We start from the raw sequence: 67,710 nt of genomic DNA, 5'->3' as shown, positions 1-67,710 counted from the left end.
ACTCTTAAATTGTGATAAACAGCTGAAATTTACATTATGCTTGGCTGTGAGATATGGAGTGAAAATATTCTCATATTATAGATGGGGAGCCTAAGGATTAGGGGGATTATGTCATTTGTCCTGGTCAAACAGAATTGACAAAACTGGGACTCAAAATTCTAATTTTCTAACTCCAAATCCAGTGTTTCTTTCCACTATACTGTTTTCTTAAGACACTGTTACAGGGGGGCAGCTAGGTGGCTCACTGGATTGGCTCACACATTGGCCTTGAATTCAGAAGTGCCTGAGTTCAAATCCAGTCTCAGACACTTGACACTAGCTGTGTGACCCTGGGCAAGTCATTTAACCCTCATGGCCCCACCAAAAAAAAAAGAAAGAAGACACTGTTACAGGTTCAACTTGAAAGATCAGAGAAAGTATCCATTTTTTCTGTAGTTTTTTAGCAGATTTTATGGAAACCATGCTCTTGATTGATATATTTCTACCTTTAAAAAGTGTATAAACTTGTTACTAGACAAAATTGATGACTATTGGAACATTGTAAACTTTGTCTCAATTCAAACTTTTATTTATTTTGAAAGGGGTGAGGTGGGGGCATGTGTTGAAGAGAAGAGGGTAGAGAGAATGAAGCTGTAGCATAAATGCAATGTAAGTAAAGTACTTAGACTGGAAAATAAATATATGCACTTTGATAGGGCACTGCTATGCTAGGGTAATAAGGTATATATCAAATTCTACGTGTGAAAAGCTATTAGAAATGACTTTTGAAATGGTCATTGTAAGACTACATTTTATTATAATAGAGCAGCACTTTTAAGTGGCAAACCTTAAATGTCCCAGGTTAGAGACAATTTTAAACTAGTTTATTCTCTGTATTCATGTCTACACATATACTTTTGAGTTACAAAGTACAGAATTGTAATTATATATTGGTCTGTTCCAGTACTTGTAATGGGATTTTTTCTATATTAATATTTTGCTGAATAAATTTTTGTCTTAAGCTTCAAAAATCAGTGTTCCCCCTACTTATTTTTTTAAATGTGGCTGATGTATCCTGAATATAATAATTTTAATAAAATTCAGAATTAGTCATTCAAAATGACTTTTTGCATGAATATCATTAATATTTTCACGTTTTCTTTTCGTAAGCATTCTGGTCTGTGCATTCTGCCAATGCTCTTGTCACCTGGCATTTTGCATATGAATTATGTCAATTTTGAGTGTTACTTAAAGAAAACTATTCCTATGAAATTTGCATATGCTATTTCCTAAATTATTAGTATGAACTTGCTTTAGAACACTTGGCATTGTTTTACATTGTTATAAAAAGCTTATGTAATTAATTTGCTTCAATTATTTTACATACTGTTTTTCTTGATCTTGAATGAAGTGTTACACTTCATTTTAATCCTTTGTGAAAACCATTTTGTCTTTTTTCTTAGAAAGGGGTGGGTTAGGTCCTGTGATTTCATTGGTGTTGGGAACCCCTAGATGAGGTAACTCCCTCTACCAATGCAGATCTGCCAGGATGGTAGTTTCAAAGTTGCCTGTGGGCACTAAGAAAGTAAAGGACTAGTCTTGGTCACAGAATCTTTACTAGTCTGAGACTGGGCTTGAACCCAGGTTGAGGCCTCTCTAGTGAGTAGTTACACTTGAAATACACTTGAAGTGTATTTTTTTTAAATCAAATTTGTTTTTTACTTTGGAGTCTGATAGAATTTGCTTTGCAAGGAATTTTTCAAGTATAACTTGAGGATAACCCAAAAACAATTATTTTGTAAAGTACTGTAAAATAGTTTGAAGACTGTTTTGTAAAGTAAGTGATGATAGCCTAGGTTTCTTAATTTGGCCCCACATTTTTAATGCTGTTATTTTTCAAATTGTTAACAGTCAAAACCTGTACTATATTGTCATTTATTTTAAACATACCTATACAAGGTATCTTTGAAAATTTATCAATACCTTACAGAAGATCTAATTGATTTTGAAAAAATAAAGAGGTTTTACTTAAGTATAGCCAAGTTTTTATGTTTTTTCCCCCCCATTGATTCTGAGTTTTGGTGACAGGTGTATTTCTTAATGCAGATATGAATAGCAGTAGCTCCGTTTTGAATACATTGACAAGTGGATATGCCACCAATGGACATTTGGACTTCCCTTCCACGACACAGCTCAATGGGATGGAAAACAGGAATGGAGAATGCTTAACAGCACCTAATGGAATTAGCAGTGGATTAATTCCAGGACTGACTTTTGCAAATAGCCAGAAAACTCCCTCTGTTAATGGTGCTGAAGAATCAGAAAAGACTATGAACATTTCTCCTGATATGTGTGGCTCTCTACACCTGAATGGGAGCCCAAGTAGCTGTGTAGCTAATAGACCTTCCTGGTTAGATGATATTGGAGATAATTTGCACTATGGACATTACCATGGGTTTGGAGACACAGCTGAGAGCATCCCAGAACTTAATAGTGTTGTTGAGCATTCCAATTCTGTCAAAGTGGAGGAGAAATATGATAATACTATCTTGGGCACAATGCACCTTTATCATGGTTCCTAAAAGTCAATGTATTTTCTTCATTTGAAACACATTGATTCATGCTGATGACTGACTTTGGGAGGAAATATCCATGTAGCATTAATTTGGAGAGGAATGCCACAACTATCATTTTTTACACTTTGATTTAATGGGAAAAGTAAAGATTCCATTTGACGGTTTCCTAGTTAAAGTGAAGTCTTAGTTTGTTGCATGAGTGGGACTTAGTGACTAGTTATTGTTATAGTGGGATGCTCTTTCAGAATTAAGTTCCTTTTTGACATTTACTGGTCACCAAGCCCAATACTAGCACCAAAAATTGATGTTTTACCTGTAAAAACTGAGTTGTATACAGGTGGAGATAGAATTCGAGAGGCCAAAAATAAGTGTCATAATTACTTAAGTTTATTATGCTTGGGCATAGCTATAAAATTTTTTATTTACTTTTCTAGTTGAGCCTATAGTAAGAGAAGACCCATGTGCTCTCCTTTTGTAAGGTCTAAACTATTTCAGTCTTAGAATAGATTTCTCACACCAATTTGCAATGTTTATATGGAGGAAAGGACTTTTGTCTTGAACTCAATGACACTTGAAAATGAGTTTTCACCTTTTGTGTGGTAAAATTTATAATTGGACATGTACAGTCCCTTCTTTGGTGTCAGTTACCAAGTAAAATATTTGACTTATGACTTGAATGAAGTGGAGTGGGTCAGAGCCCAGTGTTTGGTGGCAAACAAATACAGCCTGGAGTTAATCCTATGTTAGACTATTTTTATCTTGCATTTTTACTTTATGTGCTTAATACTTTACCATAGATCATCCACTTAAGGGATGCTAGCACGGTTTATTTTATATGCAATGAAAATTACTGTCATTTGTAGAATTTGTTAGGTCAGAGTATTTCAATTTGACTGTTTTTGATACATGTTGGATTTCCCTTCCCTCCTCCACTCTTTGGGGGTATATTCTGCTTTAGACTTCTGCTATGTATATTTAGCCAGTTGAGAGACCCTTGAGGGAGTCTCCTACTGAATTTGTATTGTTTATAGTTTTATACAAATGAACAGTGATGCAGCTAGTAGCGACACTGCAAGTATTGTAATGATTTTCTGCTTTGGTGATTTCATAATGAAGAATGGTGTGATGGAGAAAATGTCAAATGAATAAACCAGTGTCCTAAGAGAACTATGCCATCCTTTTTTTGTTTTGTTTAAAAAGGGACCTTTACAAATTGAATAAAAAATAAATTTCTTATATGCTCCACTTTCCATGGGTTGGCTTTTATTTTCTTCTAAGTGATTTTATTTTAATAAGGCATTTAATCCTGCACGCCACTAGCAGGATTCACGTTAATGCCTGTTCTCAGTCTCTGGTGCATTTGACCATATTCTTATCCTTTTCCTACAGAAATGACATTGCTGGGAAGATCTTTGATCTTCAGCTTGTATATACTGCCTATCCATTTTTATTGAGTCATCAATGGATTCTCTTGTATAATAAAAGGTTCCTCTGATGGAGAAGTAGGGTAGAGTATCAGGAGTACCACATCCAAGCTAGAAGGTCTGGTTTCAATTGCCAACTCCACATTTGCTAACCATTGTGGTTAGGAGGTGAGTCAGTCAAACCTCCCCATAGCCTGTTTCCTCCTGTGTAAAATGGGCATAATGATACTTGCACTTCTTACCTCATGGCAACATTGTATAGAATGTATGTACTTTGTAAAGATCTATATAAATATTAGTAGTTTATCATTACTCGTAAATGCCCGTGTAGCTATCTAGAAAAATGCAGATCAGCTTTGGGATTCCCCAGAAAAATAACCTTCTGTTACATTTTTAGATATGCTGTTGAAAGCATTCAGTAGATTTTTATGGGCCAAATTATGGCAAAATTTCTTAGATAATGAAGGAAGATTTAATACATTTCTTGAATAAAAGGAATCTGACCTTGTTAAAGGCATTTCAGAGAAATAAAGAGCTTGCCAGAATTTGCCATGTTGGTGAACTACCTGAAATGCACGAAAGTTCACTACATTTGAATCTCTTTTCAGGATCATTGGCAGAATAGGATTTTTCAGTTCTCAGTTCTCTAGTTAGAAAACAAATTTTGTACAATACTGAATTGATTGTTTATAGTAGGTCTTAATGGTTGTATTCCAACAGCTCTCTTAGGCACTTACGGTGATGGTGCTGTTTATATTAATGTTTAGCTCCTGCTGCTACTTTTGCTACTTTTATTTTAAGTATAATATAGGAAATTATGGTTGAATTCCTTTTGGCTACCCTTGGAATATATGGATGTTACCTTGTTTTAATTTTTATTTCTGATATAGGTAGTTGATTTCAGCTTTTGTTTAATGATCATTTGTGTTTTCAAATTTTTCACTGATAACTTAAGAAATGAATAACTAGAGCACTACAAATACAAAATACAAATACAAAAGACAGTCCTCCAGGAGCTCACATTCTAATGGGGGAGACAAAACAGCAGACTTTTTTTTAATGTTGCAAATACCCTTGGTGAACTTCAGTATACAATGTTAGTTTTATCCATTTTTTCCTCACTGCACTCTGTATCATGTATAATTTTCTCATTGTACAAGAATCTATGGCACCCAAGTTTAATTTAATAAAATTGATCTCTAGTTTTGAGGTTCCTGGCTTTATTGCTGTGGGATCTTTTCTTTCCCATATGTAATTCTAAAAATGCTTTTGAGTTATAATTTTTAACAATAAGTTGCCTATTTAATTTTAGTCAATTAAGTTTAAGAAGCATTTCTTGGGGCAGCTAGGTGGCGCAGTGGATAGAGCACTGGCCCTGGATTCAGGACCCTTGACACTAGCTGTGTGACTCTGGGCAAGTCACATAACCCCAATTGCCTCACCCCCCCCCCCAAAAAGGAAACAATTCTTCTATACCTAAAGATTTTATTAAGCCACACAACTTTGGGGTTAGAGGAGTGGCAACAAATATAAATTGCCTTGGTTTATAGTGTGAGGGCCAAAATTTGATATACGGAGCATTATTTGGGTGACGCCTTAATATTGGGGTCCCAGAAATATGAGGGACCCTCTTAGGTTTAACCTCCCCTCTGAACTGTCCTTTTTTAGATATTTCTCCCAGGCCAACAAGAAAGGAGCCTCTAAGCTTTAGTTCACAAAAGGATCAGATTTTATTACTTGGGAATTAATTAAACAACTAAGGTGAAACTAATAAAAATCAAAGATAAGGAAATAGGAAAATAGAAATACAGAGAAATGCTCTTAATTCTAAACTTAGCCTATTAGAGTTTTCTGTAATTAAACTCACCAAACACCTGAACCGCCCACCAGTCTAAGGTTGCTCGTGCACCACCTGGACTGCAGTTGCCACACTGAGAGCACAAACACACTGCCCGCTCAAGGGCCCAGAAGGAAAAAGCCCAAGTCCTGGAACACACCTAGTGTTCCGGAAGCAGCCTAGCCTCCCTTCAGCGAGCATTCAATCTCTCCTCCTTTCTGAGCTCAGTAGCATAGAAACCCCGGGGTGGGCCAGGTGTGGCCTCTCCCAAATGAGTTAACTAAAAACGGGAATATTAATTTTTACCACATTCGACTTAAGTATGTTGTGTACTATTAGAGTTAACCTAGGGTTACTTCCCTGTTTCAGAGGTAAGGAAACTTGACTCAAATCAAGCATTTATTAAGTGCTGTGTTCAAGGCACCAGATCAGATACTAGGGAAGGTAAAAATCCCTGCCCTCAAGCAATTACATGCAAAAGAAAAATTACAGATGTATGATGTAAGTAGAAGTTCATTTTAGAGGGAAGACAGTGAGAGGACTCAGCCTCCTGAAGAAGGTAAAATTTGAACTGAATCTTGAAGGAAACTGGTAGAAGCCAAGAGGAAGAGGTGAGGGTGACATTCCACTGGTGGAAGCCTTTAAGTGAAAAAGTAGAGTTGGGGAAAGAAGGAACAGACAAACGTTTATTGTGTGAAAGTGTTTATTATATTTACTGAGTGTCAGGCCCTTTCCTAAGTGTCCTTAGGTATTCCTCAATAAAGAATTACACTACGGGGCAGCTGGGTGGCGCATTGGATAGAACATCTGCCCTGGATTCAGAAAGACCTGAGTTCAAATCCGGCCTCAGGCACTTAACACTAGCTGTGTGACCCTGGGCAAGTCACTTAAGCCCAACTGCCTCACAAAAAAAGGAAAAAAGTTACAGTCTTGCTCACAGTCCAATTAGAATTAAAGTAGGAAGGACCCAGGGCTAAGTCAAAGACTTCACCCCTCGGGAAAAGGACTTACAAACATCTTTCTCCAAGAACAGAAGGACAAAAGTTTTGTAGAGGATAGATGGGTTGTCCATTTGAAAATGGAAAGTTCCTTTTTGGGGTTTAGTGGGGAAAGCCTGGGTGCTTGTCAAATTCCTGAGAGTCGAGGGAGATGTTTTTGAAATGAAGGTCCTGACCTTTGGGGTTATCTCTGTCTCCCAGCTCTGGTCAGCTAGTAGCCATGCCTAATTGTCTTTTCTGCTATAGAATTTTATTCCCCTTCTTAGGTATGTCTGTCCTCATATCTAGTTAGTTAGTCTATCCCTTGGTTCCTCAATATGTCTGTCCTGTTATCTGGTCATCTTTGGTTTTGCTTCTCATGGGAAAACTTCTGATTTATTCTAAGGCCCATGTCAATTTGATCTTCACAACAATCCTATATTATTCCTCTTTTACACTTGAGGGAACTGAGGCAGACAGGTTAAGTGTCTCACTCCTAGAATCATCTTCCTCTATCTTGAATCATCTATCTGTCTCCAGCAGCTAGTGGGGGGAGGGAAGAGGGTTTGGGGGGGGGAAGTAGGAGTGGAATTTATTCTGTGAGAAAAGACAGAGTATTTTGTTTTGTTTTTGGTGAGGCAATTGGGGTTAAGTCACTTGCCCAAGGTCACACAGCTAGTACATGTTAAGTGTCTGAGACCAGATTTGCGCTCAGGTCCTTCTGAATCCAGGGCCAGTGCTCTATCCACTGAGCCACCTAGCTGCCACCAAAGACATAGAGTATTGCGTGAAAAGGGGGTAGGGAGGAGAATAAAGAGTAAGAAGGCAGGAAGGGTAGAAAGGAACCAACATTTAAAACCAAAAAGGTTTTGTATTTGAGAAAGTAATAAGGAAACCACTGCAGGTTGGGTAAAGGGGAGGGGAGGGAGTTGGTCAGGCTTGTCCTTGAGAAGATCTCACACATCTAGTTAAATGAGAACCTGGACTCTGCCTCACACATTCAAGGGAAAAATTTTAGCTAAACAGACTTTGTCCCAACATCAGGTCTCTCCATAAGTGGAAGTGGAGAACTTCGATCCAATGTCCATTTATTATACACTGACTGTATGCAAGGTACTGGGGGGATACAAAGAATTAAAAAAAAAATCCCTGTTGATTCTCATAGAATTTACCTTGGGCTATGGAGGGGTTGGTGTGGGGATCAAAATGGACATTGATGTCTCCTGTACAGGGTAGATAATTTGGATTCTTATTCTGTTAAATGAGCAAAGTCCATCACTAGCAGATTTTTTTAAAAAAAATATGGCATTTTAAGCAGCAAAAAATCACGTTACCTTTTTTTTTTTATACAGCCCTCCTCCTTTCAATTATGTATTTGCTTTGACCTTTTCATACTGTTTAAGAAACACATATAACTAGTTATTGCCCAAGGTAACTTAAACCAGATTTGCAAGAGCCATTACAGAGAATACTTTATTAAAACCTAAATCTGCACCGGTTCCATTGTTGCCTTTATCCAATAGTTTTGAAATGTTCTCTCCAAGAGAAAAGTGTATCAAAAGGCAGCAAACAGTACAAGGCACTTTTCATTGCAAACAGCAGGAAATCTACTACTCTGGGGTGGGGGAAGGAGAACCCCAGAAACACACAAAACCGGATTAGAATGAAACCTATTGAAGTGCCCTCTATGGGTTATGTAAAAAGAACAAAAACTTTAGTAATGTTCCAGTAATGAATACACATTTGCATTCTTTACCTCCTGGGGCCACTTGGAAGAATAGCAATGGCCAGGATTTTGCTACAAAAGAGTAATTTAAAACAGAAGGGAGAAAAAACATTTGCAAAATGTCTCCTTAAAGCCACAGTGTAATCTCTCTGCCCAAACAAAGTTAACCAAACAAGGACTTGCATAGATACAGTGGAATAATTACTGAAATGTTATGTTACAGAGTCTTCTCAACACCTTGGTCACTCAAACAACTGTAGCAAGGAAAATGAATAAAAGAAAAAGCATGCCTTATTACTTAGTGTGTGCCAAGCTTCATGTTAAACTCTGGGGAAAGAGTAGTGAGACATTCTGTGGTCTCAAGTGCCTTCTACCATATCATTCACAGGAAACGGTGAATGGAATTGAAATTCCACGGGCAGTGAAGGTACTGATTTGATTACAGTACTAGAACTGGAAAGGAATTGGGGGGAGGATGTTTGAACTCAGTAGGCGGGATGGCAAGATGGCCAAGGAGAAATGTGAAGGAAGCGTGGAGGCAGCTAGATGCTGGACCTAGAGCGAGGAAGATTGGAGTTCAAATCTACTTAGTAGCTATGTGACTTTCGACAAGTTCCTTAACCTCTGTTGCCTAACCCAGTGGAGAAGGAAAGAGCAAACCACTCCAGCATATAGCCAACAGGTCACGTAGTGGGACACCAAGAAATCCAAAGATTTCAAATCCCAAGGCCAAGGGGAAAACAGCTCTCTCTCCCACCTCAGGTATGAGGTGTGGCAGGACATGAAAGCAATAAATACTAGGTCTGCAAAAGGATATGCCAGGATATAGATGGATGCTGCATGTCCTACTGATACCCCTTATCAAAGATCCCCTCTTAGTTATCTGGCCCCAGTTTTTTGCATTTCCCTTTGCTTTGTTACTTCCCTTCCCTTTTTTTGTTTTGTAAAGATACAAAAGACCAGGTTCCAATGGGACAGTCACCATGGCGATTCTGTTCCTGGCCATATTTTTCTTCTCTTCCCTAATCTTTTTATTTTACTAGATTCATAAAGAGCCTCCAATTCTTTGGGTGAGCTAGCCCTCCCCGATCCAGGTCACAATTCCCCCGCAAACAGTCACAGAGTCAGACTGAACAACAACAAAAGTGAATGGAGTCTTATGGAAATACCTTTCTAGTAGCAAGATCAGTACTTACTGATTTGATATACAGTACTAGTACTGGAAAGGGATTTGGGGGAAGATGTTCAAACATGGTAAGTTGGATGGTACAGGTAGGAGTGTTAAAGAAGCATGATTAGGGCAGGTGTGGGTACGGTGTGATGCTTTCACCAGTCATGATGATGGGGCCCCAGGGCAATGATTCCAGAGCTCAGAGAGCTTAGTCTCCTACCTAGGTCAAGATCTCTGAAGGTCTGTGGCCTAGGAATTAAAGTGGCAGGGATGATGGCATGAGAAAATAAAATATTAACCATCTCGGGGACAGCTAGGTGGCACAGTGGATAAAGCGCTGGCCCTGAATTCAGGAGGACCTGAGTTCAAATTTGACCTCAGACACTTGACACTAGTTGTGTGACCCTGGGCAAGTCACTTAACCCTCATTGCCCTGCAAAAAAAAAAAAAAAGGAAAAGAAAAAAACCCAAAAATATAACCATCTCAGCCAGAAGCCATGCTCCTCCTAGTAACTGCCCCCTCTGTAAACTAAAAACACCAATGCCTCCCATCTGTTTGGGATAAGGTTGCTCTAGAAACATTATCTTGGTCGCAGCAGTTTCTAGAGCTGATAGATTGCACCGGTCAGCCTGGAACATGCCATTTTTCCCCCAGATGGATTTCAGATATTCATCCTCAAGCTTCAAACCAAGACACAGATTTGTTTGGGTGACACTCGCCAAGTGCAATATTTGTGTAAAAAACGCCCTGTCACAATTGATGAAGGCCCACTGAGGCTTCTTTTTTTTTTTTTTTTGATGGCAGAAAAGGCTTTTGTGATACATGTGAACAGGGGATCCATAAATCCAAAGCAATAATTGTCCTCAGGTATCCTATAATGCTTCATATTTCTCTTCTGGGTGGCACCTCTGAACTAGATAGGAACACAGCCATAATTCTCCATGAAGGACTGAGAAGGAAAGCGAAAACAGTGAGGGAAATGGACAAAACTCAGACATTTTTAAACCACAAAGATGATGAGTCATTGGTCTTATTCATATTTTGACAACTCCTCCTTCACAGTTCAATACTTTGTGTATGCCTTTTGATAAGGGGAAACCGATAGGAGAAAGCACGTGGGTCCTTAGGATTCCTCTGTAAAGAATTACACTCTCGCACAAGACCTAATCAGGAATAAGAGAACAGGTTTATTGGGGTACAAGAGAAACCGGCCGGGAGGAAGGTTTTGCCAGAACAAAACGCTTTCCCCCCCAACTGACTTGTGGGGTACCATTTTATAGGGTTTAGATGGGGGTGGGTAAGAGTCTCTTATTGGGTGAGGGGCTGGTGGTCTTCCCGCGTTGCGCTGTGGTAGGAAGAATCCCTCGTGAGAGATCTGGTGGTGGGTGTCAACTTTGTCCTGATGGGTCTAAGCAGTCTGCTGATGGGCAGTTCCAGGTGGTCTTCTCCTGGATTACCTCATCCAGATGCTTAGGAGGACTGGAATGTGGGGTGATGGTCCTGGAGCATGCTCAGTTCAATCTGTGCCGCTTATCTCTGTTAGGTGAGTGTGTGTGTCCTTGATTGTGTTCAAGGAGAGGCCTACTTGATTTCAAGGGAAAAACCCCTGAGGTTTCAAGGTAAAAGTTCCTTGAACCCCCCAGAGAATTGGTTGGGGTGACCAGGCCCATAATCCTCCCATGACACTTTTATTTGTGCTGGGAAATAAAGGGTTTTACTGAGGTGTGGAGGGGGGGCACGATAGGATGGGAACAGTTAGATCTATTTGTCATCTAATCCAAGGTAAAATAATTTAAATAAAATTTTCTTCATAACTTGTCTTTATATTACCTAAATTTCTCTCTATCTATTCCTGACCCACCAGAGAAAGAAGGAAGGAAGGAAGGAAGAAGCAAAGAAAAAAGGAAGGAAAGAGACAAGGAAGGAAGGAAGAAGAAAGAAGGAAGAGACAAAGAAAAGGAAGAAGGAAAGGGAAAATAGCAAAACCAATCAATACAGAAAAAAAAATATGACTATGTTACAATGTTCCACAGCCATGGAGAATCCCCCCACTTCTTATCCCTCTGCAAAGGAGCGTCTTCTCATAGTTCTTGTTCCTTTTAATTTTGCAACATTCATTTTTGATTTTGTGGTTCTTTCTATTTACATTGTTTTAGTCCTTGTGTATAGTTTTTTTCTATCCAAGGAAATGTTAACTGCAGGAGATTCTTATATTCTAATATTTTTCTATGATATACAAATGGCAGTACCACTAGAGGACATATTGGGGCATGAAGCCCTGAGCTGGGACTAGCAACATGAGACTCAGCAGAAATGAGGCCAACCATTGAATAGTAGTCTTGTCAACTTGGCATTATGCAATTTACATATGCCTGTTTCTTTGCCATGGTTTTCAGCAATTATTGTCTCATCCCTAAAACAGAATTATGCAAAAGAGCTTAAAAACAAACCCCAAACAAAATTTGTTCCCCACTGATGCCGGAAATTCCACTATTAGTAATTCATTCTTTTGCATTAACAACTGGCTCTCTGTGATCGCCTTTTAAAATGCAAACATTTCTGAATAGAATTCCATTTAATCCTTAATATCCTGGTGTGTGTGAGTTGATAGCAATTATCCTTTAGTATACAAATGAGGGTTCCTTATTCAAGAAGGGATGCTTTCCCATACCTTCTCAGAAAAGGAGTCATGTTGAGTCCCATTTAGTAGCTGACAGTTTGCCCTTCATAAGTGACTATTGCCCCAGGTTTATTATTTTCTGAAGTTAGCTTAGATGTCGTGTCACTGGTAGTTGAGAATGGTATTACTCTGGCATCGTAAGCTGCTGAGGGTGGTGCTATCTGCTCCAGAAAGCCTTTTCCCTCATCCATAGACAATTTTTTGCTCACCAGTGCTTGGAACTTTAATAACTGAGCTAGTTCCAATTAACTTTATCAAAAGTTGCCCCCAGGGATGCTGGATTGCACCACTCTTTTAGCCAAGGTCTTCTTGTTGCTGTTGTTTAGTGGTGTCTGACTGCATGTGAACCCATGGACTTTGTTCATGCAATTTCTGTGGCATGGATACTGGAGTGGTTTGCATTTCCTTTTCTTAGTGTGTCCCTGTTTTAAAGATGAGGAGATGAGGCAAATCAGTCACAATCAGGAAGCACCTGAGGCTGGATTTGAAGCCAGATCTTCCTGATTTCCTGATAGAGCCTAGTAGGTGCTCTATCCATTGCATCACCTGACTGCCCCTTTGGGCCAAGGTACAAAATGTAGTTCTTGGGTTTTCTCCATCCTGTTATACCGAAGCCTGTAGTTTACATTCCCCCAAGTGGTTCATGGCATAGCATGGAGTCTATACAATATTACCATCATAGTCAATAGGGCAGCTAGGTAGCTCAGTGGACAGAGTGCCAGGCTTAGAATCACAAAAACTCCTCTTCCTGAGTTCAAATGTAGCCACAGACACTTACTGTGTGATCCTTGGACAAGTCACTAACTCTGCCTCGGTTTCCTTATCTGTAAAGTGAGCTGGAGAAGGGAAATGGCAAACCACTCCAGCATCTTTCCAAGAAAACCCCAAGTAGGGTCACAAAGAGTAGGACATAACTAAAATTACTCAACAACAACAACAAAACAACATCCATACACTTCTACAACTTGACTTATTTTTTAAATTCTGAATTTATATTCATGTGCGTGTGTGTGTGTGTGTGTGTGTGTGTGTTATCTGAGTATATCTACTCAAATCTAGAATGGCTCCCTATTATTTATAGAATAAAATATATTTTATATTTTAAAATAATATTTTAACATATTTTAAAATATACTTTAAAATATTTTTATATTTTTCCATTTTATTTTGTAAGATAAAATCCCTTACCCTAGTATTTAAGGCCTTTGGTAATCTGGCTCCCATCTCCTTCACAGCTTTGTTTCACCATTCCCATCATTATCTTCTATATTCCAGCCAAACAAGATTGCTAACTCTTTGCTAGTTTTAGTCTACATTTTCACAGGTCATCCTCCATAAAAAGAATGTATTACTTCATAATATCTTGCCCAAGTCTTTTTCCTTCCTTCAAAACTCAGCCCAGGTGCAACCTCTTCCATGAAGCCCTCCTTGATCTTCCCATCCCCCAAGCTGTGTGTGGCCTCTCTCTTCTCCATTTCTCCTAGAGCTCTTTCTCTCCTGCTCTACCTTGTCTATGACCCATTACTCCTAGTAGATAACACAGTCCTTGTGTGTTTGAGAAGGAATTTTGTTTGCTATTTGCCATGGTATTCCTTTAAAAAGCAAATAACTTGGCTTAACATGTTCTCTGATTTGGTTTGGTTTTTAAAAAAAAAACAATGGTGTGCCTTTGAATAGATTTTGACTCAAGCCCATATTTAAAGGGGGTTTCAGTTCATTCTAGGGGCTCATCTTGATTTCTAAAAGAATTATGCTCTAATATTACAAGGATGCGTTGAAGTCCTCAACACTTTTAAACTATTTTTCTCACATTTATGTTCCAACGTGATTTTTTACAGGCCAAGAGAGATGATTTAAATCAAGTATGGGGGGCAGCTAGGTGGCGCAGTGGATAAAGCACCAACCCTTGATTCAGGAAGACCCGACTTCAAATCTGCCTCAGACATTTGACACTTACTAGCAGTGTGACCCTGGGCAAGTCACTTAAATCAACTATTATATTTTTGTTAACGAAAGTGTAACATGGAAGTTTTATTCATTATTGAAATGACATTGGGAAATGGTCCCTGACGCTACTTTTTCCCCCCATTTGTTTATGGCAAAGGTGTTTAATGAAACAGTGTAGTAAGAAAAGAAGCAATAAAATATTAAGGCTGGAGTCCATTCTTCCACATACCACCATTGGGAAGAATGAACACTTATAGGAAGCATGTTACACACTTTGAGAGGCACTCAAGGAGAACATGTGAGACCAAAGCCAACCTGTGCGGATACATTCATAGGTAATTGTTCTCAAGAACCAACCCCCAAACCTAAAATAGTCTTAGAAAGAAATTAGGTGATTTGGTAGAGGAGCCAGAAAGAAGAGGTGGTGCCTCCCCCATTCCCCATTCCCTGCCCACCCGCCACTCACCCTCTGCCAAGGTTCTGGAAGGTTTACATTATATCAGTGTTGACAAAGGTTTCTGCACACAAGTCACACATAAATCACATGAAGGGAACCCAAAGTACAACTTTGAGTGAACCTAAAATAAGAATACTTTGGGTGGATCCAGGACCTGGGAGAACCCCAAATTTCCTATAGCCATCTCTAGCATCCCTTGGTAGTTTCTGGGGCCAGGATGACATTCTGATTGCCAACAGTCTCTAAGTTAGGTTCAAAAAATATTAATAAAAGATAAATAATAATCCATAGTAATAAGAGTGGCAACTCGTCCCGATTCTTCAGGGTTAATGATGTTTTCTGGTGATGTCATCACACTGTTCTTGCTGAGCCAGCTTCACACTGGTTTCTGCCTGATCTATCTTGCTTCATCCTGCTGCACTGGACTAGTCAACTCTTTTAATGTGCTTGCTGCATTTGCTGGATGAGTGGTCCCCACTGGCTGCTGTCATGCACAGCTTCCTTGCCCATGTGACTGTGGCTGATTTCTGCTTCCAGCTCTCGCTTCAGCTGGAATCCTTAGCTAGAGTATTCACTCTTACCAATAAATAGATAATTGAATGAATGAATAAATGGATGAAAGAATGAATGAATGAATGAAATTGTCTTGATTTTTGTTGTTGTTTTTTTTTTTTTGGTTCAAAGCCCTAAGGCTTGCTACAACTCTTTGCAGAGTGGCCATACAACTAACTCATCCATGAGACCAGCATATTAGGGAAAAACAAAAAACCTTCCTTGTTTTTGTTTTTCTCCTTAAGCAGTCATGATTCTTGTTTCTTTCAATCTTGGCTGGAGATTTTTTTCATCTCCAACTTAAGATTCTTGGCCTACAACACAAAAGTGCTTTCAAACACAGGCAGAGTATCCCTAGCTAGCTCACTAGTACCCTCATCTAGCTTTCCAGCTCTTATTTTTGTCACCAGACCATAAGTCTCTCTGCTGGATTCCAGTAGTTTAACCTCTGCCTACCTGTTTGTGATGGCTAGACCACACCCATTTGCCTTCATTTCAAGCTGCCCTCTGAAAAACTGCCAGGGAGTGTCTGAGGAAGTCCCAGTTCTCCATCCAAAACCCTTTCTCTCCATATAAATGAATGACCAAGGGGAAAAGACCAAGCTAAGTTTAAGGGGGCAAATTAGGGGGTACAATGTTTGTTGATTGATTTGAGTTTGATTTTAGCCTTACGATAACCCTTTGAAGTAGACACTGGGTATTTTTATCCCTGTTTTAAGAAATGGCTATGGGGGCAGCTAGCAGCACAATGGATAAAGCACTGGCCCTGGATTCAGGAGAACCTGAGTTCAAATCCGACCTCAGACACTTGACAGGTACTAGGTGTGTGACCCTGGGTAAGTCACTTAACCCTCATTGCCCTACAAAAAAAAAGAAAAAAAGTTATGTGGGGGAGGTGGTGAGAAAGTGGGGGTCCTTAGGTATTCCTCAATAAAGAATTATACTTTCACACACAGTCCAATTAGAATTAAAATGGTTTTTTTATTTGGCTCTAGGGTAGGGTACCAAGAGGGAAGTTGAAGACTGCCCTCAAGGGGAGGAGAGCTTAGAAACATTCTCCCAGAACAGAAGGGAAGGCAAAAGCTTTTATAGAGTGACATGGGGCTTAGGACATGTCAAGGAATTAAGGGACTATTAAAGTTTAAACTGGCCAACTAGATGTCAGGATGGAGGAGATAAAATTGTACAGCAGGAAGTAGTCAGTTGGGGGGCTACTACCTGAGCTAGGAGACAGAGGATAACTCCAGAGGTCGGGACTATCCCCCCAAAAAAAATCTCCCAGACTCTCAGAATCTTTCCCCACCCTCACCCCCAAAAGGAACTTTCCATTGTCCAGGTGTCACCCCCATCTATTCACTATAAATGCTTTGTCCTGGTTCTTCCGTTTGAGGAGAAAGCTGTCTCTAAGTCTCTCCTCCCCTTGAGGCTAAGTCTTCAACTTCCCTCTGTCACTTTCTCTAGTGCCCAAATAAAAGACCATTTAATACTAATTGGACCAGCATTCCCCCCATGGACATAGAGGATTAGATGGGGTTCCACTTGGGGTGGGGGTGGGGAAAACTTGGATGTTTGTCATATTCCTGAGAACTGAGGGGGATTTTTTTGAAATGGTGGTCTGACCTTTGGGGTATCTCTGTGTCCTAGCTCTGGCCAGGTAGTAGCACCGTCTAATTGACTTTCTTGCTATAGAATTTTATCTCCCCTTACTTCTTAGGTGTCTGTCCTGATATCTAGTTGGTCAATCTAAACTTTTAATAGTACCTTTATTCTCAATAACCTCTCTCCGTTATCTGGTCTCTTTGGTTTTGCTTCTCACAGGTGAAACATCTTCTGATATATCCCCATGTCAGTTAGAAAACTTAAACAAGTCAATTGTTACAAATTTGTAAGTTCTAATCCTCCAGAAAAAAATTTTATTACAATTTCCCAGAACAGTTGAGTTTGTTGTTATCCTCAGGTTCCCCTTCTTAAGCATAATCTATAGCAAAAACACCAATTAGGAAACAATTTAACTTATCTTGATTTATCTAGAAATTATTTAAAAATTCAAATAACCAACCAGCAAGCAAATTTTAAATAGCACTCAGTAAAAGCACCATGCCACCTATTATATGTGGTAGTAAAATATAGCGGAGTAAATTAGCCATTGTTCCAGTGGTCTCTTTGAGTTCAGTCATTCTTTGATGCATTCTCTTAATAAGTCAAGCTGCGGGGCAGCTAGGTGGTGCAGTGGATAAAGCACCGGCCCTGGATTCAGGAGGACCTGAGTTCAAATCCGGCCTCGACACTTAACACTTGCTAGCTGTGTGACCCTGGGCAAGTCACTTAACCCCAATTGCCTCCCTAAAAAATAAAAATAAATAAAAAAATAAGTCAAGCAGCAAGCCATGGGAAAGGAAATCTTAGATTCAATCTAGAAAATGTTTTCCAAAATTGGAACACTAATGCATTGTTGGTGGAGCTGTGAACTGATCCACCATTCTGGAGAGCAATTTGGAACTATGCCCAAAGGCCTATGGGACTGTTTATACCCGTTGACCCAGTGATACCACTGCTAGGTCTGTATCCCAAAGAGGCCATAGAAAAGGAAAAAGGACCCACATGTACAAAAATATTTATAGCAGCTCTCTTTGTGGTGACAAAGAATTGGAAATTGAGGGAATGCCTATCAATAGGGGAATGGCTAAACAAGTTGTGGTATATGAATGCAATGGAATACTATTGTGCTGTAAGAAACGATGAGCAGGAGGAGTTCAGAGAAACCTGGAAGGACTTACATGAACTGATGCTGACTGAGAGGAGCAGAACCAGGAGAACATTGTACACAGTAACAGCACATTGTGTGATGAACAGTGGGGATAGACTTGGCTCTTCTCAACAGTGCAACAATCCAAAACAGTTTCAAAGAACTTGTGATAGAACATGCTCTCAACATCCAGAAAAAAGAACTGTGAATTATGAATGCAGATTGAATCATACTGTTTTTACTTTTGGATTGTTTTGTTTTTCCTTCTTGTTTGAAGTTTTTCCTTTGTGCTCTGATTCTTCTTTCACAAGATGACTAATGTAGAAATATGTTTGATGTGATCATACATATACAACCTGTATCAGACTGCTTTCCATCTTGGGGAGGGGAAGGAGAGAAGGGAGGGAGAAAAGAAAAATTTGGAACTAAAAATCCAGTGAAAACAAATGTTGAAAAGTATCCTTATATGTAATATGTAACTGGAAAATAATAAAATTTAAAAAACAAACAGAAAAAAGAAAATGTTTTCTATCTGTTGCTGCTCCTGCCTCCACCACGACTCACTTTCTCTTTCCAGAGAGATTTTTAAAAATTTTTGTTTATTTAGAATTTTATTTTTCCAAATTACATGTAAATACAAATTTTGACATCAATTAAAAAAAAACCTTTGTGTTCCGAATTCTCTTCCTCCCCCCCCCCCCAAGAACTCAAGCAATTCAATACAAGCTAAACGTGAGCAGTCATGCAAAACATTTCCACATTAGCCAGGTTGTGAAAGAAACAGACAAAAACAAAACTTCAGATAAAGGAACTAACAAAAAAAAATTATGCTTCAATCTGTATTCAGACACCATCAGTTCTCTCTCTGTAGATGGACTGCATTTTTCATAAGACCTTCAGAGTTGTCTTGGATCATTGCATTGCTGAAAATAACTAAGTCATTCACAGCAGATCATCTTGCAGTATTGCTTTTATTTCGTATACAGTACATTTCACGTTGCATCAGCTGATGCAGGTCTTTCTGGGGTTTTCTGATAGCATTTCCAGAGAGATTTTTTTTTCCATATAAATATTTTATTATTTTCCAGTTACATTTAGAGATAGTTTTCAACATTTGTTCGTATAAAGATTTCTAGTTTCAAATTTTTCTCTCTCCCTCCCCTCCCTCCCCCCTCCCCAAGACAGCAAGTAATCTGATATAGGTTATATATGTACAATCACATTAAACATATTTCTGCATTAGTCATGTTATGAGAGAAGAATCAGAGCAAAAAGGAAAAAACCTCAAAAAAGAAAAACAACAGCACCAAAAACAAAAGAAATAGTATGGTTCAACCTGCATCCATATTCCACACTTCTTTTTTTCTGGATTTGGAGAGCATTTTCCATCATGAGTCCTTTGGAACTATCTTGAACCATTGTATTGCTGAGAAGAATCAAGTCTATCATAGTTGATCAACACACAATGTTGTTGATACTGTGTACAATGTTTTCCTGGTTCTGCTCATCTCACTCATCATCACTTCATGCGAGTCCTTTCAGGTTTCTTCCAGAGAGATTTTAAAAGGGCCACTGCAGGTGGAAACCCACCCTCCAGTTTTGATTCCTTGATAAATAATAAATAATCTCTTTCCCATTTCTTTCTGGGAAAAAAATGCAATTCTGAGGATCATGAGTCCCCTAGGCTTCCTCACAAGGTAGCCAAGTCTTGCCAGAATGACTATGACATAAAAAATGAAGGAACAGTATTAAGTGATCTCACAGGTCCTTTCTATCTCTAAATCTATGATCCTAGGAAATATTCATGGGAGAAAATCCAGGTACTGAAGTGGGGTGGGGCATCATAAAGAGTGTTTGACTAAAGATCAACAAAGGTAAAAACAGCAGTCATATTGTCAATGGAGTACTGCAGACCTATTGGACAGGAAAAGAAACTAGATGAAGGTGTTGAGAGGCAAATCATAACCCTTACTAAGAAATATAATAGAGGTAGGAATTTCAAATTCTTTGACCACCTATTGGAGTGCTCTCTCTCTCTTTCTCTCTGTTAAAAGTGGAACAGCTAATAATTTCTTGATTTGTCTTAATGATAATTTCATACTTCTAAAAGAGGCAGAGGAGAAGCCAATAAAGGGAAATTCTATTCTGGATCTTCCTACCGGCGAGGACTGTTTGCTGGGGTAGTAATTATGGGTACCCTGGAGGTAAGTGATTGTTTCATCTTAGAATTTGAGATGAAATTGAGGGAAGCTATTGTCATACACCCACATCTTAGGGGCACACATTTAAGGATTGGGGGGGGATAAGTAGGATCTCATTGCCTGAAATTCTATAGAGTGAGCCAGCCCCAAAATTTTGGAATTAAATTCTGAAAAAAAAATTCTGCTTTAGGAGGAAAAGCAGGAGGTATTTAAAAAAAAGCAGGAGGTATTGAAAGAGAAGACGGCGAGTAGACAGGTCATAAATCAACCAATTAAGATTTTTCTTTCTTTTTAAAAATTTATATTTAATTTTATTTTTTTCTCAGTTACATGTAAGAAATTAACATTTGTTTTTTTTTAAATTGAGTTCCAAATTCTCTCCCACCCTCTTCTTTCTTCCCTTCTCCTTGAAAAGGCAAGCAATTTAATATAGACTATATAGCAGTCATGAGAAACATTTCCATATTAACCATCCAACTAAAATTTTTCAAAAGACATGAACAGAAAAAGAAAATGAGGGCAAGTAGCAGCAAGTGAATATAGTCCCGTAGGAACAGTGGCAGGAAGGGCTCTTGTTAATAAGGTGGTTTGGTTTGGTACTTATTTGAGGAAAAGAGTGTTAAAAGAAGGGTAGGAGGGCAGCTAGGTGGCACAGTGGATAGAGTACCGGCCCTGGAGTCAGGAGTACCTGAGTTCAAATCCGGACTCAGACACTTAACACTTACTAGCTGTGTGACCCTGGGCAAGTCACTTAACCCCAATTGCCACACTAAAAAAAAAAAAAAAAAAAAAAAGAAGGGTAGGACCACTTCTTGCCTATATGGATAGAATTCTGTGGATGGAATGGTGATAATGGATGATGGTGAAAAAACAGAGCTATTCAATTCTTATTTTGTTTCTATTGCTCTGCCAAGGAAAATGACATTTAAATGAATGAATAAAGTATTTATTAAACAGCCTTAGGTAACTAGATGGCACAGTGGATAGAGCACTTGACCAGGAGTTAGGAAGACCTGAGTCCAAATTTAGCTTCAGACAATTACTAGTTGTGTGATCCTGGGCAAGTCACTTGTTTACTTCAGTTCTGTAAAATAGGGATAATAAAAGAAACTATCTCTGGGGGTTAGAAGGATCAAATATGATAATAATGGTAGAGTGCTTAGCTTAATTCATGGCACTTGGTAAGCATTATATAAATGTTAGCTATTATTCTTATTTTTAAAGTTTTATTTTTATTTGTGATATATAATTATATTTATACATATATGAAACATAGATATAATATATGCATACACACATATATGACATATATAATATAAATTGTCTATATTATGTTTAGATATACCTAGATATATTCTAATACATATAACTTAGTATTTTAAATCTTTAACTTTTATAAATAATGGATATATGACAGATTTGTTTAAATATTATTATTATTATATAAACAAGACCTAAATAACTCATATAGGTGCAACATATATATTTATGTGTGTGTTTATAAATACATACATACTTCCTGAATCCTTCTTAGCACACCCCTTCCCCACCTTAAAATTTTTTTTCCCCCAGATTAAACATTTTTATTTAGATTTTTCTGTTTCAATCTCTATCCCACCTTCCCTCCCTTCCCATTCCCCTCCCCGAGGTGGCAAACGATCAAATATGGGTTATACATATACGATCATGCAAAACATCATCATATTTCTCACTTAATGAAAGAATGTCAAAAATAGCATGCTTCTACCCTTTGACCCAGCAATCCCACTTTTAGGTCTTTTGACCAAAGAAATCATGGAAGGGGGAAAGGGACCCACATGTACAAAAATATTTATAGCTGCTCTTTACGTGGTAGCAAGGAATTGGAAGTTGAGGGGGTGCCCATCAATTGGGGAATGGCTGGACAAGTTGTGGTATATGAATACAATGGAATACTATTGTGCTGTAAGAAATGATGAGCAGGAAGAGTTCAGAGAAACCTGGAGGGTCTTACGTGAGCTGATGATGAGTGAGATGAGCAGAACCAGAAGAACATTGTACACAGTATCATCAACATTGAGTGTTGACCTACTGTGATGGACTATATTCTTCTCACCAATGCAATGGTACAGAAGAGTTCCAGGAAACTCATGATAGAAGAGGATCTCCAAATCCAAGAAAAAAAAAGAAAGAAAGAACTGTGGAGTATAGAAGCTGATTGAACCATATTATTTCTTTTGTTTTGGGTGCTGTTGTTTTTTTTTTCTTTCTATTTTGAGGTTTTGCATCACTGCTCTGATTCTTTCTCTTGTAACAGGATTAATGCAGAAATAGGATTAATGTTATTATGTGTATATATATGTGTGTGTGTGTATATATATATATATATATATGTATATGTATGGAGATATATAGATATAACCTATATCAGATTACCTGCTGTCTAGGGGAGGGGGGAGGGAGGGGTGGGAGGGAGAAAATCTGAAATTGTAAAGCATGTATAAACAAAAGTTGAGAACTATCTTTACATGTAATGGAAAAAATAAAATACCTCATACATAAAAAAAAAAAATAGCATGCTTCAGTCTGTTCCATCAATGTTAGTTCTTTCTTTGGAGGTGCATAGTATGTTTCATCAGTATTCTTTTGGAATTGTCTTGGATTAATGTATTGTTGAGAATACTCAAATTATTCACAGTTCTTCATCTAACAATATTGCTGTCTCTGTGTACAATGTTCTCTTGGTTCTGCTCACTTCAATACACATCACTTCATACATGTCTTTCCAGGACTTTTTGAAGTCATCCTGTTTGTCATTTCTTACTGCACAGTAATATTCCATCACCACCATATACCACAGTTTGTCTACCCATTACCCAATTGATGGGCATACCTTTGATTTACAATTTTTAGCCACCACAAAAAAGAGCTGCTACAAATATTTTTGTACAAATAGGTCTTTTTTCTCTTTTGGGGGATGTCTTTTGGATATAAACCAAGTAATGGTATTTCTGAATCAAAGGGTAGGCACAATTCTATAGCCCTTTGGGCATAATTCCAAATTGATCTCCAGAATGGTTGGATCTTTTCACAACTCCACCAACAGTGAATTAGTGTACCAGTTTTCCCACAATCCCTCCAACAACCAATATTTTCCGTTTTTGTTGTATTTGCCACTCTAATAGGTGTAAGGTGATATCTTAGAGTTATTTTAATTTGCATTTCTCTGATCAATAATGATCTAGAGCATTTTTTCATATGATTATTGATCATTTTGATTTCTTTATCTGTTCAAATCCTTTGACCATTTATCAATTGGGGAACGACTTGTATTTTTTAAAATTTGGTGCAGTTCTTTATATATTTGAGAAATGAGGCCTTTATCAGAGATATTTGTTTCAAATTTGTTTCAAAAATTCTTTCCCAGTTTTCTACTTTCCTTGTAATCTTGGTTACATTATGTGATGTTTAAAATCTTAATTGTGGTCACCAAAATTTAAAAGGCTTCAGTACCAGTCTTTGGGCATTAAACATTTATTAGAGCATACAGATTGGGTTCTTCCTGAAGTCCTCCTCCACGAGCCTGCTTTAATCAGGAACACCCTTTTCCAGCCTGTTTTAATCAGCAATCCTCCCCAAGCTGTTTGTGGAAGCTTTTTTATACATTTGGAACAGAGGCGGTCCTTACACCCTGCTTCAAGGTGATTGGTTGGCGTCATCCAAATCCATTGTCTTTGAAGGTGTTCTCAAGTTGAGTTCATAGTCTAGTTTCTGAGAATTATACCTTCTTAAGGGATAGCCAGGTGTGATCACAATCCAATTAACTTGATACAATCCAATTAACTTGAAGTAGGCTTAATCAGCAGTCAATCACTCTCACTTGATTCAATCAGTCTTGATTAATCTCCAGGTGGGTCTTTGAGTATCTGCTAAATCCCATTATTTCATCACATTCCCCCCTTTGTTTCTTCTAGGCACAGGTGTTCCTAGATGAAACAGTTTCTTCTTCTTTAACTAAATTGCTGGATTTTAAGCAGTCAGAATTTGGGGTATGCCACATGGCCCGCGCCCCACCGCGGGGCGGGGATTCTGCGCTGGGCTCTTCCCTCTTCACTCGCCGTGGTGCAGGCTTTACTTTATTTCATCACAATTAGTTCTGTTTTTGTAAAAGCTTTTTTAATTTTATATAATCAAAATTATCTATTTTACATTTAACTTTATTCTTTAAATCTTCTTTGGTCCTAAATTCTTCATCTGTCCATAAATCTGACAGATAGACAATTCTATAGTCCTTTAATTTTCCTATGGTATCATCCTTTATGTATAAATCATGTACCTATTTTGACCTTATAGTGTGAGATGTTGGTCTATACCTAATTTCTTCAATACTGTTTTCCAGTTTTCCCAACAGTTTTTGTTAAATATTGAGTTTTTGTTCCAAAAGCTTGGAACTTTGGGCTTATCATATGCTAGATTATTATAGTCATTTACTATAGTTTAGTTTCTATGTATTCTATTCCACTGATCTACCTCCTTGTTTCTTAGCCAGTACCAGATTGTTTTGATAATTACCGCTTTATAGTATAGTTTGAGATCTGGTACTGCTAGACCACCTTCTTTTGTATTTTTTTCATTGATTCCCATGATATCCTTGAACTTTTGTTTTTCCAGCTGAATTTCATTATTATTTTTTCTAGCTCTATAAAATATTTTTGATAGTTTGATTGGTATGGCACTAAATTAATAAACTAATTTAGGTAGAATCATCATTTTTATTATATTGACTCTGTCTACCCATGATCAATTAATATTTTTCCAATTATTTAGATCTGACTTTATTTTTGTGAAAAGCATTTTGTAGTTCTGGTCATATAGTTGCTGTGTTTGTCTTGGAAGGTAGACTCCCAAGTATTTTATATTGGCCATAGTTATATTAAATGGAATTTCTTTCTCTATCTGTTGTTGCTGTACTTTATTACTAATATATAGAAATGCTTATGATTTATGTGGGTTTATTTTGTACCTGCAACTCTGCTAAAGTTGTTAATAATTTCAAGTAGCTTTTGAGTTGATTCTCTATGATTTTCTAAGTATAACATCATATCAGCTGCAAAGAGTGAGTTTTGTTTCCTCATTACCTATTCTAATTCTTTAATTTCTTTTTCTTCTCTTATTGCTATAGCTAACATTTCTAATACAATATTAAATAATAGAGGTGATAATGGGCATCCTTGTTTCACCCCTGATTGTACTAGAAAGGCTTTTAGGTTATCCCCATTACAGATAATACTTGCTGATGGTTTTAGATAAATAGTACTTATTTTAAGGTAAGCTCCTTTTATTCCTATACTCTCTAGTGTTTTTAATAGGAATGGATGCTGTATTTTGTCAAAGGCCTTTTCTGCATCTGTTGAGATAATCATGATTTCTATTGCTCCTGTTATTTATATAGTCAATTATGCTGATGGTTTTCCTAATATTGAACCATCCCTGCATTCCTGGTATAAATCCCACCTGGTCATAGTATGGTCATATCACCTTTGTGATATATTTCTGTTATCTGTTTGCTAGTATTTTACTTAAAATTTTTTACATCAGTATTCATTAGGGAAATTTGTCTATAATTTTCTTTTTTTCTTTTTTTTTCCTCTCTCTCTCTCTCTCTCTCTCTCTCTCTTTTAGTGAGGCAATTTGGGGTTAAGTGACTTGCCCAGGGTCACACAGCTAGTAAGTGTTAAGTGTCTGAGTCCGGATTTGAACTCAGGTCCTCCTGACTCCAGGGCAGGTGCTCTGTCTATTGCACCACTTCATCTATAATTTTCTTTCTCTGTTTTTGCTTTTCCTGGTTTGGGAACCAGCACCATATTTGTCTCATAAAAGTAGTTTGGCAAGATTCCTTCTTCACTTATTTTTTCAAATAATTTATATAGTATTGGGATTAATTGTTCTTTAAATATTTATAATCCATGTCTGTAAATCCATCTGGTCCTGGAGATTTTTTCTTAGGAAGTTCATTTCAATTTTATTAATCTCTCCTTTGATTTTCAAGATTTCCAATTTGGCATTTAGTTGGGAATTTTTATTTTTATTTTTTAACATTGATAGCAAACAGATTTATTTAGAACTTTTCCCATTCCATGTCATCAGGAGGATTAACATCAACTTTCCTTTTACCTACATCAGAACAGTTGGTACTCAGAACTGTGCCTCCAGATTCCATAAATGACTTGTTCATGGTATGTTTAACTTCATCAAAACCATCCGAATAGATCTGCTGAAATAATTTGTTTAAAGCTAAATCTCTTAACTTTTCATTCTTTTCTTCCTCCTTGATTTCACCAACTAATTTGTCCCAATTCCTTATATAATAAGAGGATGATGGATACATGTGCTTTGAATATGGTGTGAATTGTTTGGGTCTGGGTACATCTCTTTGTCCCTCTAGCTTCTCCCATCTTACAGCCTCTGACTTTTTCATTTTCATTTCAATCTTTGTTGAAAGTATTTTAAAGGTGCTCTGTTCAGGTACTATAGGATGAATAAGTGAAAGCTTTAAACTATAATCCTCTCCAGATGGAAGTTTCACCACTGCAGACAACTCCTTTTCTGAAAACCCCACGTTTATGTTATTCTTCTGAACATTCTTTTTTTGTTTTGTTTTGTTTTTGTTTGTTTTGTTTCCATTGATCTATCTTTCTATTCTTTAACTAATACCAAATGGTTTTGGTGACAACTGCTTTATAATGTAATTTTACTTCTGGAAGTGGTAGTCCCCCTTCATCTTTACTTTTTACATAATTTTTCTTGATATTCTAGATCTTTTGTTTTTCTAAATGAATTTTGTTATTATTTTATCAAACTCTGTTAAGTATCCCCTTGGTAATTTGATTTGTATAGCATTAAAAGTAGAAATTAATTTGGGAAGTTTTGTCATTTTTATTATATTGGCACATCCTAACCATGAGCACTGGATATTCCTCTAAGTATTTAATTGTTCTTTATTTCTTTTAGGACCACTTTGTAATTAAAACTATTATAAGTCTTTTGTGTGCTTTGGGAACTTGATCCCTACATATTTTATGCATTTTAAAGTTCTTTGGAATCATTAATAATGTTCTTTTTTGCTTCTTGTGTTTTGTCATTATTATATATAAATGCTATTGATTTTTGAGTATTTACTTTGTAGCTTGCAACTTTGCTGAAGCTATTGTCTCAGTATCGTTTCTGATTCCTTGGGGTTTTCTAAGTAAACCATCATATGATACTTCTTCTTTAATGTGGTTTCCACTCATAAAACATACTAGTTTCTGATGTTGAAGTATTTGACAGTGCCAAGGACTTTGAACTAGAAAAGAGAGAACAAGAGGGCTAATAGGGAACTAATTGGAACATAGTAAGACAACACCTAACTGTTCTTGATGAGCTCAGATTATAGAGACCCAGATAAATAAACTACTGATGAAAGAATTGGAAGCATCCTCCTTCCTGCCTCTTGTCCATCAGCTCTTTATCCTTTCTGTTCTCTGAAATTTAGCACTTTCTCTCTCCTTCAGCAGGTGGCAGTCATCACCTTTCCCCACAAAAAACTCTTTTGTTAGGCTGCTGTATTTGAAGTAGAATCTGTAGAATAGATTAGAAAAGCCAAGCCCAGGAGCAATCAAACACAGTAGCTAAAACTTCAGTAAACCCAAGAATACAAAGTATAGCATAAACAATAAACTTAAAAAACACACAAAAACTAGAAAGCAGTATGACATAAATAAAGGTTTGACAATGAAGTACTACAACAAACCTCAATCTAATATTAAAGGCAGCTAGGTGGTGCAGTGGATAGAGCACCGGCCCTGGATTCAGGAGGACCTGAGTTGAAATCCGACCTCAGCCACTTGACACTTACTAGCTGTGTGACCCTGGGCAAGTCACTTAACCCTCATTGCCCCGCAAAACAAAAACAAAAAACAATCTAATATTAAAGGTCACATCTCATTTTTTTAAAAAAGACGGAAATACAAGGCAGTAACTTTCACAATTATTATTAAGGGATAATTTCTTAACCAAAGATAGAATTATAAAACAGGCCATTCTGACTACCTAAAATTAAAAATGGAGGAATAAAGTTAAGGCAGCTAGGATAAGAGAAGAAAATTTTGGAGGTAAAGGTGAGTGCTTATATGCAGCAGCTAGAGTGAGAGCTTATCCAGGTAAACCTGACTCAAGATCTTGAACCTCTCTTGAGCTTTCTCTTTTGCCTTGTGCTTCTTTCCTTGAGCATAGGTGACTAACAGTGATCCTAAGAGATAAACTTTTGGGAAGTGACTTCCTTAAGGGTTTGGGAATTTCTGGGTTCTTCAGTTGGTACTGACTTCATTTCAGAAGGAACTCCCTTCAGCTACTGTCATGGGAAGATTATGGGCCCCAGTTACCCCCAACAGTTCTCTGGGGAGTTCAAGGAACTTTTTCCTTGAAACCTCAGGGGTTTTCCCTTGAAATCAAGTAGACCTCTCCTTGAACTCAATCAAGGACACACACACACACACACACACACACACACACACACACACACACACCCCCAACGGAGATAAAGGGCACCAGATTGAACTGAGCATGCTCCAGGACCACCACCCTACATTCCAGTCCTCCTAAGCACCTGGATGAGGTAATCCAGGAGACCACCTGGAACCGCCCATCAGCAGACTGCTTAGACCCGCACAACTCGGGAAGACCACCAGCCGCTCACCCAATAAGAGACTCTTACCCACCCCATTTAAACCATATAAAATGGTGCTCCTCGAGCTAGTCAGGGAGGTAAGCGTTTTGTTCAGGCAAAACTTTCCTCCCGGACAGTTTCTCTTGTACCCCAATAAACCTGTTCTTTTATTCCTAATTAGGTCTTGTGCGAGAGGGCTAATAGGGAACTAATTACAGAGGAATCCTAAGGACCCACATGCTTTCTTCTATCAGTTTCTCCCCCATATCAGCTACCCTACTGTTTCTTGGAGACAATGATCATTGGTAGAGAAATGAACCCAAATCCTGGCCTGATTCATCAAAATGCATGGACTTAGATGCATGGTAAAGGCAATATGCTGATTCATTGGACATAAAATATCTCTTATTTTGAGATTTAAGTCTGAAGCTCATGAGAAAGCACAAGAGAAGTTTTAACTTGTTGAATCAACTTTTAAATTTTTATCAATGTATGGTTATGAGTTTTTTGTATTTTTAACTTTTCTTTTGTTTGGGGGAAATAAATAGCTGTCCTATTATGCCCATCACCACCAATAAAAACTCCTGTCAAGTGGGCGGTGCAGAGGAAAAATATTTGTGTCTTAAGAAATGAGGAATATGAAGAATACAGAGAAACATGGTAGTCTCTATAAATTAATGCAGAATGAAACTAAAAAAAACATAGGAATAAAATGTACAAAGATTGGTTGTTTGTTGTTGGTTCTTAAAAAGGACCAAAATGACATCACTACATTGGAGTCAAAATTACAAAGATTACAATTGAAATAGAGGATCACTAAAAAGAAGCCAAGCTTTTAGTAAGTTAAAGACAAGAGTAGTCTGGGAAAACAGATAAAGGTACTTCCCTCCTCTGAGAAGAGAGGACAAAATATTAGAAGTAGTTAACCTAACTATTGATAAAAATCAACAATTTTTTCTTTACTATAAGGGGGAAAATTTGATGACCTTTCTGATGGAGGGGAGCATACATATCTAGAAATTACTGGGATGTAAATGCAAAAACTATCAACAAACTTATTTTTTTTAAAAATCTTTGCATCACATACTTTTGATATCAAAGGTCCATTCTGCTAGTTGTCTACAACTCATTTGCCTACGACACTTTGTGTGTTGGGTGTGGAAGAAGGTGTGACTCCTAATTGGTCAAAAGAATGTGGAGACACTCTAGAGTTGGTGAAGATCTTGAGAGGGCACACTCTGGGGAAGAAGCACATGTTGTTTCAGACGCCCTCTGAAAGAAAGGCACAAAAAAAAGACTAGAAGCTACAGACATATAAGGGAAACCAAACTCTCAATATGTTCCTGATTTCCAGATTGCCACCCCAGAGACTATGTAGAGAGAATTTCTCCTTGGGTGAGATTGGGCACTCTCTCGGTTCAGCTAAGATCTTCACTGATTCACATCTAAAAAACCTCATTCTCTATTGTGTCTTTTCTATTTTTTTTAGAATCTGTATAACTTTTAACTTCTATTTGCTGTTTTCTTTGGGAAAATGGGTTTAGTCAGTCTTTGCTATTTGTGATGATCTTTTATGTATAACCAGTGTCTGGTAAGAACCGGCCAAGCTAATGAATATAAGATTTATGCTGCTCTCTAAGAATGATTAAGGAAGAAGCTTTTGTTCGGAACCTATTATACCTCTAGAATAAGTAATATTTAGGGAGAGAAGATTAATATAATTCTAGTTTAGTACCTTTCTCTGAGATCCTGGAATAACATAATACAATTTTTTTTCTTTTCTTTTTGCAGGGCAATGGGGGTTAAGTGACTTGCCCAGGGTCACACAGCTAGTAAGTGTCAAGTGTCTGAGGCTGAATTTGAACTCAGGTACTCCTGAATCCAGGGCCAGTGCTTTATCTACTGCACCACCTAGCTGCCCCAAATAATACAATACTATTTCAAGAAAGAAGTAGCAGGACCAGCTCATACATTCTCTTAAAAGACTGGCCCTAACATCAAATTTTAAGTCAGAAAATAGGCTGGAAGTATGAGCAAACATAAAAAGAATGCCACTAAAAAGGCTATTTTGGTGAGTGGAATGCTCAAAATTCAAACCCAGAAGAAAATAACTCCAACACATCTAAAATCAAGGCCTCAAAAAAATACAGTTTGGGTACAAATTCAACTAGAATGCCTGGAAAAGATTAAACAAGAGGGTTTTTTAAAAATAGTTTAAAATGTTTTAATAAATTAAATCAGAGGGCTAGAGGAAAAAACTTGAAAAGAAACAAGAGTTATGAAACAAAAAGTTGGAGAAAGAATTAACAGCTTAGCACGGGAGGTACAAAACTTTGCCCAGGCAATACACTCCCTGAAAATCAGAATGAACAAAATAGAAGATAATTACTCTGCAAGACAACAAATATTAAAATAATCAAAAGACTGAAAAGAGAAAAGAAAACATACAGTATCTCTATAGCATAAACAACTGACCCAAAACCAGATTGATGAGAAATAATTCAAGAATCATGGACTATTTGAAAGTCATGGAAAAAAGAGAAAGTCATGGGAAAAAATAGCTAACATTTATACAGTGCTTACCATGTGCCAGGCATGGGGCTAAGCACTCGATGATGATGGTGATGATGACTGATCTTCACAACAACCCTGGGAGGTAAGTGCTATCTTTATCCCTGCTTTATGAATAGGGAAACTGAGACAAAGGAGGTTAACTGACTAGCCCCCACCCTCAGACTAGTTAATGTTTTTCTAGTACTATTGTTTGTGAGCCCTCATTTAATGTGTTCCCTCACCATCAACTACCACTTAAAATCTCCCCAATATTTGGGGCAGCTAGGTGGCGCAGTGGATGAAGCACTGGCCCTGGATTCAGGAGGACCTGAGTTCAAATTTGACCTCAGACACTTGACAATTACTAGCTGTGTGATCCTGGGCAAGTCACTTAATCCCTATTGCCCCACCAAAAAGAAAAAAAAAAGAATCCGAGAAAATCTCCCCAATATCAACTGACCAGTTAATATAAATTAACTTTTATAACTGGATATTTTCTGAGAAAATTTATCAAGAATCAAAGTGCAAAGGCTTCTGGAGGCAGAAACATTCTTTTTTTTTTTTTGCTTTCGTTTTTGTTGATGTTGTCGTTTTGCAGGCAATGGGGGTTAAGTGACTTGCCCAGGGTCACACAGCTAGTAAGTGTCAAGTGTCTGAGGCCAGATTTGAACTCAGGTCCTCCTGAATCCAGGGCCAGTGCTCTATCCATTGTGCCACCTAGCTGCCCCACGAGGCAGAAACATTCTTGCCCCCATCACTTTGGTCTCTGGGAGAGTAGATTCAAACTTAAACAGTCCCATCACTAAGTTCACTTTAGGATATACTTTAGCCAATGGATGAATCCTTAGTTATTTCCTTGCTGGCAAGCTTTTTTTGCTTGAAGACATCTCAGCTATTGGGTCAATTCACTGCTGGGTTCGATCAAGCAGGCTGCTCCCCAAACTAGCTCCTTATCAGGTTTGGCTGCTACAGCTACTAGCAAACACTTCTATGGACTACATTCGAGAGACCTCTGATCACTCTTCCAGCCTTTCAAAGCTCACATGGTTTAACTTGATCTGTCCATATCCAATACTCACCTAAGTTCAGGGGAAAAGAAACACAGTAAGACCAATAGAAACATGGAAGGCTGGGTGGGAGTTAAGGAAGCTACAGTAGTATATGCTATTGACACCTTAACCTGTCCCTCACCATGAGGCTCACAGAAGTTCTTCTTTCTCATCACTCTAAAGCTTTCAAGGAAGAGAAATTTCTTCCAGTTGTTTGTGGACACTCAGTTTTGGCATGACAGCTAATTTAAATACTTTCTGTCACCACCCAGTAAACCAGGAAACAGTCAAAAGGTCCCTATGTATGTGCTTAAGTGGAGAACAGACTCTTCCATTATAGAAGCCCAGAAGCAGGGTCACCAAGCCTCCAACATGGATTGGTACCAAGTAAAATATATTGTGCATTCTCTAAGGACTGGGCCCTGGACAGTCTTCCTATTACATAAACAATGAATACAACAATATAAAGAACAACAACACTAAAGAGCAGCTGAACTCTGATTAAAAGGAATGACTCTCCTGGAGAAGAGATGGCAAGAGACACTTGCCTCCTCTTGATAGAGAGGGGACTACAAATTAAGACTATTGCACATGATATCAGACCTAGTTATTATTATTATTTTGCTTAACTTTTCTCCATATTACAATGAGAGTGCAGTGGAGTGAGGGAAGAGGATGTAAACTGGTGTTACATTTGAAAATTAAGGTGGATAAAGCACCGGCCCTCGATTCAGGAGGACCTGAGTTCAAATCCAGCCTCAGACACTTGACACTTACTAGCTGTGTGACTCTGGGCAAGTCACTTGACCCCAATTGCCACCCCCCACACACACACAAATTAAGGTAAATTGAGAGACAAAGGTCTGAGCATGATCAATTTATTAGTTAGGCTATCAGTAACCAATAAGTTGGGTCAATGGCCTCTCTCAATCACCAAAGACCATGAGTTAAATGTTACTTATATGAAGTCTAGCCTTCATATCGTTTTTAGAAGTACAAAGAAAACAAAGAATAGAGGTGGGTAAGTGGAAAAGACAATGCAATTGGTTACAAGGTAGACAGCATCATGGATATAGGGATAACATGATTGGTTACATCAAGGAAAGTGGGCTAGTACCCACCGGGGCTAGTGACTGCTTCCCTTTGTCATTAAGGAATGCTGGTTGATTTATGGGATCCATCTGCATATCGTAGACCTTAGTGCAAAGGTTCTTAAACTGTGGGTTGTGACCCCATATGGGGTCATGTAACTGAATGTAGGGGTCATGAAAAAATTGGCAGTAAATGTTTGATTTACATACTCTATACCTGGGGTTGCATAAAAATTTCTTGAACGAAAAGGTCGTGAGTGAAAAAAGTTTAGAAAGCCCTGTGTGGGGCAGCTAGGTGGCACAATGGATAGAGCACTGGCCCTGGAATCAGGAGTACCTGAGTTCAAATCCGGCCTCAGACACTTAACACTTACTAGCTGTGTGACCTTGGGCAAGTCACTTAACCCCAATTGCCTCACTAAAAAAAAAAAAGAAAGAAAAAAAAAAAGAAAGCCCTGTGTTCGTGGACCTGAGTTAGCACACTAGTTGGTGCCTAAAAAGTTTGGTTAGGGACATGACAGTTTTCCTTAATGGTGCAAGGATAGTTCAGAGACAACATATCTCTTATAGCTAGCTTCAGGACTTAAAGACAACACTAGATGTCTTGTATTTTCCCAGGAGCTGAAGGTATGCTAGATAACAGTTTTCCCATTGATTATATAATTTTGAACTAACTCAGAGGAAAAGCTAAATTCCTATGGTTAACTCAAGTACATAGAAAGGGAACTTAAGCAGATACAGAAATCAATACAATATAGAATCAATTACATAGTAGAATTAATTTTAATTTCTCAAGGGGAAATGACAGTTATAGAAAATAAAAGGTATTGGGGCAGCTAGGTGGCACAGTGGATAGAGCACCGGCCCTGGAGTCAGGAGGACCTGAGTTCAAATCCGGCCTCAGACACTTAACACTTGCTAGCTGTGTGACCCTGGGCAAGTCACTTAACCCCAATTTCCTCACCAAAAGAAAAGAAAAGGTATCAATAAAACAAACAAAAAAAGGCATACCTCTATTCATCTTAAGCATTCTTTCTTACATAGTCCCCATAGCTCTAGACATTATACAAGAAGCCTCTTTTCTGGGAGGAGGAATAGGAAACCCCTTCTTTGTGTAGCTCTCAAGTGGGTCTGTCTTTTAACCCCCAGTTGGTTTATGATGTCTTCACCATTTACCTTTCCTCTCCCCCAACATCAAGAGAGTGCAGATCACTCATTAGCATTTTTCTCTTAGGGTTTGGGGGGAATATCCCATGTTCTCCCCAATGTTCCCATCATCCTCTATCATCCTCTCTCCTCTCCAAACAGTTGACATTGGTTATTCAAAGGACTTAGGGCTACTTTCTGGAATATTTATTTTTTTTAAAAGTGGTACCAAAATTTTTTTAAAAAGAGTGGTACAAGCTCCTATTGGTGTAAATGCACTTGTGCTGGGTAGAAAAAGGGCTTTGGAATCCCTGTCACATATCCTTCCACAAGCCTTAAAGTGGTTTCCTTCACTCCTAATTCTGTAGTTAAAGTAATTTCTTATTGAGGATAGTAGAAAAGTCCCTGTTAGTAGTAGCCCGGGAAATAATCATGAATAGGCTAAATGGGTTTTAGCTTTCTCTCTCGGTTAGGTCTTTGGCCACCTTCCTAGGTGGCCAAAATTCTTTGCCCCATTCTTTCATGATGTTCTATTTAACTATTTATGTACAGGGGCAGCTAAGTAGCACAGTGGATAAAGCACTGGCCCTGGATTCAGGAGGATCTGAGTTCAAATCTGGCCTCAGACACTTGACACTTACTAGCTGTGTGACCCTGGGCAAGTCACTTAACCCTCATTGCCCCACAAAAAAAACCCAAAAACAAACAAATGTTAAAAACTATTTACGTAAAGCAAAGCATTTATTATATTAATCCCACCTAAATCAAGAACTAAAAGTTCACAACAGTGACCTTTCCCATGGACAATCTTGGCTCCTTTCAAATTGTAACACAGGCTGTGGCTGACTGGCTATGTGTAAGCATGAAGGAAAAGGATCTTGGAGTTATATAGGAAGGAGGACCTAGTTAAAAGATAAGCTCTGGGGCAGCTAGGTGGCACTGTGGATAAAGCACTGGCCATGGATTCAGGAGGGCCTGAGTTCAAATCCAACCTCAGACACTTGACATTTACTAGCTGTGTGACCCTGGGCAAGTCACTTAACCCTCATCGCCCCGCCAAAAAAAAGGTTATTAAAAGATAAGCTCTGCCACTTACTCCCTGTGCAATTTTGAGTAAACTACTTTATTCCCTTGATCCTCCATTCTCATTTTCCTCACCCATAAAGTGGGAATCATGAAAGCAATAGGGCAACTAGGTAGAGCACTGGATGGAGTTCTGGGCATAGAGTCAGGAAGACTCATTTTCCTGGATTCAAATCTGGCCTCAGACACTTACTAGCTTGTGTGATCCTGGTCACATCATTTAACCTTGATGACCTCAGTTTCCTCATCTGTAATATGAGCTGGAAAAGGAAATGGCAAACTGCTCCAGTATTTCTTTCTTTCTTTCTTTCTTTCTTTCTTTCTTTCTTTCTTTCTTTCTTTCTTTCTTTCTTTCTTTCTTTCTTTCTTTCTTTCTTTCTTTCTTTCTTTCTTCCTTCCTTCCTTCCTTCCTTCCTTCCTTCCTTCCTTCCTTCCTTTCTTTCTTTCTTTCTTTCTTTCTTTCTTTCTTTCTTTCTTTCTTTCTTTCTTTCTTTCTTTTTTTTTTTGAGGCAATGGGGGTTAAGTGACTTGCCCAAGGGTCACACCGCTAGTAAGTGTCAAGTGTCTGAGGCCAGATTTGAACTCATGTCCTCCTGAATCTAGGGCCGGTGCTTTATCCACTGTGCCACCTAGCTGCCCCCTGCCCCAGTATTTCTGCCAAGAAAACACCAAATGGGGTCACAAAGAGTCGGACACTACTGAAAAACACCACACAACAAAAATGATACCAACTACTTTGCACATGGACATTTACTAAGTTTTTGTTGAATTTAATTTTAGAATTGTATTACTTCCCTTATGGAGCTATTATACAGTTAAAATAGGTGTATCTACATCTACTAATTGTGGTGTGGGAAGATGGTAAGCAAGATTGTTCAACTCCTCTTATTTGTCCTCTTCACTCTAATATTAACTTAGTGCCTTGATGAATTTCCTGATATGTATGTCCCTTCTCTATTCTTCGAAGTTGGGTAATTCTCTACATTTTTAAACTCTGAGCCTCCAGTTAGAGACAACACTATGACAAAATACCACCATATTCGGGGATTCTCTCCCTGCCTCCCATTACCTTATCACCATTGCATTTCCTCAACCCTGAATAAAAAATGCCTGTAGTTAATACTGTTTATAAAGATAAAATAGGGAGGGGGAAGAGAAGGGGGGGAGAAAAATTTGGAACTAAAAATCCTATGAAAACAAATATTGAAAACTATCTTTACATGTAACTAGAAAATAATAAAATATTTTTTTAAATAAATAAAGATAAAATAGATGGGGATTTGGTAAGATGGCAGAGTAGGTTTGAAAATTCTAAACTCTCCAAATTTCCTTCATAGACAGAACATCACCTTAAAATCAGTGGAGAGCTGCAAAAAATAAGGGGTAAAGCATTTATCCTCCTAAGATAACTTAAGAAGACCTCAGGAAAGAAAGAACCTCCTCCAGGGACTGAGGTTTGGCCTATGTGGATTCTGCTGAATCAACAAACAGCAGACCTTGTGGGCAGCTCCCTGGGGACAGCTCCTTGGGAGTAGACTAGGTCTCAGGAACTTTCACCTTACAATGTGGGGATCAGACAGCTGAGTGAGGGAAGACTGAAGGATCCCCCTGCTTCCTTCCCCAACCTTCACTGTTTCTGGTCAGCAGGCCTACTCATGTTGACAAGATGTGATCCCTGACTGTGGCTATGGGCAAGGAGGAGTGAATGAGTATGGTAACTGCACAGAACAGGAGCATTTTGGGGACAGCATCACTGGGGGCCCCATCTGCAGTTTAGAGGAGGGCCTGAGGTTGGGCCCTTTGAAGAACATGGAACATATTACTAATAAAACTTATGGAGAGGTAAACAATATGAATAAATAAGGGATAGAGAGCCATGTAAAGTGTAAAATGGATAATTTTGATAACATTAAATTAAAACATTTTTGTACAAGCAAAACAAATATAGCCAAGATCAGAAGGAAAGCAGAAAATTTGGGAAAAAATTTTATAGACAGTTTCTCAGATAAAGGTCTTATATTTCAAATATATAAAGAATTTTGTCAAATATATAAGAATACAAGCCATTCCCCAATTGATAAATGGTCAAAAGGTATGAACAAGCAGTTTTCTGATAAAAAAAATCCAAATAATTTATAGTCATAAAAATGCTCTAAATCATTATTGATTAGAGAAATGCAAATTAAAACAACCTTGAGATATCATTTTACACTTATCAGATTGGCTAAATGATTGAAGGGGAATTTGACAAATGTTGGAGGGGATGTGGAAAAATTGGGACACAAATTCACTGTTGGTAGATCTGTGAACTGATCTAACTATTTTGGAGAGTGATCTGGAATTATGCCCAAAGAGTTATTAAACTGTCTGTACCCTTTGACCCAGCAAAAGGAAAGGAAGTTATATGTTCTAAAATATTTATAGCAGCTCTATTTGTAGTGGCAAAGAACTGGAAATTGCAGGGATGTCCATCAATAGGGGTTGACTGAACAAGTTCTGGTATATATATGATCATGATGGAATACTATTGTGTTATAAGAAATGATGAATTTGGGCAGCTAGGTGGCACAGTGGATAGAGCACCAGCCCTGGATTCAGGAGGACCTGAGTTCAAATCCGACCTCAGACACTTAACACTTACTAGCTGTGTGACCCTGGGCAAGTCACTTAACCCCAATTTCCTCACTAAAAAAAAGAAAGAAAGAAATGATGAATTTGTTGATTTTAGAAAAAACAAAGATAGACTTGCATGAAAAAATGAAGAGCTAAATGATCAGAACCAAGAGAATATTGTATACAATAACAATAACAGCAATACTGTCTTAAGAACAGCTTTGAGCAACTATCATTTTGACTATTTATAAATACCAAAATTAACTACAAATGATATATGAAGGAAGATGCTATCTACATCTAAAAGAAGAACTGATAAATAGAAGTATGTATAGAATGGGTTTACATATACATGTATATATTTACATATACATATTTATATGTATAAAGAGAGATCAGGAAGAAGGGGGATGAAGGGAAAAAAGAGAAAAAAGAAAGTCACATAATTATATATTTAAATAAGCATAAACAATTAAATATCAGATATTACATATAAAAATTAATTGATCGCTCAATAAATTAAATATTAAAGGAAAAAATATATATATTTTAATTTTTTTGGTGAGGCAATTGGGGTTAAGTGTCTTGCCCAGGGTCACACAGCTAGTAAGTGTGTGTTAAGTGTCTGAGGCCGAATTTGAACTCAGAGAGTCCTGACTCCAGGGCTGGTGCTCTATCCACTGCGCCACCTAGCTGTCCCAGGAATAAATATATTTTTAAAGGAATAAAGTTGTATATAATAGATTTGCAGTTTCATGTGCAAAAAAAAAAATAGAAAAGAAAAAGTAAACAAATCAAAGAAAGATAACAGAACTTAACTATATCTAAAAGGACAAGTTTCATTCTTCCTCAAGGGAATGTAAGAAACTAAAAAAGATACGGTATTGCCACCTTGGTGACTGTCTGATGGGAATGGAGTGAGCATCCTGGGCCAGGGGGTATGGTGGGGGTTCTCAGAACTTGTCTTGATACTCCTCATGCCTGATCATCCAAAACAGCCTAAGTGCAGGGATCCTGGATCCCTTCTTTTCTTAGTGGCTCTCTCTCTTCCCATGCGTCTGATTTTCCACACCCATATGACTTGCCGTGCTGTCTCCTTTCCAGCTCCCTGTGGCTTCTCAGGCTTCTATACATGTCACGAGTAGCTGGGTTCTTCCTAGAGTCTGAGCTCTCGGACTGACTGAACAGACTTTTAAAGGTCACCTGGCCTATCGTGCAAGAAACCTGTTCATACTTCATAAAGGACTCAATTGGTATGGCCTCATTTTTACAGTTAGTTTAACAACTCATTATCTGCCGCTTTTCTGCAATTAAGTCCAATCCCAGCTCAAAAGGATGCATCAATGTAGTTGGAAAAAAATATATAGGTAATTTGCTCTGAGTGACTGTAGCTTTAGAGAGCTTCAGATGATGTCAGTTGTAATCATTTTGTGAGATACTTTTACTTAACTGTTTTTTCTTTGTTATAAGACAGGTTTTTGGTTTTTTTAAACCTGTGGCCATAGACCTCACGAAGTCCATGAATTTGGCTGGGAAATAAAATTATATCTCTATTTCAGTAGAATTGATTTCCTTTTAAATCCTGGATACCTAATTTTATTAATTTGAAAATATTATTCCAAGAAGGGATCAATCATTTCACACTGCCAAAGGGGTTCTTGACACAAACAAGGCTGATAAACCCTGTTACAAGGGGAAAAGCCCTTTGAGATCGTGGTAGGTGGGTAGAGATGGGAAATGACAATCATGTAAAAGTGAAGGATATTTTAAAATGTTAAAAAACAAAGAAAAGTAGAAAACTATCAAAAATTAAGAAATAAAAGAGAAAGGCTTGCTGGAGGCTTGGAATGTCTTCTTACTGCTGAACCCCATAGATTTTGTTCCAGATGATTTTATCTTTTAGTTATTTGATGTATGACTTAAGTTTAACTCTAAATCCTAAGGGGTCATGGTTGTCTCCCCCCTTCTCTCTGGATATATTGTTATCATGCCAATACTGATTATTTCTTCTTCTCCAAGGAGATCACCTGTCCCAACTTAACCTAGTATTTCAGTCTCACCTTTTTTTTTTCTAGTCCACATGGGCTTTGACTGACCGTGCTATGTTAGAGGCCTTGAGTTAGCCTTTAAGAGCAGACCATTTGTTTTATTTTTTTTCTGAGCATATCAATTTATTTTGTTTTTATGGGGCAATGAGGGTTGAGTGACTTGCCCAGGGTCACACAGCTGGTAAGTGTCAAGTGTCTGAGGCTGAATTTGAACTCAGGTACTCCTGAAATCAGGGCCAGTTCTTTATCCACTGCGCCATCTAGCTGCCCCCTTGTCTTATTTTTTTAAATTCTCGGTTTTTCAATTTTAATTTTTTTCCATTTGTCTTTTGTAGTATTAAAACCCCTTGTCAGAACCCCCATTAGTTTTTTCTTTGTTTGTTTGTTTTTGTGGGGCAATGAGTGTTAAGTGACTTGCCCAGGGTCACACAGCTAGTAAGTATCAAGTACCTGAGGCCAGATTTGAACTCAGGTCCTCCTGAATCCAGGGCCAGTGCTTTCTCCACTGTGCCGCCTAGCTGCCCCCTCCCATTAGTTTTTGATGTAGAGGGAACTAGCCTTAGCATAGGGAAATATTGAAATACAGCTAAGCCCTATACTTCCTGGGGTTGAATTTGTCTGCCTTACTTGTTCAGGTACTTGTACTGGTTTCACTCCTGCTCACTAGGAAATGATCCCTACTTAGAATCTCAGAGTTTCTCCAGTTCCCTTCACCATAACAATGATACCAATGGCAATCTACCTATATAGTAACAATTGTATAAATGGCAGATACAGAACCACAGATTTACAGCTAAAGGAGGAGCCAAAATGGGCAAAGCAGAGGCAGGAACTCAGCTGAACTCTCCCAACATTCCCCTCCAAATGACTTTAAATTAACACCTCAAATCAAATTCTGGAACAACAGAGCCAACAAGAGGTTGGGATGAGACTTTTTTCCAGCCTTAAACAACTTAGGAGGTCAGCAGGAAAGGTTTATGACATTGGGGTGGGAATCGGTTTAGAGCACACCACATACCATTGCACCACCAGCTGCAAAAGCAACTTTAGGAGCTCTCAGGCTACAGATTTCAGGAGGCTAAAATGGTCAGGAAGTTTACAAGGAAGTCTTTGCTAGCACTGGATTCATGCATGACCCTGTTGCATTGCCCATACACAGTTTTTGATTATAGTTCCAGAGTGAAGAGGAACATTAGTGCTTGTGGAACAGGGGAGCAGGGGTCCTGGTCTCAGTTCCATGGTAGAAAGGAATACTAGCACTAGCAGGAGAGTAAGGGACCTGGTCGCAGTTCCAGGGCCAAGAGGAGTGATAGCACTTGCAGCTGTAGGGTCTCTTCCTGGGTAAAGACTAGAGCACAGACCAGGAGATCAGTGACCGCCCCTTTCCTTAAATCACACAACCTTGGAAGCACCAAAAACTTACAGAACCCCAGAACTAGCTCTGAAAACAGCAGCGCAAAACCCCCTGAAGCTTGGGATAGTGCTTCCTCCACCCCAGGAACAGAGTCCAACTTTAATATAAAGTTAAAAGTTAATAAATAGACTGGGAAAAAAAATGAGCAAACAATAAAAGAATGAACCTGACCATAAAAAATTACTATGGTGACAAAGAAGATCATGAAACAAACTCAGAAGAAGACAATGATGTCAAAATAGCTATAAGCAAAGTTTTAAAGAAAATATGTGATATCCTTTGATCCAGTAATACCACTGCCAGGTCTATAACCCAAAGAACCTATTTGTACAAAAATAGTTATAGCAACTCTTTTTATGTTGGCTAAGACTTGGAAATCAAAGGGATGCCCATCAATTGGTGAATGACTAAACAAGCTGAATGGCTAAACAATTATTATAATGGAATATTATTCTGCTATAAAAAATGACAAGCAGGATGATTCAGAAAACCTGGAAAGACTTACATGAACTGATGTATAGTGAAGTGAACAGAACCAGGAGAACATTGTACATAGTAACCGCAATATTGTTCAATGAGAACTGTGAATGACTTAGCTATTCTCAGTAATACAATGATCCTAGACAATCTTAAAGAACTAATGATGACCTCCAGAAAAAGAACTGATATTGATTAAAAACAAACTGAAGCATGCTATTTTTCACTTTCATTTTTTTCTTTTATATTTAGACTAGGGTCTTGTACAAAATGACTAATATGGAAATGTTTACATAATTGCACATGTATAACCTATATCTGATTGCTTACCATCTCAGGGACAGGAGGGAGAGAGGGAGGAAGGAATAAAATTTAGAACTCAAAACTTTAAATAAAAATGTTTTGTTTTGAGTGAGGCAATTGGGGTTAAGTGACTTGCCCAGGGTCACACAACTAGTAAGTGTTAAGTATCTGAGGCCAGATTTGAACTGAGGTACTCCTGACTCCAGGGTTGGTGCTCTATCCACTGCGCCACCTAGCTGCCCCCAAAATGGTTTTTAATGGGGAAAAAAAAGAAAAAGAAAAGATGTGAATTGTACAAAAGCCTGACAAGAATTCCCAGAAGAGGTGAAAAAGGATTTTAAGAATTAAATAAGAGAGGTAGAGGAAAATTTAAGAAAAATATGAGAGTGATGCAAGAAAATTATGAAAAGAGAGTCAACAAGGGGCAGCTAGGTGGTGCAGTGGATAGAGCACTGGCCCTGGATTCAGGAGGACCTGAGTTCAAATCTGGTTTCAGACACTTAACACTTACTAGCTGTGTGATCCTGGGCAAGTCACTTAACCCCAATTGCCTCACAAAAAAAAAAAAGAGAGAGAGAGAGTCAACAGCTTGGTAAAAGAGACACAAAAAATACTGAAGAAAATAATACCTTAAAAAACAGAATTGGGGGGCGGCTAGGTGGCGCAGTGGATAGAGCACTGGCCCTGGAGTCAGGAGGACCTGAGTTCAAATCCGGCCTCAGACACTTAACATTTACTAGCTGTGTGACCCTGGGCAAGTCACTTAACCCCAATTGCCTCACTAAAAAAAAAGAAAAGAAAAGAAAGAAAACACCAGAATTGGCCAAATGGAAAAAGAGTTACAAAAGTTCACTAAAGAAAATAATTCCTTAAAAATTAGAATTGAGCAAGCTCATGACTACATGAGACATCAAGAATAAATAAAAAAAGTTAAAAGACTTAGAACTTGGGGGCAGCTAGGTGGTGCAGTGGATAAAGAACCAGCCCTGGATTCAGGAGGACCTGAGTTCAAATCTGGACCCATATACTACTTGACACTTACTAGCTGTGTGACCCTGTCTAAGTCACTTAACCCTCATTACCCTGGGGGAAAAAAGACTTAGAACTTAAACAAACCTTCAAAATTATCTAGTCTATTTTCCTCATTTTGAAAAATGAGAGAGGGGGCAGCTAGGTGGTGCAGTGGATTCAGGAAGACCTGAGTTCAAAATCCTTAACCCTCATTGCTGCCCCCCCCCAAAAAAAGAAAAATGAGAGAAATAAAAATGGAAACAATTTCTAGGTTTCACCTCAGTCTTGTAAATTATTAAAGATTTAAAAAAACCAACAAATTATTGTTTTGTTTTGTTTTGTTTTCTGCAGGCAATGGGGGTTAAGTGACTTGCCCAGGGTCACACAGCTAGTAAGTGTCAAGTGTCTGAGGCTGGATTTGAACTCAGGTACTCCTGAATCCAGGGCCAGTGCTTTAACCACTGCGCCATCTAGCTGCCCCCAACCCAACAAATTATTAAAGATGAGGAAAGTGGGAATAATCAGTATTGGAAGACCTTGGAAAGAAAGACATACTCATATTCTGTTGGTGGAATTGTGGCCCAACTATTTTGAATAATCATTTGGAATTGTACAAGAAAAGTGGCTGAACTGTCACCCTTTGACCCAGAGATTCCTCAAGTAAAGGACCAATGGTAATGCTTGCTCCAGAATATGCTAGCAGATCCGGGTACACTTGGCCCATATTCAATACATGCTTATGGTAATAATACATACCCAAATATTAATAGCAGGCCTTTTTGTGGAACAGGAAACTTAAATAAGAATGGTGCCTACAGTTTGAAGAATGTCTGAACAAACTAGATTATGAGTCTAATGGAATATTATATAAAGAAATGAGGAAGGGGACAGGGTAGAAAGCATGCTAAAGTTGGAATCAGGAAAACTTTAATTCAAATCCTGATTCAGATATTTACTAGTTGTGTGGCCCTGGCCAACTTACCTTCTCTAAGTCTCAATTTCCTCATCTGTAAAATGGGGCTAATCATAGGACCTTTACAGGATTATTATAAGGGTCAAATAAGGTAATATATGTAAACTTTAAAGTATTATAGAAATGCTAGCTACTGTTATTATGGAAAATATGAGAAATTTAGAGAAACACAGATTTATATGAACTGATGCAGAGTAAAATGAATAGGACCATAAAAATAATATATCTGACTGACAAATTGTGGGGGGTAAAATCCCCAAAAGAAAATTGAGCAACTGGAAAAAAAACTAAAAAAATATTACAGTCTTAGAAACATGTAATGAAATATATCTCTGTTCCCTGAAAAGAGTAGGGGAGGTACATGAGAGGAGGAAACAGAATGCTGCATACACTGTCAGATATATTTATTACAACAGTTTTCAGTTCTGGTGCAAGGGTATAGGCAGATGTATTTATTACAACAGTTTTCATTTCTGCTGGAAGGGTATAGGCAGAAATGACAGTGATGTAAAAACAAGACATCAGTAAGAAAAAATGTTTTGTTTTGTTTTAAAGGACATAAATTTATGTTTCAAAAGGCAGGCTACAGATTGGATGTGAAGAGATTTTTTTTTGAATGTTATTAAACATTGGAATGGACCCCTAAAAGACTGAATGAGCCCTGCTAGGCTCTAAGAGAGAAATGACAATACAAATCATATCACAACATGCTGGAATCATCTTGAACTGCCCTCATGCTGGTTGTTAAATTTTTACTGTGAGTAAATATACCTCCTAAAGCATCATACCCTACAAATCAAAGAATACTTTATTGTTTTGTTGATTTTCTAGACTAAGAAAGTGATAGAGAAAATGTTAATAATGCAGATTAAACTTAAATGTGTCTAGTTTAATCAGATTGTAAGCTCATTGAGGGCAGGGACTGTCCTTTGCCTCTTTTTGTATCCCCAGTACTTAGCACGGTGCCTGGCGCATAGTAAGTGCTTGATAAATGTATATTGATTGATCTTTTTTCCTGGAGAACTGATTGATAAACATTTACTACCATACTCCTGATGTACTCCTACAGTAAAATCTCTTTGGTTATTCTAATTATCTCATTTCTATGATCTTACTATCAGATGAAGTAACAGGCCTGAAATCAATTTTATTATTGTTATTTTGATTTTTTTTATTGATCCCTGACAGTGTTTCCCCTGTACAGGCTCCTGAAGTTCAAAAATCACTATTAATTTTACAGCTAAATAGATCAGATGTCAGAATAAGGTAGGGAAGAATGACAGGGAAATCCAGAGGACCCTAGCTTTTGTTGTTATTATCTGATCAACATCAGTGTGCTATGGGGAGGCCCCACACTGAGTTTTTGAGGTAATGAATACAAAAATTAAATTCTAGCCTTTCAGTATTAAAGGAATCAAGACAGCCTCCCCATTATTTGTTATGTTCATTCATTGGAGAGAAAGAAGATTGGGAATTAAATAAGTGCTTGAAAGAAATGGGATTACTTTAGAGGGTTTGTAATTGAAAACACTTGAATCAGGTGCACTAGCGGGAAATTTATTTACTATCAAGGGAGACCTATAAAGGACCTCAAATAGATGAGAGGAAGAGACAGACAGACAGACAGACAGACAGACAGACAGACAGACAGACAGACAGAGACAGAGACAGAGACTGGAGAATTACAGGAAAAGAAATCCCCTGATGGGTATGTAGGTGCGGATCTCCACTAGTGATATCTGCACCCATTACCTGGAGGATGTAATGCATTATTTCCAGAAGGCAGATATTATGGGTTTAGGAGAGGGTATTAAGGTAAAAAGATTAAGACTTCAAATGGTCGACAGGTCTCAAGAAAAGTTCATTTGTCCTTGGTGGCCTGGTAGCCAGTATAAGAGATAGATAGCGTGGTGGGGAAAGCCTTAAGCTAGGAATTGGGGGACCTGGGCTCATAGGATCATATATTTTAAGTTGGAAGGAGCCTTAGGGGTCAACTGGTAGGCTCAAATCCTGCGTTTGACACTGATTAGTACTAAGGATGATAAATAAATAACTTAATTTCTCTTTCTTAATCCACAAAATGGGAATATGTGTGTTAGTACTGTTGAATATTAAAATATAGTTTTTATTTTTTGTATCTGCCTGTCTCCTACAAAAGCCCAGATCAGAGAAATTAATCTTTAATCTCTCCTATAAAATTAATAAACAGATCAGAGAAATTATATCTTATAATATCTCCTACAAGACAAACCAGATCAGAGACAGACAGAAAAAACATAATATCAATTTAATATTTTGTCCCAAGAAGAAATATAACACATGATCATGTGGAGACTCCCCTCCTAAGAAGAGGGCTTAGAGACTCTCTCCTTCTAAGGGTTTTTAAGGTTTCTTTGCCCATGGATTACAGGGCATTATCAGTTTCAATAGTATGATACAGAAGCAAAGGCAGTTTAACAATTTCAGTAACTTATAACAAGTATGGAAGAAATATGGAAGCATCATGATAAGATTACAGGATTCCAAAAAAGGGTTTGGCAAGGATGAGGACATTAAGATGTCACCATAAGATAGGGACTTACTATTCTTTTTTTTTTTTTTAGTGAGGCAATTGGGGTTAAGTGACTTTCCCAGGGTCACACAGCTAGTAAGTGTTAAGTGTCTGAGGCCGGATTTGAACTCAGGTACTCCTGACTCCAGGGCCGGTGCTCTATCCACTGCGCCACCTAGCTGCCCCTTAAACAATTTCTTTTTTTTTTTTTTTTGGTTCATTTTTGTTTTTGCTTTGTTTTGTGGGGCAATGGGGGTTAAGTGACTTGCCCAGGGTCACACAGCTAGTAAGTGTCAAGTGTCTGAGGCCGGATTTGAACTCAGGTACTTCTGAATCCAGGGCCGGTGCTTTATCCACTGCGCCACCTAGCTGCAGGGACTTACTATTCTGAGGGAAAAGAAGTCACTAAGTAGGGTCTTTTATCTGCTAGCTATCTGAGTTCAGTTTGGAGTTCAGGTGAAGGACATTTTGGTTCCTATTAATCCTATTAAATCAGGGTTTCATAAAAAATACTTTTGGATAAGAAGGCACCTCCATCAAATCCAAGTGATCCATATATTCATATTGACACCACCTAATAGGATTGTGAGGATTGATGATGATGATGTTTTGTCCTTTGTTTTTGAAGAGGACCATGACATTGGGGTGATGTCATGACTTTGCACTTAATTGGATTTAAGTGAAGGAGGGGCTGTGCAAGGTCACCAACCTCACTCCCCTAAAACCATCCAGGCCAAATGGCAAGATATATATCAGGATGACTGGAGATGACCCTGGATGTTTAAGGCAATTGGGATTAAGTGACTTGCTCAGGGTCACACAGCTAGTAAGTATCTGAAGTGAGATTTGAACTTGGGTCCTCCCAACTTCAGGCCACTATTCTATCCACTGTGCCATCTAGCTGCTTCAATAGGATTGCAATGAAAACAACTTTGTATCACCCTAAAGCACTTTTAAAATGTGAGCTATTGTAGGGGCCAAATTTTAATTGAGGAGTATTAGCTAGGCGGATCACTGCAATATTAGGGCAAGGAAGGAGACCAACAGCCTCCCTCAGAAACAAAACAGTGTTTATTAACAATAATGAACTTAAAAGCACAAGCAAGATCAGTAGAATTAAGGGAAAGGGAAAAAAATGGGGGAAGGGAAATGATACAACCTGAATAAAACCACTGCCCAGGGATCAGCTGAGAACACACATCTGTGTCCTGTCGCTTTCCAGCTTCAAGCTAGAATGGCAAAACTCCTCCGTTCTCCTTCCCAGCAGACCCCAGACTGACCACACACAGCCCCAAGCCAATTGGCTGGCAGCCCTGACTGACAGTCACATGACTGCCCTCACTGGGCTTCCAGTCATTACAATTTTGCCAGGCCCATGTAGGCATCATCGAGTGGTGATGATGTGAGGTGCCAGTGCCATGGCGACAGCTACAACCAGTAGGTGGAGCACCATGCCATTGCAGAGGCACAGCACCTGAGCCTCAGGCTAGTGCACATACCAGGGTTTTTTAAATTCTAGCCAAAAGATGGGGTCATAAAAACCTCAAATAACAATTAATTCTTTATATTTCCCCCTTTGTTTTGTTAAGAAACACGGGGTGTTTCCTTGATGGAACAATAAATAATAAACAATAAATTTTTTTAAATAACAGAATATCATAACAAACAATATAATAACAATATAGGAAATGGAAAATACATATTACAGATCATGTATATAGTAACAGAAGGAAAAACAAAAAACAAAAATGTTCATTTAGAGTCCTTGAAATCTTGTCTTTGTTGAGTGTTAAGATGTAATCAGGGGGTAGCTAGGTGGTGCAGTGGAAAAAGCACTGGCACTGGATTGAGGAGGACCTGAGTTCAAATCCGGCCTCGGACACATGACACTTACTAGCTGTGTGACCCTGGGAAAGTCACTTAACCCTCATTGCCCTGCAAAATAAATAAATAAACAAACAAACAAACAAATAAATAAATAAATAAGATGCCATCATGGGGACTGGATTCTGGTCCAGATTCTGGATTCTGGTTGTCTCTGGATACTTTTACTTCTTTAGCTGTTGAACTGCTGGATTTCCACTAATCTTTAGTATAGCATTGTCAATGATCAAATTAAACAGCAAGAGTTCTTCAAAATATAACTCATATAGAACAAATTTCAACTTGATACACACAGCATATTACATTCCCCCCTTTGGAGGATATTTATACCCATAAGCAATACAGAGTTGAGGCATTTGTGACATCAGTATCACTTTTTACCACCATATGTCTGGATCAAGGCCAAATTTGGTAATGTGTCCACGATGACACCTGAAAATGTTATGGGAAGGTTACCATACCACATCTCATGGTTCTGTAGACATCCAGTAATTGCACTAGGCCTCAGGTGGATGGATTCTGACCATGCCACCAGACTGAGTGAAAAAGCCAACTTAAGTGAAACCAGGTGCATGTGTTAGGGCTAACATGACACCAGACCATTTTTGGAGTGAGAGAGGAAGAAACTGGACTATGTCCAGCAATTGTGCTCTACATAGCCGCTATCATAAGCAAACTATGGACTTCCTGAATGTATTTGGCTGTTCTCTCAGCCTCCATCAGGGTATCTTACGTGTACCTGTCTCTCCTCCTGTTGTACATATATTCTCTTCAGGGCCTGCAATGGGAATTAAACTATCTCCATCAAGCTCAGTGTAAGAGCAATTAGTCTCTGAAATGGTAAGTTTCTATAAATCATAAATCTCATATTAATTTCACTAAAGACTATTGATGGTAAAAAATGCATGCTACACTGTGTAACTTAGGATATACTTGAAATATATATATATATATATGATCCCAAACCATACCCAGAGTATACATAGTCATAATGACATACAAATTATAAATGAATGTAAATGGCTGACATTATTAAACATTATTACAGAATCTTCATTAATCTCTACCAAAAGGAAATAAAACATCACTGAGACTCAATATGTTCATTAATTGTCTTATAAATCAAACAATGCGGTTCAATAACCCTTTCTAGAAGACACAGCCATGAGTTCTTGGTGGAGAAGTTCTTCACCTGTAGGAGGAAAGGCTTGTTTAAGGTAAGAGATTATATTGCTAGAATTCGGGGTACACAACATTTTTTAAACTGGTTCCCCAATTCTCTGCATGCCAAAGTGGCAGGGGTTTCTGAATCATCATTGATTCTTCTAATGCTATCATAATGACTGTTATGGTAGAAAATATGGAGTTCTTTAGCGTCAGCTTTTTCTGTGGCACAAATTTGCCATAGAGGTTTATTCAACTGGTGAATAATTACATTCAGTTGGTTATGTTTGGCAAAGACTACAATGGCGTCGTTCCTGGCACAAGTACCAGCTTTTTTAAAATCAGCAACATATTCTTCAAAGGGAATGTCTGTTTCTATAAAAAATCCAAAGTCTTCTTTATGACTGAGCATATAATTAGTAGTTTTTTGTCTGTGTTTGAGATGGTTTCTTGAATGACCTTCTAACTAATCTCCAAGGGCTCTGAAAAGACAACTTCCATCTCCTGATACCTTATGGAGTTTGAGTCCCAGGGTTTGCAATTGAGTGATAATGCTTGCAAATTGGAACTGTCTATTACCCCTGGGCTCCGTTCGGTTTCTTTGCTCTTTAGCAGCTGGTTGAGTTTTATCTGAAATTACTTTACCCACAAATGGTGCAGGCTTCACGTGGGAACAATGAATCCAAGATTCTTTTTCTCCAATTTTAATAGCAGTAGGAGTTGTCAATAATACCTGAAAAGGTCCCTCCCAAGCGGGCTGGGTCCCACTGGTCCACTGAAAATTCTTAATATATACATTGTCTCCAGGACTTAAATCATGCAAGGAAAAATCTAAAGGACCAGCTTGTACAGCAACTCCTGCTTCATGGAGTTCACATAGCCTAGTTTGTACTTCCTGTATATAGGAAGCAACAGAAGTATCACCTCCTACCAGTGATGTATAGACTGGGGAAAAAGTTTTAGCTTGCATAGGAGGGTGACCAAAAAGCATCTCATAAGGATGTGTGGAGTTCACCTCTTGGTCTACTGCATAGATAGAATAATGCCAAGTGTAGAACATCACGCTAGTTCAAATGGGTTTCAGTAAATAATTTGGCAATCATGCTCTTAAACTCTTCATTCATACGTTCAACTTGGCCTGAGCTTTGAGGGTGGTAAGGAGTATGAAATCTAGGAGTTACTCCCAAGAAAGAATAAATCTGGGAGAGAATTGAATCTGTAAAATGTGTACCTCTATCAGAGTCAATGTATGCTGGTGGCCCAAAGTGAGAAACAATCTCTTTAAGGAGAGCTTTGACCACAAAGCCAGCAGTTGCTTGTGGGGCAGGAAAAGCCTCCACCCATCAAGTGAGCTGGTCAACAATAACAAGGCAAAATTTATATTGTCCTGCTTTGGGCATAGAAATAAAGTCAATTTGTAGATGTTCAAAAGTTGTATATGCCAAAGGGCGCCCTCCATATGCTTTAGCACAGTAGGCATGTTGATTGTAAGATTGACATGTGGAGCAGCCCGAGCAGATTTGAGATGCTATGTTAGTTATACCTGGTGCTAACCAGGTCCTTCTAACTGAGTCCACAATGCCTTGTGTGCCAAAATGGCCTTTCTTGTGAATAGAGAGGCATACCTGGTGATAGAATTTCCAGGGGAGAAGTGGTTTTCCCCCCAAAGACATCCAGACTCCATTGATCTGTTTAGCCTTGAATCTCTTTTTCCACCTTTCCACTTCAGAATCATCATAAGTTAGGTGGAGAGAAACATCCTCAGAAGGTGAGATGTTAAATACATGTTCAGGGGCTTCTAAAGCAGAGAGCTTAGCTGCTGAATCAGCTCATGCATTCCCCTTTGAAACAGGATCATTATTCCCTGTGTGGGCAGGGCAATGTACAATTACTAGAGCAGAGGGAAGTTTCAGGGCAGATAGGATGTCCTTGATAAGGTCGCCTTATCAAGCAATAGCTTTGCCAGAGGATGTTAGAAATCCCCTCTGTAGCCAAAGCATGCCTACAGCATGGCACATGCCAAAAGCATATCTGGAATCGGTATAAATGGTAGCGCTCTTCCCTTTGGCTATGTTACAGGCTTGTGCAAGTTCAGCAGCTTGTGCACTAAAATGTGAAGGCAGAGAAGCTGCCCAGATAATATCATAATCAGAAACTACAGCAGCCCCAGTGAAACAGGTGCCATCTTTCATAAACAAAGAACCATCTGTATAGAGGACAATATCAGGGTTCTCTAAAGGTGTATCCAAAAGGTCATCACAGGGTTTCTCAGCCATATCAACTAAAGAGGCACAGTCATGCAACGGCTCCCCCAAGAGTGGTAAGTTAGGGAGCAGCGTTGCTGGGTTAAGGACTATACAGCAATTTAAAGTGATATTTTCATGACCTAGCAGGGTTTCTTCATACTTAGCCAGCCTTTGATCTGAAAAGGCTTGTGTTCCATGGCATAATAAGAGGGCCTCTACTTCGTGGGGACATTGTATTGTAAGAGGATTACCTAGGACCAAATCAGAGGCTTTATCTACCAAAAGGGCTGTAGCCACCGCTGCCCTGAGGTAGGGTGGCACCCCAGAGGCCACAGAATCTAGTTGGTTGGAATAATAAGCTATGGGATGCTGGACAGGTCCTAATGATTGAGTCAGGACCCCAGAAGCCACTCCCTTCTGTTCATGTACAAAAAGAGTAAAAGGCTTACTGTAATCTGGGAGTCCCAGTGCAGGTGCTGATAACAATGCCCTCTTCAATTCTGTTATAGCTGAGAGATGCTGGGAATCCAGCTGTAAAGGTTCTGGGACAGAATTTTTGGTTAGAGCTATGAGGCTTAGTAATTTCACCAAAAGAGGGTATCCATTGTCTGCAATACCCAGCTGCTCCTAGAATGGCCCTTAACTGCTTCTTAGTAGAGGGAGCAGTGAGTTGTTGAATAGCCTGGACTCACTTAGGAGAGACAGAGTGAGTTCCAGCAGCCAGAATGAAGCCCAAATATTCTACCTGAGGTAAGCACCATTGCACCTTTGACTTAGAGACCTTGTGGCCTCTCTTGTATAGTTCTAATAATAAATGGCGGCTGTCTTCCTGACAGGTGTCAGCATCAGGGAGGGCTAAAAGTAAATCATCAACATACTACACTAAAGTGGAACCTTTAAAAGTAATAGAAGCCAGGTCCTGTTGTAAAATTTGAGAAAAGAATGTAGGACTGTCTACAAATCCCTGTGGGAGTCTAGTCCAGGTCCACTGTGTATTTTTCCAGGTAAAGGCAAATAAATACTGGAAGTCCTCATGCACTGGTATAGAGGAAAAGGCAGAACAGAGGTCTACCACTGTGAAGCATGTAGCCTCACATGGGATTAAAGAAATGATGGTGGCAGGATCAGGGACTATAGCATGTCTAGGAATAACATAATTGTTAATTACTCTAAGATCTTGTACAAAACAATAAACAGGTTTGTCATCTGGGCCAGGCTTGGGTTTTTTAACTGGCAAAATGGGAGCATTACATGGAGAATGATGGCATGGGACAATAATACCCTGACTTTTCAGAGCCTCAATTATAGGGGTGATCCCTTCTATAGCTTCTTTAGACAATGGATACTGTGGAATGAATGGAGGTGGTCCCCCTTTAACTTTAATAGTAACAGGCATAGTCGATTTAAGGAGCCACACTTCAGTAGAGGATGAGGCCCATAGGTACTCAGGAATGTCAGAGGGGATTTTGGATGTATCCCCTACTGCTCCTTGAGCATCTGCAATCAAAATTGGTAATAAATGAACAGTATCCTCTGGCAACCGCAGAGAGACAGCCCCATCTGGAGCACAAGATATGGTTGCTCTAAGTTTATAAAGGAGATCATGACCTAATAAATTTACAAGGGCATTGAGCATAAGTAAAAATGAATGTTCTACAGTTAAAGGCCCCATAGATACCATGCAAGGGGTTAATTCTGCCACTCTTTGGGCCTTACCTGAGACTCCTACCACATTTAAAGATCCAATAGCATTGCATCCAGGGTCTGGTTTACACACTAAGACTGATTTAGAGGCTTCTGTATCTAACAGACAATCATAATACGTGTCCCCAACTTTGAGAGTCATATGGGGTTTGTTACTCTGGGGAGGTGAATGGATTGGTACAAGAGGGTTCAAAAATTCAGGATCTGGAAAAGTAAAGCTTTCTGTATTTATTTTCCACTCCTCCCCTGGACACCATCAGTCCTGTGTCTCCCTCTGAGGGATTCTAGAGTTACCCCGATTCTGATTCTGCCCTTCTGTACCTCTCTGATAGGGTCTACAATTATACTGATTCTGGTTGTAATAAGGTCTGTAATTATCTTGGTTGTTTCCTTTCTGGTAAAAATTTCCATAATTGTTCTGTTTTCTCCTGAAAAAAATATTCCAGACCCTCAGTTACTGCCCACCCGAGTTCTTGCTTTCTAATTCTACATTCTCTCAATGAGTGTCCTTGTGTTTCACAGTACTGACACACCTTAGGGGTTTTGTACTGACCTTTAAATGCCTCACCTGAAAGTGCTGGTGCCAAAATGCTTTGCTTAGCCATATTGTCTTCATTCACCTGAAAGATATAGGTGGCAATTTCTTTAAGCCTTTCTACAGCCATATCTTTCCAGCCTGGATACTGTGTCATAAAAAATTTAAGGATTTCTGGCAATGATTGATATACAAATGTATTACATACAATATAGGAGTCTTTTGAGTCTAGTGGGTCCAGTCTTGTAAATTGCCTAGCAGCTTCACAAAGTCTATCATAAAATCTATTAGGTTGTTCGTTAGGCTCCTGAGCGAGTTTTAAAAATTTTTGCCAGTTGTCAGATTTCTTAGAACAGGATTCCATTCCTTTCAGTAGCATTTCCCTAGCATTTTTTAATTCTTGAAATTGCTGTGGATCATTATAATCCCAGTTTGGCTCCTGTAGAGGCCACTCTGTTAAAGCTTCACTGGAAGCCACTAAGGAATTTCCTGCTGTGACAATATCTGCAATTTCACTTGGGGATAGTATAATTTCCATAAGACAAGTGACATCAGTCCAGGTGGGTTGATAAGTATTAAATATAGACCTTAACTGCGAAATTACTGACTTTGGATTCTGATCAAACCTAAGTATAAGTTTCCTCCATGCACTCAGATCCTTTGGACTGAATGGGCTATATATTTTATGCTGTGCTGCTCTGTGGGCTGCAACATTCTGCTCTGTAGGGGGAGCAGTTTCTGTTGATCTGATTCTAAAGACTAGTCTAAATCTGTTTCTGAAATCAGGTCATCTCCAATAGAGAGACCTGTACTGGTATCCCTCTGAGCATGTGGTCTATTATGATCATATCCCTTCCTCTCTTTACAGCTTTTTGGGAAAAAATACCACATTGCAATAATGACAATAACAAGAATAAAATTTATAGCCATTTGAGCTATAATGATAGTGGTATAGTAAAGTTCAAATTTAGTTGTAATGCTTGCAGTAATATTGTATATGTGCTCAGTGGGAAAGATAAACTCTCCTATACCATTGTTCCAAAGATTTTTTACTGTGTTTGTGAGGAGAAAACCAAAAATGCCATGAATAAGTATTGAGCAGGCCAATAGTTTAAATTGGGACAATATGCTGTCCCAAAATATGCCAATTAGAATATACAAGGCGGGAGCCAAATATTCAATCGTGGTGAAGTTCAAAATGGACCAGCTTTTCTCTGACCAACAGGATAAATGCTAAGGTTTTTTTAAGAGCAAGGGAGATTGCCTAAGGGGGCAGTGGGGGAGGGGCAAGAAGGTCCCCCAGGTTAGTTGGCTCGTGGCCAAATAAGGGGGAGGGGAGGGGGCTAAAGAAATTCACTAGGTTAATCAACTCCTGGTTGACTCACCAAAAACTGTAGGGATCAATTTTTAATTGGGGAGTGCTAGCTAAGCGGCTCATTGCAATATTGGGGCAAGGAAAGAGACAGGCAGCCTCCCTCAAAACAGAACAGGATTTATTTTAACAAGAATGAACTTTAAAAAAAACAAACACAAACAGGATCAGTTAGGATCAAGGGAAAGGAAATAAAATGGGGAAAGGGAAATTATACAACAAATACCACCGCCCAGGAATCAGCTGAGAATACATAGCCCCGCTCCTGTCGCCTTCCAGCTTCTAGCTAGAATGGCGAATTCTCCTCCCCCAATCCCAGAAACCCCACACAGCCCCCAGCCAATGAGATGGCCACTCTGACAGTCACATGACTGCCCTCACTAGGCTTCCAATCATTATAATTTTTCCAGGCCCATGTAGGCGTCAGTGAGTGGTGATGATGTGAGGTGCCAGCGCCATGGCAATGGCTACAACCAGTGGGTGGAGCACCATGTGGTTTGCGGAGCCCCAGGCCAGTGCACTCTGAGGCATAAAAACCTCAAATAACAATTAATTCTTTATAGTATACTATCCTACTAGATAAGAAATTTTGTTAAAACTATAATCAGGCTTTATGCTAATGCAGGCTATACTGGTCAAGCATATAAGCAAGGCTGTAACTAATTAAAAAGTCAAGATATCAAAATCCAAAAGAAGAGATCAAGAGAGAGTAACTCATCTCCATGCTACTTAAAATGCTAGAAAGTGATAATAGATTTCAGGCTAGAAAGAATCTTAGTGCTCATCTACTCCCCACTCTATTCCCATTTATATAAATGAGGAAACTGACCCAGAGAAATTAAAGGTCTTGACCACAGCCACATAGGTAATAAACAAGAGAGCCAGGATGGAAACATGGTTCCTCTAACATCAAATATAGCTCCCTTCTCATACCATGCTTCTTCCCTAACAAGAAACAGGATTCAGAGAGTTCTCCACAAAGCAATATAAAACAATATAGTTAGGGGCAGCTAGGTGGCGCAGTGGCTAAAGCACCAGCCCTGGATTCCAGAGGACTATCTGTGTGACCTTGGGCAAGTCACTTAACCCCAACTGCCTCACCCCCCCAGAAAAAAGAACCCCAAAAACAATATGGTTGGCTAATTGGTGACATGCTGCCTCTATTTGTAGTGATGGTGCCATGATGTCAGCAGGGATGGGGGTACAGGTAACATGATTCCTAGGGAATGGAACTGGCACCAAAGGGAGATGGGAACCTCAGCCTCAGTTTCCTCATCCATAAAATGGGGATAGTAATAGCACCTCATTCATAGGGTTGTTTTGAAGATCAAATGAGAGAACATGTAAGAAACCCTACTCTTTGAAAACCTTGAAGTGACATGTTGATGCTAGCTATTATAAGGAATGCTTAATAAATGCCTATGGAGGGGACAGCTAGGTGGTGCAGTGGATAAAGCACTGGCCCTAGATTCGGGAGGACCTGAGTTCAAATTTGGCCCCAGACACTTGACACTAGCTGTGTGACCCTGGGCAAGTCACTTAACCCTCATTGCCCTGCAAAAAAACCCAAAAAAACCCAAAATGCATATGGAGTTGAATAAATGATCTTCACGGGTTTTCCTACACACCATAAATAAAATGGGATAACCCCATTCAGTTTCTGATCTGTTAGCAGCTCTAGCACAGAATGCCTATGTAAGGTCCCAATTGTCTGTGCCCTAAGCTAGGATGACTCATGAGGCTGAAGGCAGGTCATCTCTGATTGACTCCTGCACCTCTGCTTGCATCTGACCGTTACCTCTGAGAGAAATCTGATGGGTAGCACTTTGCCCTGTCACCAGAACACAGCAACAGACCACATGAGTCTGTTCCAATTCTATCATACTGTCGTCAGGGAGTTTTGGTGGCCTTTCATGAGACATGATGTCTGTGGGTATGTTCATTCTTTTTTTTTTAATCATTAGAAAATTTGGGTGTGCAATGTTATTATTCATTGTTCTTTTTAAAGATGTGTTGCAATCAAACGTGAAATAATATATGTAAAATGCTTTGTAAAACTTAAAGTCTAAATGTTAGCTGTTATTGTTGAGGGTTTTTTTGTAATAAACATTTTTATTTATAGTTTTGGGTTCCAATTATTATCCCTCTTTCCCTCTCTCCCCATTCCCCTCCCTGACACAGCAAGCAATCAGATATGGGTTATAAGTGTATGATTATGTAAAACAATACCATATTTGTCATTTTGTACAAGAAAACTTGATTAAAAGAAAAAATGAAAGAAAGTGAAAAATAGCATGCTTCAGTTTGTGTTCCATCAATATCAGTTCTTTCTTTGGAGGTGGATAGTATGCTTCATCATTAATCCTTTGGGATTGTCTTGGATCATTGTATTGTTGAGAAAAGACAAGTCATTTACAGTTGATCAACACACAATGTTGTTAAAATTGTGTGCAATGTTCTCCTGGTTCTGTTCACTTCACTATATATCAGTTCATTCAAGTCTTTCCAAGCCTTTCTGAAATCATCCTGCATGTCATTTCTTATAGCACAGTAATATTCCATCACCGTCATGGATATGTTCATTCTTACAAGATGGGTGATTAGTCCAAGAACCCTATGAGGAAACCAGCAAATCTGTGGCAAACCCTGCCAACTCCTTTCTGGCTTTGGGGGATAGTTCATTGAACTTCCAAAAAGTCCTGTCCTTTTCCAGGAATACAGAGCTATATTGATAATAGCTGATACCTTAACCAACTTGGCCTTTTTCCTCTGTACTTCCTGCCCTGAAACATCACCTCAGAGCAGAATCCCCAATTTATCTTTGCTTTCTGGATTATCGTATTAATGGTTCTCCAAGTAACAATTCATTTTTGCATGGCATATCATCCATGGTCCGATGGGCAGAGAGAACACAGTAACCAGACTCTTAAACAGTATCTCCAGTGTTAACTTCTTGTCGAGAAGATGACTGGGTCACCCTATTGCCTAACTTCAAATTCTGTTGGGGGCAGCTAGGTGGCTCAGTAGATAAAGCACTGGCCCTGGATTCAGGAGAACCTGAGTTCAAATCTGACCCCAGACACTACTTGACACTTACTAGCTGTGTGACCTTGGGCAAGTCACTTAACTTACATTGCCCCATCCCCCCAAAAAATTCTGTTGTAAAAATGTAGTTCATTCATCCTATAAAATACACCCTTTCGTATAAATTATGGTTTCTCTCTTTGATTCTTCCTTTCACATTCCCCATTCCAGTCATCCATGATGACCTGGAGTAGTTGAAGATGTCCAGGCCAAAACGAAACATTTCCTAAGGAAGCTAAAGCTGGATATAAATGAGAAACCAATTTACTTTGCAACCCTAAGTAGGTGTAGGGCATATTTCAGTTCTGTCTGGTTGACCAAATTCTATGTAATGATAAACCTTCACAGTGAGTAGATGATATAATGGAGGTGTTATTAATCTCCATGGCACAGTGGCTAGCAGGAAATAACTCTAGAGTTTTCTATATAGAAAGAAGAGTGGATATAGCTCTTGTCACTTCCCTCAGCAATATGTTAGAGAATGCTTTGTAATAAAGTTTTCTATACTCTGGACTATGCATGTATGTGTTCATCTTTCAAATAAATGTTAGTTAAATTAATTTAATTATCACCAGGCTCCTGCCATAGAAACTGCTATTTTGATCATGAGTCATTCCTTTGATTCCTCATTAAAGCCTTTCTTAAAATATAAATGTGCTATTTGTGATTGGTAACACATTCGTCATTATTATGCATGATGTCTGTCTTCTAAGCCATCACTGCCAGTATACCAAAGGTTAACCTAATATACAGCTAGGATAGTGCTATCAGTGAGTAAGTAAGCATTTAGGGAACAGCTTGAGCCAGGGCTAAGAGCCTAGAGCTGAGAGCCAGGGACAAGCATGGAACATCTAGTCTTATGACTGGATTTTTAAAAAATCAGCTGCGTGCATACAGAACAAGGGGAAAATGTCTAAACCAGGGTTGTCAAGCTGGAGGCCTGTGGGGCCCGTGTAACCCGCAACATTCTTGAGTGTGGCTCAAACCAGATAAAAATGTGATGGAGAAATATTTAACAAAATAAATAAAACTAGGGGGCAGCTAGGTGGCACAGTGGATAGAGCACCGGCCCTGGAGTCAGGAGGACCTGAGTTCAAATCCAGCCTCAGACACTTGACACTTACTAGCTGTGTGAACCTGGGCAAGCCACTTAACCCCAATTGTCTCGCCCAGAAAGAAAGAAAGAAAAAAAGAAAAAAACTATGAAACATAGATATTACCTTTGGAAACTAAGTCCATAGGAGGCCTGCAAGGATTCTTATGTATGATTTGGTGGCTCCTATTTCTATTTAAGTCGGACCCCACTGTCTTAGACAACAGTTTGTTTTGGGGGAGGGGCTGAAGGTCTAATGGACTGCGAGTTTAATAGGGGTTAGCCATGTGATGTGACAGCAAAAAGATGATGTGGTCAGGTTGTATTAATATAAACATAGAGTCCAAAGCTGGGGAAACGACCGTCTTGTTGTACTCTGCCCAGATGTGGCAGACCACATATGGAATATTAGGTTCAATTCTGGGCACTGCACTTTGGGAAGAAAATTGGAAGGCTGGAGAGCAGCCTGACGAGGAGACTAGGACTGGAAAGCCACAACATAGGAAGTTTCATAGTGTGAAAGTAGATATGCTAACTATCTTGATTTGCTTGAGCCCCACAATTATCCAGGAGAAGAGCTGTATGAGGACTGGCTGTATTAACTAGGATACAGAATGACTTGACATACCAACAATCCTTTGCAGTGACAGAGTAAACCCATCTGGAAGAGCAGAAAATCAGCAACTCTGTAGCCAATTAAGCTCATACCAACTTTTTTTTTTTTTTTGCTGGGCAATGAGGGTTAAGTGACTTGCCCAGGGTCACACAGCTAGTAAGTGTCAAGTGTTTGAAGCCGGATTTGAACTCAGGTACTCCTGAATCCAGGGCTGGTGCTTTATCCACTGCGTCACCTAGCTGCCCCTCATACCAACTTTTAAGCAGACCCTGAGCCATTTGTTGGTTTATGGACCTTCAAGAGACGTCCTTATCTTCAGAGACTCCCCTAACTATTGGTTATGGGGCTCTCAGACACATCCTGAGGCAACATTATGATTTTTGGTGACATCCCCTTATCTTATTGTTTGTGCTTAGACCTTGAATTGCCATTACTGCTTATCACCAAGAATGCCTTCTGATTTGTATATCAAAGAGCCATAGCTTTGACACCTGGAATTCTCTACTGCCCCTGTTTCCTGGATCTCCCCTTCCCCTTGGGAATGGGATTCCCGGACCTCATTCCTTTCTGGGACCTGCCCATTTCCCACCTTTCTCCCCAACCCCCTGTCTTCCTTTGTTTGAAAAGCATAAATACCTCATCCTTTCCCATTTCCCTTTGAACAGATGTGGTCATTGCCTCCCTGTTCCTGCTTGCAGGCTCCTTCTCAGCCAATAACTGCATTGAAAATCTTGGTAAACTGTGATTGGACTCCGGCTCATTCCAGGTCCCCCTTTTTGGAACTGGGGTTTCTTCTGTTTAACAGTTCACAGGGTGTTTTTTTTAATTTAACAGTTCAAGAAACCTAAAGAAGGGAAGACTTGAGATGCCAGTCTTAAAATATCTGAAGAACTATCCCATGGAGCAGGAATTAAACTTGGTTTTGCTTGAATCCAGAGGTTAGAACTAAAAGCTATGGTTGAAGTTGGAGAGGAAAAAAGGCAGATCTCAAGTCAATTTGAGGACTGTTCAAAGTGAAATAAGGTAAGTACTAAGTAGTAAGATAAGTAAATAGTAAGCTCCTCATTAGTGTCAGGCTCCAAAAAGAAGTGAAGTGAACACATCTCAGTGATTCTGTAGAGAGGGATTCCCGTTCAAGTATAGGTTGAATTCTATGCCCCCTGAAATATTATTTAAAATATTCTTTTTTTTAATTTCAAATAAAACTTTTTAATTTAATTTAATTTTTTGCACTTTATTTTTTTAAAAAAAGGTATTCTTTAAGAGAGTATGGGGGCAGCTAGGTGGCACAGTGGATAGAGCACCGGACCTGGAGTCAGGAGTACCTGAGTTCAAATCCAGCCTCAGACACTTAACACTTACTAGCTGTGTGACCCTAGGCAAGTCACTTAACCCCCATTGCCCTGCAAAAAAAAAAATTCCTACCTTCTACAAGAGAGTATGGGGGCAGCTAGGTGGTGCAGTGGATTGAGCACTGGCCCTGGATTCAGGAGGACCTGAGTTCAAATCTGGCCCCAGACACTTAACACTAGCTGTGTGACCCTGGGCAAGTCACTTAACCTCAATTGCCTCACCAAAAAAGAAAAAAGAAAAAGGGAATATGTTATCTTTCTTTAGTGAGACTGTCCTAGCCAAAATATAGTGATTGAATAGGGACTAGACCTGACTTAATTAGCATAAGGAGCTCCCAGAAGAGGAAACTCCCCCTACCAATGCTGATCAGCATCTTCTCTGCAATTTACAGCCTCAGAGTATTGTCTTTCAAACTGAGAAGTTAAGAGACTGGCCCAGAGTCACATAGCCAGTAGGTTCAGAAGTTAAACTTGAATTCAACGCTCCCTGGTTTTGATACCAGCTCGCCCTTTAGACACTATGCCTTGCTGCTTCTGAGCCAAAACATGACTAGGGTTAATTTGAACTTCTTTCTTAGGCCCACAACAGCACCTAGCTATCGCTGGAAAGAGCCCTTTTTAAAGATCTTTTTAAAAAAAACCAAGCACAACAACAACAACGTACCCGACTACCACCACTCAAACTCCCAGCAGGAACTTTTCCAGGATTGCTTGATTCAAATTGGGGTTAATCAATTTCTTTTAATTCTAAAGCAAATTACTCATAAGTTTTAATGGAGGTACTTGGGAACCCTGGAAAAGGGAGGGCAGAGCTGGTGACCTTTGACCTGAATTTCTGAAGTTATCCTCAGATCACTCTCTTCCTTATATTTTATGCATATATAAGGTGTTACCTTTTTTTTTTTTTTTTGGAGGAGAGAGAGGAGCAGTATAACTGATTCTATACCTGAGGCAAGCTGGAAAGTCCTTGAGCACATAAGCCAGCAGCTACCCCAATTGCCTCAAATAAATGGCTTCTAAAAGTCAAGTCTTGCAAAGTACAGCAACCTGTTACCAAGTGTCCTCAGAAAGAGCTTTTCTTTTGCTTACAGTTATTTTTCTAGATAGTGTGATTTGGTTTGGGTATGGAACTTCGTAACAGTAAATTGAGTGACATGGTGTCTGCCTAACATCTTTCTATTGTTTTAGCAAGCCAATTATATTGAACAGCAGAACATGGAGCCCTGAGGGGCTGAGACTGAAGAAAGATAAATTTTGTACTCTTGTCTTTGTACTTACAAAGCTGCGGTGCTTCAGGCCTCACTGAAAATGAAGGTCTGAATCAGATAAAATGTAATTTTGTTGGAAAATAGCCCATATAAGTCATTTTACAATGGATGTTTTTGTAGAGGAACCCTAAGAATTATTTTTTTCAGGGAAATGTTAACTACATAAACGATAATAATATTCTAAACACTGAAGGGAAAGTAGAGAAGACAAGCTAGAATCTCTAGGTCACATATTTGGAGAAGAGAATTATTTTATGGCTTTCGAATTGAGCAATTGGATTTTTATTGTGTAAACGATTACCACTTGGGGAAGGAGGCAGAAATTCAATTCAAGTCAACAAGCGCTTATTATGTGCTTGTTGTGTGCCAGACACAGTGCCATGCAGTGTAGTGGGACCCCAAGAAATCCAAAAGATTCAAACCCCCTTGACTAAGGGAAAAACAACTCTCCCTCCCACCTCAGGTATGAGGTGTGTCAGGACATGACTCAGTCTGCAAGAGGATATGCAGGATAGGGATGGATGCTGCATATCCTATTGATACCCAGTCATCCGAGATCCCCTCTTAGTTATCTGGCCCCAGTTTTTGCATTTCCTTCTAATTCCCTTCCCTTTCTTTGTTTTGCAAAGATAGGAAAGACCAGCTCTTCTCTTACTCCTGTGGGACAGTTCTCCATAGTGATATGTTCCCCAGTCATATATTCCTCTCTCCTAATAAATCTCTTTTTATTTTACAAGATTCGTAATGAGCCCCCAATTCTTTGAGTGAGTTAGCCCCCCAAACGAGGTCACAAGTCCTCTCAAACATGTAGCCGGCATTCAAAGACAACAGCCACGAGTTCTTACCCTTAAGGACCTACTAATCTAACTGGATAAGCAGTTATCTGCACTTCCATGAGCCATCAAGAGTTTAATTCCAGCTGCTGTACCTGAAGTTAGGGACTTTCAAACAATGCCTGGCTCTGCTGCTACTAATCTTTTTCTCTGGCATACCCAAATCACATTTTGTTAGGAGAGGAGGAAACTTTTTTTTTCCAGACCCTGGCCTTGTCTCTTTTTCTTCCTTCCTTCCTTCCTTCCTTCCTTCCTTCCTTCCTTCCTTCCTTCCTTCCTTCCTTCCTTCCTTCCTTCCTTCCTTCCTTCCTTCCTTCCTTCCTTCCTTCCTTCCTTTCTTCCTTTCTTTCTTCTTTCTTTCTTTCTTTCTTTCTTTCTTTCTTTCTTTCTTTCTTTCTTTCTTTCTTTCTTTCTTTCTTTCGGGCAATGAGGGTTAAGTGACTTGCCCAGGGTCACACAGCTAATAAGTGTCAAGTGTCTGAAGCTGAATTTGAACTCAGGTCCTCCTGAATCCAGAGCCAGTGCTTTATCCACTGCACCACCTAGCTGCCCCCTCTCTCCTTATATGTTTCTTATATGCCTTTTTCTAACCCATGAGGGAGACCCAACATGTAGTAACCCCTGTTAGTATGTGGATGAGATTTACAAAATGTAGCAATACCTCTCAGGTGCTCTCACAGCACAAGCACATCAGATCTCACAGTCTAGTAGGTATCATCTGAAATTACTTGAAATTATACATATACACATATATGTATGTATGTATTTGTATATGAACTCCAAACCTGATTTTTTTAAAACTGCAAATACTTCTTTTCCCTTAAGATATCTTTTTCTCACTCAGTCTCATGCTTAGACCAGTAGTTTCTATTTAGTGTTTCATGAACCAGCCTACAGGGTCCAAAGAGTTCAGACTAAAAATTATCTAATGGTAACTTATGTTGTAAATAACTGCTTAGGAAGTAAGTGCTTTGCACAATGCATGGCACATAATAGATTCTTTTTTTGTTTTTTTGGTTTTTGGTGAGGCAATTGGGGTTAAGTGACTTGCCTAGGGTCACATAGCTAGTAAGAGTTAAGTGCCTGAGGCTGAATTTGAACTCAGATCCTCCTGAATCCAGGGCCGGTGCTCTATCCACTGCGCCACCTAGCTGCCCCTAATAGATTCTTTTTTTTTTTTTCAAAACAGAACAAGATCTATTTTAACAAGAATGAACTTAAAAAAACAAACAAACAGAAACAGCATCAGTAGGATCAAGGGAAAGGAAATAAAATGGGGAAAGAGAAATTATAATACCTGAAAAAATACCACCGCCCAGGAATCAGCTGAAAATACGCAGCAGAATGCCTGTCGCTTTCCAGCTTCCACCTAGAATGCCCAATTCTCCTCCCCCAAACCTAGAAACCCCCTAATAGATTCTTAATAAACATTTTTTGTTAATGACTGATATTATTTTTTTTTTTTGCGGGGCAATGGGGGTTAAGTGACTTGCCCAGGGTCACACAGCTAGTAAGTATCAAGTGTCTGAGGCTGGATTTGAACTCAGACACTCCTGAATCCAGGGCCAGTGCTCTATCCACTGCGCCAGCTAGCTGCCCCAATGACTGATATTATTAATAGTATATTAATTACCATGGAAATTCACAGCACATTTTTTGTTGTTATTGAAAGGGATTCAAAGAACAAAAAACACTGGGAACCTATTGGCTTAGAGTTATGGTCATATAATGTATTAATAGCAACAAATAATACAAACACATATTTAAACAATGTACCTGCAATGAGAAGAGTTATGATTAGTCACCTCTGTCTGTGCTGTGGAAAAGCAGGAGAAAGAAGTTGCTGGCTAGAATTCCTTTTTCCTATCAACACCTGCCAACACCACCAAAAACACTGGAACCGGCAGTCCAACAATTCCATTTTCTTTAGAATGTTGTTTTCAATTCATCTCAGAATGACAGATTACTTAACTCTCCTCAGAAATGTAAATTAACTGTTCCTCTCTCATCAGAGTATAACAGCTAGATAAGTTCAAATCAGGATGGCAGCTAAAGTGCCTCTCTTCCTTTCAGGAATTCTTGTCAGAACGTCTTCTCCACAGAGTTAGAGTTAATTCAGAATTAACTCAATTCACTGCTCATCAAGAAAGATGCTTAGACTCCTTCATTTCCTCTACAGGATAATCGTTTAGCTCAAAGTGTCTCTTCAGATTTTCTCAAAGATCATGGTTAAATCTTCAAGCCCCTCATAGACCCATTCTCTGTAACTGAGTCTCTCACAGATTCTCTCCATTGACAATTAACTGTCCATCCCTCACAGACTCTTTCTCAATTGTAGTTATCTAAGTATCTTCAGGTATCAAATTCTTTCAGACCTCTCTCATTGCCTCCCACAGACTCCTGCCAGGACAATTGTCATGAAAAATATCTTCCTTTTCTTTCTTCTTCTTTGCGGGGCAATGAGGGTTAAGTGGCTTGCCCAGGTTCACACAGCTAGTAAGTGTCAAGTGTCTGAGGCTGGATTTGAACTCAGGTTCTCCTGAATCCAGGGCTAGTGCTTTATCCACTGCGCCACCTACCTGCCCCCTTCCTTCTCTTTTAAGAGAGTAACAGTACCTGAAGTCTCTTTAGGAAGGGCTAAGTTGGGCTTACACCTGAAACACATTTCTCTCAAGAGAGGGCAACAGAGAATAGGGCTTTCTGTGATAAAGAAGTTGATGCCCTTCTTATAGGCATGAATGGAGGAGGGAGGAAGGTAAGAATTTTCTAACAGATTGGCCATTTGCTAACTCCCAGAGAGCTATACCTCTCCCAAAGAGGGTCTAATTCTCTGGTACACTTGAACCATAGTGGGCAAAAGCTATGAAGAGGCCTTCTGGGATGGGAAGATTGGTGCCTTCATGTAGCTAGTAGGCTTCTTTGCTACTATCAGTAGTCTTGATCTGGAGGAGCTATACTGGCTGAGGGTGCTTATAGAGAATCCCTGAGGCCACAGGGATCCCATTCAGTTAAAACCACCAATGGGTCAAAAGTTGTGCTGTGATTAATAGAAGAGTTTGGGTCTATTAAAATGTAGGTAAATTGTAGTGCTCAATTTAATAAATATTAAATAAGTAAAATAATAATTATAAATTGATGTTAATTATAAAAATAAATCATTATAATGCTGAGTTTCATTACTTTGGTTTTTTGGTGTTTTTTGTTTTTGTTTTGCGGGGCAGTGAGGGTTAAGTGACTTGCCCAGGGTCACACAGCTAGTAAGTAGCAAGTGTCCAAGGCTGGATTTG

General features: G+C 38.9%; 2 protein-coding genes across 2 annotated transcripts; one reads left to right on the top strand and one right to left on the bottom strand.

Moving 5' to 3' along the window:
* The first annotated feature begins 2,037 nt into the window (after positions 1-2,037).
* LOC122748501 (ankyrin repeat domain-containing protein 10-like) lies at positions 2,038-3,354 on the top strand. Its single transcript, XM_043994121.1, has one exon. It carries the CDS (start codon positions 2,088-2,090, stop codon positions 2,559-2,561), a length of 474 nt encoding a protein of 157 aa, XP_043850056.1. The 5' UTR covers positions 2,038-2,087; the 3' UTR covers positions 2,562-3,354.
* Positions 3,355-26,371: 23,017 nt separating this feature from the next.
* LOC122747292 (protein SGT1 homolog) lies at positions 26,372-58,099 on the bottom strand. Its single transcript, XM_043993402.1, has 2 exons — positions 57,953-58,099; positions 26,372-26,896 (listed from the first exon to the last, which is right to left on the bottom strand). The coding sequence occupies exons 1-2, from the start codon at positions 58,097-58,099 to the stop codon at positions 26,372-26,374; spliced, it is 672 nt and encodes a 223-aa protein (XP_043849337.1).
* Between the last annotated feature and the right edge of the window lie 9,611 nt (positions 58,100-67,710).

Source organism: Dromiciops gliroides, chromosome 3 (assembly GCF_019393635.1).
Source record: "Dromiciops gliroides isolate mDroGli1 chromosome 3, mDroGli1.pri, whole genome shotgun sequence".
NCBI lineage: Eukaryota > Metazoa > Chordata > Mammalia > Microbiotheria > Microbiotheriidae > Dromiciops > Dromiciops gliroides.
This window is presented reverse-complemented; position numbering and strand designations above follow the sequence as displayed.

Coding starts and splice junctions, on each gene's coding strand:
- LOC122748501 (XM_043994121.1), top strand. CDS start 2,088: ATGAATAGCAGTAGCTCCGTTTTGAATACATTGACAAGTGGATATGCC.
- LOC122747292 (XM_043993402.1), bottom strand. CDS start 58,099: ATGTCTCATGAAAGGCCACCAAAACTCCCTGACGACAGTATGATAGAA. Junction 26,897..57,952: donor ACGGTCAGATGCAAGCAGAG/GTGCAGGAGTCA, acceptor AAACAAAAAAAG/AATGTTCAGAAGAATAACAT.